Below are 72,089 nucleotides of genomic sequence, written 5' to 3'. Positions count from 1 at the left end.
TTCATCTTTTTCTTCTAAATGTTCAAAATCTTAAGATGGTATCTTAGAGCCAGGTTGTAACTCTGATGGCCCGAGGTGGTGGTTCCGGTTCCAATACTGGTGGTGGTCAAATAGATCCATCACAAGATCCCACTAATCCCTATTATATTCATCCAGGTGATGGCCCTTCCTCTGTTATTGTCACTCCCATGTTGAATGGTTCAAATTATCATGCGTGGGCTTGAACCATGAAACGTGCTTTGGGTGCCAAAAATAAGTTTGAGTTTGTTGATGGGAGTATACCGATTCCCAGCACTTTTGATCCAACTTATAAGAGTTGGAGTCGCTGCAACATGATTATTCACTCATGGATTATAAACTCCGTGATTGAGTCCATTGGCCAGAGCATCATATTTCTGGAAAATGCTATAGATGTGTGGAATGATTTGAAAGAACGATTCTCTCAAGGAGACCTTATCAGAATATCTGAGCTGCAACAAGAAATCTACAGTCTAAAACAAGGTTCTCTCACTGTCACAGAATTTTATTCTGAGCTGAAAATACTTTGGGAAGAACTTGAAACTTATATGCCTATTCCTTGTTGTGCTTGCCCGGTTAAATGCACCTGTACTGCTATGAGGAATGCTAGACACTTTCATAGTCTTAATCATGTTATAAGATTTTTGACTGGTTTGAATGAGAATTTTTCAATAGTTAAATCACAGATTCTCTTGATGGACCCACTTCCTAGTATTAACCGAATTTTCTCTATGGTGATTCAACATGAAAAACAAGCAAATTTCATTGTCAATGATGACTCAAAAGCTCTCACAAATGTTGTTGATAAAAGGATGCAGGGAAGAGGGAAAGGTTTTGTACAAAATTCTGGACCAAGGAAAATATGCACTTACTGTGGAAAGACAGGACACACAGTAGACACTTGCTATAGGAAACATGGTTTTCCTCCTCATTTTCAGAAAGTGAATTCATCAATGATCAACAATGCTTGCAGTGATACTAGAGATTTAAAGGAAGATGTGTCAACAAATGGAGATATTTCTACTACACCACCTACTTTCACTCATGAGCAATATGAGAAGATACTCAGTTTAATTCAAGGTTCTGGCATTAACCAACATTCTGCTTCCTTAGCTAACCAGGTTAGCACATTTCAGTCTGGTCATTCACCAGGTGAAACTCAAAAATCAGGTATTATCAACATCTCTTCTTCCTTCAATAGTTTTTGTATTGGTTCTTGGATCATTGATTCGGGAGCAAGTGATCATATTTGTGCATCTTTTAAAACTTTTAAAACTTTTAATGAAATTAAACCAATAAGCATAAGGTTGCCTAATGGTCATGTTTCAATTGCAAAGTATGCTGGTACTGTTGTTTTTTCTCCTGGTTTCTTCATTACAAATGTTTTGTATGTACCAAATTTTTCATTCAACTTGATTTCAGTATCAAAGTTGATTTCTACCTTCAATTGTGTTGTTTCCTTCAATAATTCCCTTTGTGTTATTCAGGACCAGCAATCCCAGAGGATGATTGGTTCTGCTGAAAAGTTTGAAGGGCTATATCACTTAGTTATTGATGACAAACAAGCCTCTTGTTCAAATATCCAAACAGTTGAAACTCAAACTTTACCTGAAGATGCCTTATGGCATTTTAGATTAGGACACCTATCAATTTCAAAGATGATTTCTATGAATTCAGAATTTCCTTTCATTGTTGTTGATCCAAAGGCAGTCTGTGATGTATGCCATTATGCTAGACACAAGAAATTACCATATAAAACTAGTTTGAACAAAGCTGTTTCACCTTATGAGTTGCTTCATTTTGACATTTGGGGGCCTTTATCCATACATTCTATACATGGTCATTCTTATTTCTTGACTGCTGTTGATGATTTTAGTCGCTTTACATGGGTCATTTTGTTAAAATCTAAAGCAGAAGTAAGAGATCATGTACAAAATTTCATCAAATTGATTGAGAAACAATATAGTGCAAGAGTAAAAGTTGTAAGAACGGATAATGGTCCTGAATTTGCTATGCCACAATTTTATGCTTCAAAAGGAATAATGCATCAAACAACTTGTGTGGAATCTCCACAACAAAATGGTAGAGTTGAAAGGAAACACCAACATGTTCTTAATGTAGGGAGAGCTCTTCTTTTCCAATCAAAATTACCAAAACAGTTTTGGTCTTATGCTATTCTCCATGCTACATACATAATAAATAGAGTACCCAGTACTCTCCTTGAAAACAAATCACCTTACTTCTTATTACACAAGCACACACCTAACTTGCATGATTTAAAAGTTTTTGGCTCCTTGTGTTATGCATCTACACTTCAGGCACATAGAACTAAGCTTGCACCTAGAGCTAGGAAATGCATTTTTCTTGGATATAAACATGGTGTCAAAGGGACTGTCTTATTAGATCTCAACAATAAGGAGATTTTTATTTCTAGAAATGTCACTCATCATGAACATATACTGCCATATAAGCCTCATTCACCTTTATCCACTTGGTCTTATCATCCATCACCGTCTTACCACCAACAAATTGATGCTCCACAATTCATGACCCAGCCTAGATCTTTTGATATTCCTGTGACAGATTCTGTAACACCTGTTGACACTCATAAAGAGCTTGTAGAACATACCCCAGTTCCAAATCCCTCTACTGTATCAGACACAACTGCTGAAAATCAAAGGAAGTCGCACAGGCAAAGACATCCACCAAAGCATCTTAGTGACTATGTGTGTAGCCTTTCAAGCAATTCAGAAGAAACAATTACCTCAGGTACTTCCTACCCCATTTCATCTTTCCATTCTTTCTCAAATTTGTCACCCACACATCATGCTTATTCCCTCTCAATCACACACACTCACGAGCCACACACATATTTGGAGGCTAGCAAATATGAATGCTGGAATAATGCCATGAAGTCTGAATTAGATGCTCTTGAGAAGAATGGTACATGGGTAATAGTTGATCTACCAGAGAATGTGAATCCTATTGGTAGCAAATGGATCTACAAGGTCAAATACAAAGCAGATGGGTCTATAGAGAGATACAAGGCTAGGTTGGTAGCCAAGGGTTACAATCAAGTGGAAGGTCTTGATTTTTTTGACACTTTCTCACCGGTAGCTAAGCTCACTACAGTAAGGATTTTGCTGGCTTTAGCATCCGCTTACAATTGGCATTTACATCAATTAGATGTCAATAATGCCTTCTTACATGGGGATTTGGATGAGGATGTTTACATGGTTATTCCACCAGGTGTCAAATGCTCAAAATCCAATCAAGTTTGCAAGTTACTCAAGTCCTTGTATGGTCTCAAGCAAGCTAGCAGAAAATGGTATGAGAAACTCACTTCATTACTATTGAGCCAAGGATATCAGCAATCTAATGCAGACCATTCATTATTCACCTTCAAAAATGGGGAGAATTTTACAACTCTTCTCATTTATGTTGATGATGTGGTTCTTGCCGGCAATTGCCTAGATGAATTCACCAGAATAAAGGATTTTCTTTACTCCAATTTCAAAATCAAGGACTTGGGCCCATTGAAATACTTCCTTGGGTTAGAGGTGGCACATTCCAAACTGGGTATCTCAATCTGTCAAAGGAAATATTGTTTAGATCTTCTAAATGAATCTGGTCTACTTGGATCAAAACCTGCCAAAACACCACTTGATCATTCAATTAAATTATATCAAGATGCAGGGAAGTCATATGAAGATGTAGCAGCCTATAGAAGATTAATTGGAAAATTACTTTACTTGAACACCACTAGGCCAGACATCACCTTTGCCACTCAACAACTTAGTCAATTTCTAAATAATCCAACTCTAACACACTACCAAGCTGCTTGCAGAATAGTGAGATATCTTAAAAACAGCCCAGGTAGAGGCTTGTTCTTTCCAAGAAAATCAGAAATTCAATTACTAGGATTCTCTGATGCAGATTGGGATGGCTGTCTTGACTCTAGAAAATCCATTTCAGGATATTGCTTCTTTTTGGGTTCATCATTAATTTCTTGGAAAGCAAAGAAGCAACAAACAGTTTCAAGATCTTCTTCTGAAGCTGAGTACAGGGCACTTTCAACTGCTGCCTGCGAGTTACAGTGGCTGATATTTCTTTTACGTGATCTACACATTACTTGTTCTAGAGCACCTGTTCTCTATTGTGATAATCAAAGTGCCTTGCACATAGCTGCCAACCCCGTTTTTCATGAGCGAACAAAGCATTTGGAGATTGATTGTCATTTTGTTCGAACCAAGCTTTAAGAGGGGGTCCTACGTTTACTGCCTATTTCATCCAAAGAACAGCTAGCTGATTTCTTTACAAAAGCTTTACCTCCTCCTGTTTTCACTCCATTCATTTCCAAGCTGGGCATGATTGATATTTACCATACTCCAGCTTGTGGGGGGATGTTAAATTACGAAAATGATGAAAAGGGTAAAATTGGATTTTCACATGAATCATTAAATACACCAACTCAGCAGGGGCAGACAATAAAATCATCCCATTGAGCTGCATAATCTTTTTTCACTATCCACCGCTAACAACCTCAACAGATTATAGGCTGGCAATGTTACCATGGAGCATCATCTAGAATAGGATTTTACTGCACCCTTCTTTTATTATAAATAAAGGCAATTTTAATTGCTGTAACAGTTTTTTCCTTCTGGAGATATCAATGAAATTCTATCTTTCATCTTTTTCTTCTAAATGTTCAAAATCTTAAGAGTGTGCTATTGTAAAAATGTAACGTTGAAAGACTAATTTAATATTAATTATATTTTTAGGTTTAATTTGTTATTAAATTGTAAAGTTGGAAAATTAATTAATTACCATTAAGTTATACAATAAAATGATATTTTATAAAATTTCACATATTTATGAATTAAATCGTGTTTCTTTTCAAAAACTAAATTATCATGCACTTTCGATAAGATAACATTTTATTTATTTGAACCAAATATCTTCAACACATGATGGAATATTAATTTGTTTTGGGCTTCTCCATGCACCTTCAAACACCTATTGTATCTTCAAAACATTTTATAATTTCTACTCTACCTCTTGTATCTTCAAAACATTTTATAATTTCTACTCTACCTCTTAGTTAAAATAAAAACAATTTTTTCTCTTTCCTATCTAATGCACGAGCCCACCTTTAACTTTGACCTAGCTTTTGCTGTGCTGCAAGTTTCCTTCCCTCTACATCCTCAAGTCTTATTCTACTCACATTCGACCAAGGCTTTTCTCTTCTCCCCACTGTTAAATTACGAAAATAATGAAAAAGAAAATACCATTACCAAAATGGTTAAAATTGAGTTTTCACATGAATCATTAAATATACCAACTCAACAGGTGCAGGTGTAGACAATCAAATCATCCCATTCAGCTGCAGAATCTTTTTCACTATCCACCGCTAACAACCTCAACAGATCATAGGCTGGCAATGATACAATGGAGCATCATCTAGAATAGGGTTTTTCTGCACCCTTCTTTTATTATAAATAAAGGCAAGTTTAATTGTTGTAACAATTTTTTCTTTTAGAGATATCAATGAAATTCTATCTTGCGTCTTTTTTCTAAATGTTTAAAATCTTAAGATGGTATCTTAGAGCCTGGTTGTAACTTTGATGACTCAAAGTGGTGGTTCTGGTTCCAATACTGGTGGTGGTCAAATAGATCCATCACAAGATCCCTCTAATCCATATTATATTCATCCAGGTGATGGACCTTCCTCTGTTATTGTCACTCCCATATTGAATGGTTCAAATTATGATGCGTGGACTCGAACCATGAAATGTGCTTTGGGAGGCAAAAATAAGTTTGAGTTTGTTGATGGGAGTATACTGATTCCCAACACTTTTGATCCAAGTTATAAGAGTTGGAGTCGCTGCAACATGATTATTCACTCATGGATTATAAACTCCGTGATTGAGTCCACTGGCCAGAGCATCATATTTTCGGAAAATGCTATAGATGTGTGGAATGATTCGAAAGAACGATTCTCCCAAGGAGACCTTATCAAAATATCTGAGTTGCAACAAGAAATCTACGGTTTAAAAAAGGTTCTCTCTCTGTCAAAAAATTTTATTCTGAGTTGAAAATACTTTGGGAAGAGCTTGAAACTTATATGCCTATTCCTTATTGTGCTTGCCCGGTTTAATGCACCTGTACTGCTACGAGGAATTCTAGACACTTTCATAATCTTAATCATGTTATAAGATTTTTGACTAGTTTGAATGAGAATTTTTCAGTAGTTAAATCACAGATTCTCTTGATGGACCCACTTCCTAGCATTAACCGAATTTTCTCTATGGTGATTCAACATGAAAGACAAGGAAATTTCATTGTCAATGATGACTCAAAGGCTCTCATAAACGTTGTTGATAAAAGGATGCAGGGAAGAGGGAAAGGTTTTGTACAAAATTCTGGACCAAGGAAAATATGCACTTACTGTGGAAAGACAGGACATATAGTAGACACTTGCTATAAGAAACATGGCTTTCCTCCTTATTTTCAGAAAGGGAATTCATCAATGATCAACATTGCTTGCAGTGACACTAGAGATTTGAAGGAAGATCTGTCAACAAATGGAAATATTTCTAGTACACCACATACTTTCACTCGTGAGCAATATGAGAAGATACTCAATTTAATTCAAGGTTCTGGCATTAACCAATAGTCTGCTTCCTTAGCTAACCAGGTTAGCACATTTCAGTCTGGTATTCACCAGGTGAAACTCAAAAATCAGGTATTATCAGCATCTCTTCTTCCTTCAATAGTTTTCGTATTGGTTCTTGGATCATTGATTTGGGAGCAAGTGATCATATTTTTGCATCTTTTAAATCTTTTAAAACTTTCAATGAAATTAAACCAATAAGCATAAGGTTGCCTAATGGCATGTTTCAATTGTAAAGTATGCCGGTACTGTTGTATTTTCCCATAGTTTCTTCATTACAAATGTTTTGTATGTACCAAATGTTTTATTCAACTTGATTTTAGTATCAAAGTTAATTTCTACCTGGAATTATGTTGTTTCCTTCAATAATTCCCTTTGTGTTATTCAGGACCAGCAATCCCAGAGGATGATTGGTTCTGCTGAAAAGTTTGAAAGGCTATATCACTTAGTTATTGATGACAAACAAGCCTCTTGTTCAAATATCCAAACAACTGAGACTCAAACTTTACCTGAAGATGCCTTATGGCATTTTAGATTAGGACGCCTATCAATTGAGGGGCTATGAATGGATTTCATCTTATCTTCTTCTACTACACCACTATCATCTTGATTACTTATTATGCAAATCATTCAATGTCCTAGGAGTACTCTTTCTATGTAGATCTAGGTTCATCTCTGATACATTAGAACCTAAGGACTCCAAACCCAGTATGATCTCTCAACTCCTGGTAGAATGAGTCCTTGCTTTAATGTGTAAGACTCTCTCCTCCAACATTTGCTCTGGTAAGCCATGAAGCATCCAATACATGTGTGATGATTTGATTGGACCATAGTTTGAGACCGGTTTCTCAACTCAAAATCCAAACCAGTTAAATAAGTGAGTGATCAAGTCATCATTAAGCATAAATCAAACCACAAAAAATTGAATGAAATCAAAGATAAATACCAAGGAGTAGAAGTGAATAGAATCAAAATTGATTACATCAAACCTGGACACGAGAGAGTTCAGCTACTCATAGAATATTACAATGTAATTACAACAATATCTACACATAAGATTTACACTAAGAGCACCTCGCTCATGCCTCACAAACCCTATGCTATCCTACTACTACATTGTTTAGCCTCCACTCAATGCTTGAAATGAGCATGCAAACTCTTTATTTATAGGGATTTTTGGAAGATGCTCAGCCCAACTTTTGGCGTCCAGCCACACGACGCCTTAAGTGTTGAGTACATTCTTTTATGGCTCATCCATGCACCGCCTTAAGTGTTGAACACATTCTTTCGTGGCTCAGTCATGCACCGCCTTAAGTGCTAAGCACATTTTCTTATGGCTCAGCCATGTACTGCCTTAAGTGCTGAGCACATTTTATTATGGTTTAACCATGCACCGCCTTAAGGGCTAAACACATCTCTTGTGGCTCAACCATGCATCGCCTTAATTGTTGAGTACCATTTTCTTGTGTCTTAGCTCCAAAAGTCATATTTTAGATTCTTCCTTGATCGCCTTACTGGAACTCAACGTGACATATAGTTAGTCTTCAACTTCTTTGAGAAATTGCTGCAAAATCATCTAAAATTCATCAATTTCTTATTTTTCTTCTTTTTAGTACCTCATTTTGTAATTATAAGCTAAAATAGGTTATTTACTTACAAAATATGATCAATTAAAGCATGATAAGTGTCATGTTTATACGAAAACTTTACGCATTCTAGACAATATTCTTATCAAGCTCTAATTTCTAATATTCAAAGGAAATAATTTAAGTCAAACATTAGAATATAACTTAATTGAGAACAAAATATCAATGAAAAAATACCAAAATTTCCCTTCTTCTTGACAAAGACATAGCACCACCCATGTGAGGAATAATTTGCCTTTTCCTAATATCTCTATTTCTATTCCCATTTCCTACCAAGTGAAAAGGAAATCAATTTTGTGGAAATTTAAATTGAGAATATATGTAAATATACTAATTACAATTTCATGTACCTTCATCAAATCTTTAAGCACCAAATCATTCAGGTTATTTGTGCCAACATGAAGAATTTTCAACCCCCATTTTTAAAGCGGGGTGGGCCTACTGTAGGGTGGACCTAAAGAAATAGGCTGGCGTGTAGTCCCACACCAATTTTAAAAGGGTGTGGCTAAGAAGAGAGAAAGCCCTAGAGTTACCCCCATTTGTGGTAGGAGCTCATAGTGATATTGGAGACATTGTGTTTGTGTTGTCGCCTCCACCAATGGCACCAATAACTTCTTCAGTTGAGAGGCACAATGATGGGCACCGAAAAACGATAAGGTACATCGGAAGCAGGAAACATGATCACTCTACATTAGGGTTCAAAGACAGAAGGAATATAATTAGGGTTCCTCTGGTGTAACATTAGCGGTGTCTACGACCATGATGTCAGACGTAGCGATGTAGAATCAGTGGTGGTCAGGGTGGCGTGATTTGGTATGGAGTGAAACTTGCATGAATGGAAGATGATGGAGAAGAGCCGCCCACACTCAAAGAAAGAAGCTAGAAGCATAATCAATAGTTGGGAGCAATGTTATGTTAATGGTTGCAATTAATCAAACTGTTAAAATAAGCCAATATTATCACAAAAACAAAGATGGGGTTCAACGCATACCTTTTCTATCTTTCCTCAAAACCTTAAATGAGAGAAAATGCAAAGGAACCATGAGCACATGACTAAAAACAAGAGTGACACACACAAGGGGAGACTAACAAAAGCACGAGAGCCATAAGATCATGATAATGATGAGAGTGGAAAGGGAGAGACAAGGAGGAAGAGTAGAAGAGGAGCGAGGAGAGCAAGAGAGAGAAGTGCAATAAGTGTGATTAGAGCTAGACCGAGGAGAACAAAATCATAGATATTATGTCAGTTATAGATATGACTCGTCACAAAATCTCTATTTTAAAATAAAAGTAATATAACAAACTTATATTTTATTACAAACTTATCACCGTCCCACTTACTATGGTGGTTCTAATAATAAGCGGCATAAAACTCTCATCATATTTACAATTGTGTCACAAGTTCATTTATTATGGGAGTAGATTATAATCACCATTATAAGTCATTATAAAATCATGCTTTTATACAAGTGATTAAACTTTGTGGGATCGTGTTCTTGTAAAAATGTAAAGTTGAAAGACTATTTTAATTATAATTTAAGTTTAATTTATTATTAAATTGTAAAGTTGGGACATTAGTTAATTACCATTAAGTTAAACAATAAAATGCAATTTAATAATTTTTCACATATTTATAAATTACATATTTTTTTTTCAAAAACTAAAACCATGCACTTTGATAAAGATGATATTTTTATTTATTCATACCAAATATCTTCAACACAAGTGGGAATACTAATTTGTTTTATGAATAAGAAAATAACCTAAATGAAGCACTTCAGCCCAACAAATGTAAAACCTTTAACCTTTTATTATCAATTTCACCTTTTTATTAGTTCAGTCTTAGATCAGTCTCGAGCGTGATTAAGAAAAAGGTACAATGTTTCATTGTTGATACTTCATAGAATGACACCACTCAGTATGTTTTTAGAATATATTTATATAAAATTATATAGTTTGTTAATCAAATTATATAAATTTTAACCTTCAGTTTTTTACTCTTCCCCTTTATTTCGTTTTTCAACACAACCATGTGAAATATTAAAAGATGGCCAAATAATAAAGAAAAATAATGAAAGTTAAATAAACGCACTACCAAAAAATATAATTATAGTAGGGGTTAATTATTGGGGGTTATAATAACCTCCACTAAGAGATATACATAGAAGAGGTTTTATAAACCCTTTTTAAATTAAAAGAGTTTTTAAAGAAACTCAAGTAAAATTTTTTAATTTTTTAAAATTTTAATTTGGTTAAGCTGACGAAACTCTTTTGCTCTCGATAGAAGGTATCTCTGACTGAGTGGCTTTAAGAAAAAATATCATTGGTAAGAAGAAGAAGCAGATGCCTCTCATCGCTCAAGGTAAACCGTGTACCTCTCACTCCATCATTTTCATCTTTTTCTTTCATTTTCATTTTCAACTTAGTGGCTTTCGATTTCATTTTCGTTTTTGTGTCGATGGCTTTCGATTTCATCTTTGTCTCTCTGATTTCATCTCTTTCAATTTCAATTTCAATTTCAATTTGGATTTCAACTCGGTGGCTCACTCCTATGAGCGTTAGATTGTGCCCTTGGAGGAAGACATTCTCTCTTTTGATTTCATCGTTCTCCTTAAAATCAGGTAAAATCGTGCTTTCAATTTCGTCGTTTGTCTCTATGCTTTCATTTTCATCTTAGTTCAATTTTGTCTCTCTGATTTCATGATTTCATAGTGCCTCTCACCATTCTCATCATGAACATGTTCGTTTGTTTTGCCCGAAATTCTCTAATTTTGTTTTGTGGTTATCCTGGTTGTTTTAGGTTCTACTGATATGTTCTGATATGGTTGTCTTAACCTGTGTTGCAAAGGTATTAGCCAATGACCATTTTACTTCTTAATATGTTTGAAGAATAAATAATGTTTGAGTTTGGGTTCATAGTTTAAGTTCATTCACTCATGTAATTACACCCTTTTTATGTTTGAGTTACTTATTTTATAATGTGTGTTTAAGAAGTGGAAGCGTGACATGGTTTGAAGGCAAAAAAGTGAATATGATTATTGGCCTATAGTAGGTGTAGAAAGTCCTAGAAATCTAGTTTTCTGATTTGCGTTTCTTTATGTTCCTCTTATTGATCACTAATCCAATGGAACTTTACTGCTGTTGTTTTTGTTGCTGGAGTACGTTTGTTGTAATGTTGAAGCAAAGTGTTTGAAGGGATGTAATGTAGCTTTAGCTTCCTATTATGTGAGACATGATTTTCCTTGGATGATATAACACACTTGATGAAATCAAGCATTGTGTCCAATAAAAATGTCTTCTACTTTGACAGAATCAATGTTCCATTTCCCTGTGACTATATCAGTGATGAGTTTCTGGGGCATGTGTTTGTGTTCTTAGCTACTGAAGGTGACACCTATGATTTGATTGCCAAAGTGGAATATGTCGATCTCATCACTGTTGAGCTTTTGAGGAGATTCAACAATTATGGCCAAAATGGTATACCAAAAAATGCCAAGGTTAATGTCACGGTCAATTGTTCTTGTGGGAACAGCCAGGTTTCATAAGAATATGGTTTGTTTATTACATATCCACTCAGACTTGGCAATAATTTGCATGATATTGCCATAATTTCAGTAAAGAGAGTGGAATTGTTTTCATTCCAGGAAGAGGTATGCTCTTCTCTTACATCATGTTAGTAATGTATTTTGACATTGAAAAAATTTAGAAACAGTTGTATACTTCTACTGATGTTTTCCAATGTTTTGGAGTTTTATTATGGTAAACTTTTATTGTAAACCTTCTGATGTAAATTATGAGACAAAAATTCAACAACTCTAGTCAAATTATCTTTCTTTTGGTATTATCAGCATGTTGGGGGTAAAAACAATCACTTTGTTCTTGTTCAAAGCATTTTGGATAACCTTTTATGCATTTTCTTGACGTTTTAATTTTGTTTAAACTTGCCAGATCAATTTGGAGAGTATGTTCCCTTGCACCCTAGGTGGGTAACTTAGGTTGTCTCACCTTTCATGCTGAATTATGCACATATAGTTGAATATTGATGCATGTTTGATTCTATCTTTTTAACTTTAATTTTCTTTTCCATCTTGTAGAAACATAGGTTTGGCTCTCAAACTTTATAGGGAGTTGGTTATAAGAAGATTATTTTCAGCTTAATGTTCACATAAATAGAGAACACAAAGAAAAAGTCTGTGTCTCAAAACTTAAATTCGCTTCTGTATACACTACAAAAAAAACACAATTTAGCAACCAACATTAGCGACCGAAAAAAATTGGTCGCAAATTACGACTAAAATAGTGACCGAACAAAATTAGTTGCAGATTAGTGACCGAAATAACGACCAAATTAGTGCATAGTAACATTTATTCATATACCAACCAAAATAGCGACTGAATATTTTTAGTCGCTAAATATAATATTTTAGCCACCAAATTAGCGACCGAAATAATATTAAAATAGCAACAAAAAATTTATAATATGTTTAATATGGTTGTTAGCGACCAAATCATTTTGGTCGCTAAACATAATGTTTTAGCTACCAAATTAGCGACTGAAATAAAATTGTATTAGCGACCAAAAATATGTTGGTCTCTAAAGTTATATTTAATATAGTAATTAGCGACCGAAAATATTTAGTCGCTAAAAGTAATGTTTTAGTCACTAAATTAGCGACCGAAATAAATATTGTATTAGTATACATTATATCTAGCAACCAAATTAGCGACCAAAAATATTAGGTCGCTAAACCCACAAACATTTTTCTATTAAATTAATATAAATTATTAATCGGATTAAACTAAGAATATAAAAAAATGTAGAATAGTATTTAACATAAATTATAATTAACTAAATTATTTACTTTTACAATTTGTTACATTTTTCTATTAAATTAATATAAATTATTAATCGGATTAAACTAAGAATATAAAAAAATGTAGAATAGTATTTAACATAAATTATAATTAACTAAATTATTTACTTTTACAATTTGTTGTTGTTAATTTTTTTAATTAAGAATAAAAATCAATACTTACTTAGTTTAAACTAATAGATGATAAATTTTAGATTAATATTTAATATAAATTATAACTAATTAAATTATTTATTTTTGTAATTTGTTGTTCTTTAAAGAAGAACAAGATTCAACACAAAAAAGACTCAGATTTTGAAGTTCATATTAGTTCTCACTCTTAGATTTGACTGAAGGATTGATAAAGTTCTTAATTTGAAAATCCTAAGTTTGTTTCTCTTTGTCTCAAATCAATATTGAAATCCAAACACCAATGCATTGTGTTGCTAAAGGAAAGAAAATATGAATGAAGATTAAAATAATTGACAATTAAGAGAAAAAAATGAAGGAAAGATGTAAGACTTGAATTTTATAAAAAGAATATAATTATTACTCAATTTAAATTTATGTGTGTTAATAAATTTAAGATAAATTTAATATTTTGATTTTTCACCTTTTTAAACACTATAATATGCAAATTTAAGCGTTCTAATATGTAAATTTAAAATATTGTCTTCCATTTAAACATTCATGACTTTTTCCAAAATCTTAATTTCTTTGACTTTGATTTATAAAATAACTTGTATTATTAATAAAAATTGTATTATGATTAGAGATTATATTTATAGTAATTAATAACCATACAAAATAATTATTTATTTATAAATAATTTTGTAATTACCTAATTAAGGTGTAATATTTTAATTTCTATTGACAAAAAAATTTTTTTTTTTCGTAATTACCATATTATTAGAAACTTAAATTTTTAATTACTATTATTTAAATTCAGAAACTAATTTTGGAGTAACTAAATTTTAAAAGATTATAAGTTAATATTTTTTTTTAGCTCTACTAAAATCTACCAAAATTATAGGTTCATTATAAACAAATTTAGTGACCACTCATATATTTATAGTAATTAATGACCATACAAAATGTTTATTTATTTAGAAGTAATTTTGTTACTACCTATTTAAGATGTATTTTTTTAATTACTATTAATTTATTTCAATAACTAAATTTTGGTTAGTAAAAAGAATAAACTTAGAAACTAATTTTTTGTTTCTAATTACCTTATTATTAGAGGCTTAAATTTTTAGTTAATATTATTTAAATTTAGAACCTACTTTTGGAGTGTCTAAATTTTATAAGATTACATGTTAATATTTGTTTATCTCTATTATAAATTATAGATTACAAAGTTGAAGGGATAAGTCAGCCGGAGCAACTTTTCTAACGGAAACCAGTTTCTAATCTGACTATGCTGAGGAAATTAGGAAGAAAAAAAGCCAAAGAAGCGAAAAGGACACCATCGTCGTCCTAGATAACCTTTATACGAAATTCTCAGATTTATCTTTTCTAGTCGATTACATGCCACTTTACTTTGGAATTCAAGGATGGAAACGTAGGTTGGTTGATACAAGCACAATTTTTTGTAAGATTCTAACTAGGGTTTTTTGCTCTCGTAAAAAGTTAGATCTAGGGGTTCAACTTTTTGAGATAAGCTGCAAAAATATGATCGAGACAAAAGTCTAAAATTTTATGCAGATTTAAACTTTATATTCATGTGAGGCTTTCCTTTTTTTTCTGAGAATCTCTCTTTTTGTTTTTCGTTCCCTTTATATTCCCTATCCATGTTCTGTTACTTCTATTTCTTAATAACTAACCATTAAAGTTTTGTTGATTTTCATTGTGACATCTGAATAGAGTGGATAGTGAAGCCTATTTATTGTAGCAAATGTCCTTTGGTAGCACTATTCGTGTTGTGAGGGACGGGATTGGAAGCTTGTCAAGACAGAGTTTTTACTTAAGGATTTTTCTGGTGGCAGCAAGTCGAATATAAGTTTTTGTTCCATAAATATTATGTGGAGATTTATTTTATGATAATTGAAGCAGCAAACAATATTCTAAAACGGGAAATTAAAGCCAATTTGGATAGAAAGTTGTATGTTTAATCTTTGATTCTTCCTCTTTGAAGCTATTTGTAGTTGTTGTTGGTGCCTTGATTTTCGTTTTTGTTTTTTGCCTTACTTTTAGATAGTTCCACACATAACAGAGAGATGCTATCCAAGAATGGTTTATTATAAATAAATGTGAAATAAAAGTTTAAAGTTGAATTGTTAACTATGTTATTTATTTTTGTAATAGTTTAAAATTGGTATGGCTATGTGACAATCTAGGAATATTGTAACGTTCTAGCCGGAAATTATTATTTAAAAATAAATAAGAAATAAGATTTATAAAACATCGTATTTATTCTCGCAATTTCCCAAAAATGCGGGAAAATTAAAAGTTCAACATCGCTTCCGTAGTAATTAAAATCGTACTATTCAGTTATTACAAAACCAAACCATAAAAACTACAAAAGAAAATCATAATAAAACTGAATAAATAATCCCGTCGTGATCCCCACTTCGTCTCTACGTATCCACCTGCTCACCTGCATTAACATCTGCTCCCACGTAACAAGTTACATGATCATCACTACACACACAGATAGTGTGAGCTCATTTAAATAAAACAAATATAATATTAATTACAACGTCGCAACATTAAAACCCCGGGTTAGTATTCTTCTCCCTTTTTCCTTTATTCTCCACTTCCAGCACTTACGTCTATCATTCTATACCCTTTACGTGAGATCAATGATCGATCTTCACTGCGCGAGTGTCTACTCGCCCCTCCAACTACAAGCCACCACCTGATAGTCCACACGTGGGAATGACTTTGCCACAACATCTCACCGTGACACCAAATGGAGTTCCCCTAAACAAACATAAAGTTTGTAGCTATTCCAGACTACCAAAACTCTATCATAATACTCTGAAGAGGGCAATCACCCGAACCTCGCCGTACGAGCCACAACTCGCACACTCCACTGGACTTCCTAAACCACCAGGCTACAACCTAGAGTGGTCACGTGTTACTCCAATACGGGTTACACCTGTAACTGGACCCCCAACCAAAGCCTCGCATCATGAACATCACCTAAAGCTGTGTAAAAACCTTTCCTCGCGCACCATCACTGAACCAAAACCGCTTAGCGCGCATCTCACGTCGCCAAGCAAACACTGGTCCAGACCGTTGGCGGGCATCACACACCGCTTGGCGCGCATCTCACGTCGCCAAGCAAACACTTGAACTAATCAAGGGCTTATTCATGTATCTTACAAACTCCAAAATCAGCAATATTAGGTAATGTATATCTCTAGGTATTGACCACCAAATCCAATCTCCACCGTTCAAAGTTAAGAACCACATGTTAGGGACCACCTGTCAAAATTTCACCTAAATCGAACGGTTAACGAACCGAGAAATGCAGTTTTACGAAAACTTCGCGAACTAGAAAAATTGGTGGCGCCTAGTGCCCATAAACAGAAGAACTGGCGCCCGGCGGGACTAAACCACCGCCCGATGGTTACTGTTGCGCAAAAAGTACTAAAAACAACGTTTTCGTGAATCAAAACACCACGCACCTCTGTTGTGGCGCCTGACAACCAATTAGTTGTCGCCAGACGGTTCCTGTAGTTCCAGGAACCCAGAAATTTCCTCAACACCTACGAACCTTATTCCAACCCCTACAATTCTGATTCCACTCGATTTACGATCCAATAGGCTGCCTTCACATGTTTATATTCATTATTACTTCATAACACTCCTCCATATACGAACTTCCACTAACCTTACCACTTAATCTAGTGCGACTATGAAATCCCCAATTCATCAACCCCCAATTGATATTCATGAAATTTTCAAGTTCATGCAATGTCCAATCAATTTAGTAACTACAATCCCATAATTCATCATGCTAATTAAATATGTACAATAGAAATACAACCCCAAACACCACGGCATCGCGGACAAACCAACCAAAATGAGAAAATGAGAAGACGCACGTTGCGTCGCCTGGCGGGCCATCCTCAGCCGCCAAGCAATTCATAAGCGAACCCAGAAAATAGAGTAAAACACATAGGCCGCCTGGCGGCACATGATCTACCGCTAGGCGGTTTCTGGAAAATCCAGAAACGCGAGCAAAACTCAACCTTGACAGAGATGCAGGCTTTAACAATTCCATACATTACATGATTACGCAACAGTCACAATTTAAAACAACGAAGGAACTCCCTTAAATTACAATCTAAATTCAAAATAGCCAAAAAATGAAGTTCAATTTGGGTTCCCCAAGGCTTGAACCCACAACCACTCAATTACAAAGTCAATGCACAACCAAACTAACCAATTCATGTTTCATGCTAACTAATATAATTTAATTACTATATCATTCCCCAACATGATTATATATATATATATATATATATATATATATATATATATATATATATATATATATATATATATATAATCATAAATTCACATAAATAACACATAATTGACATACATAGGACTCAAACCCAAGCCCTCTCACCCAATCAAAGTACTCTCAACCACTTGAACTAGTACTTTCCCACGTCATGAAGGTTAACATTTAATGCCATAAAGACTCCTCCTACCCGCATTTATTAAATAATTATTTATTTAATTATTTAAATTTAGTGGGTCTTACAAAGATCACCATTTCAAGAAGGTGCTTCAATTGAACAAAGTAACCCCTTCAGTTCAGGTATGTCCAGTGTTTATTACTTTTGTTGCTGCCACTGCCTTTTGTATTTTTCCTCTTTGTATGTCTGGTGTTCAGGAAGCAACCCCTTCAATTGGAGTATGTTCTTATTATTATTGCTTAGCCCATTAATGTGTGAACTCTTAGTTTACTTTGAGATGAGAAATTATGGTTTGTATTTATTTTCAAATTTTAAAATGCTAGAAGTTGGATACATGCCTTAACCAGAAATGTGCTTGCCAAGTGTTTAAGAAGAAATTTTAATTATGGATAATTGTAGTATGCTTGTTATAGTGGTTTTCAGTTTGAGTCTTTTAATTATGGATAGTTTTCACATATGATTTCTTATGTAAATCTGAAATGTATCAGTTTGCCTCTTGATATTGGAAATGAAGGACACCTCTTGATGAACTATTGGATGTTACCTTGCAATATCACCACCAGACATATTATCGTGCCATCGAGAAATAACTTTCAAAATTGTCAAATTGACTACAAGTTATTTTAGAGATTCAACTTATTTTTTAGGTACCTACTTTATTTCATCCTGTTTTTATACTATAGTTCTTACTTTATCTACATTTTTCATACAATTTTCCCGATTCATGATGCAACTTAAGACACTTCCTAGCTTTGATGTGAAACTATCTTATATATATGCATTGTAACCTTATCTGCTCTAACTTATATACCACCTTACTACTTTCAAAAGGATGACATCGAATTCAATTTGATTGATGAGGGAGTTGCAACAACTAATGAGGTAAACTATCTTCTTTCAAAACTTACCTCAATATGAATAATTTCACTTGTTTAATTGTAAATGGTTTTAATTTGTTTTTTTTTTCTAGATAAAATAAAACACTCTAAATGATATGTTTCAATTACTTAGTAGTGTGGTCCCAATATGCAAATCATGATGAAGGTAACTCAATTATTTGCTTCTGATGAAAAAAGATAATTGTTTGCAGGTTGTGCTCTACTGGGAAAGGAGTGATCAAGTAACAAAGGGAGAATAATACTAACATGAGTCCTAAGAATTCAAAGGAAAATAACAAGATAGTTGTTGTCAATAAGATGTGGAATTGCAAAAGTTGTTGGTCTTGTTGTTCAAGCCGCATAATGTAGTGATGGTAGTAAAAATGATGTGTAGACACATCTAATAATAGTAAATCACAAGATCATTCAGTGTAATTTTAATTATATGATGACTTCTAAACTTGCATGTTTATTTAGAACTATTTTCAATGTCTTTTATGTTGGATCATGTACTTGTGTACTTTTATTTTTATACTTGTCTTTATTACATTACATATTTGAGTTAATAGTTATTTAACATTATTAAAATTGTAGTATTTGTAAGTAGGTTAGAATATTGTTCACAAATAGGTAAAAATATTGTATATATTTAGTTGCTACCAAAATATATTGGTTGCCAAATGTTTCTCTTTTTTGCCACCAAAATATATTGGTTGCTAAATATTTTTACTTTTGCCACCGATTTAGCCACCATAAGATGTTTTAATTAAGATAAAAATTATTTAATTAGCAATCGAAAAATAAAGGTAGCTATATTTTCACATTTGTCACCAAATTAACAATTAGAAACTTTTTAAATTTAATAATTTTTTTCATTTTAGCGACCAAATTAGCTACTAAAATTTTATTGACTAAATTCGTCTCTATAATAGAAAGTGACCAATCATTTTAGCGACAGATTAGCGACCAAAATTTCGGTGACTGTTTAGCGACCAACACTTGATTCAGTCGCTAATGAATTTGCCACCAGGGTTTTCGCAACTACATAATTTTAGTCGCTCTTTTGGTCGCTAAATGATTTGCGACCAATTTTAAGTCTTTTAGCGACCAAAATAGGTGGTCGCTAAAATGCTTTTTTTTAGTAGTGATATAAGCAGGTCTAGCTAAGGGTGATGTTGCTGAAATATCCATAGCAGGAATATGCGGTCTTCTATTACTAGTAATCTGCATATATGTTAAATTCTTCAAGAAGATGGACGGAGAGAAACCTAAATTGCCAACAAAAAATTCTACGGCGTTTTCAACTCAAGATGGTACGGTTAAATTTTTGTATTCATACAACACATACCTTTCAAACAATTCACATAACACATATTCTTATTAATGGTTGTAATGTTACTACTATACCCCTTATTTTTATTGACACATTCTTCTTTTAATCTTGCATCCCTTGTAAAAAAGAATGCCTGCTATTTATCAACCTTTTCAGAGTTTACATGTAATCAACTCTGCATATTCCTAGAATTTTATATGTACTAGCTTAATGGCCATGATACTACTTGTGATTTTTCTTCCTCTTCCGGCTACAGCCTCTGGAAGTGCAAAATATGAAACTTTAGGATCTGGTGGGACTGCTATTGTTGCTAGCATTACAGGAATTATGGTGGCAAAATCAATGGAGTTCACTTATCAAGAACTAGCAAAGGCTACAAATAACTTCAGCTTGGTTTTAAATTAAGAGTCTAGGATTTTAAATTAAGAATTTGGACAATTCAAGTTCAGTTCCAATTTTTCTGCGGTAGGAGAGGCAAGGAATTTTTTATCTCAATTTTCAGTTTGATGTTTCAGTTTTTAAAAATTAATAAAAATGTCAGAAGAAAAAATTTTTGTCATTCAATTAAAACTACAGGGTTAAACGAGATTGGAATATGTTCCAGTAAGAAAAAAGTTGGTATGTTATGAGGTTTGGATTATTACTATAGTCCGAATGATTGACCTCTTTTATGTCCTTAACATCGTGTGTGGGTGACACACACACACACATATATATATATATATATATATATATATATATATATATATATTATACTTTCATGATTTTTTTTTTTATCAAAAAGGGACTATATTCTTCATATAAACATCTTGGTTGGGAATTTCTATCCATAACCTGTGCCAGCTTCAATTATTGTATTAGTAAATGAATGATTTATAAATAGACGTTAAAATATATAGATATAGATATGTATTTATGTATATATAAATATATAAGTCAGATTTAGGCATAATTGTTATTACACTAATGACATTCACTTGAAAAATTATGTGAAAACTTTACTTTATAGTTTTTTCTTAGTACTATAGTGTTATATGTGTATATATGTTACTCACTTGAAACATTATGGGAAAACTTTACTTTATAGTTTTTTTCTAGAATATGATTGATAGTATGTTGTTTGAGAATATAGGTTTAGTGAGTATTGGGCCTTCAGAAGTGAATTTAGCGGTGAACCCTCATGTTCAAGGTGACTCAGCGACTCAGCCGGAGAAGGTAATGCAAGCAACCAAAATTACTATAGGCCCCGACTTTCTAGTGAAACACAGGAGAGGGTACTTCCCTTATTTCCCCTCTTTGCTACTAAGGAAGCGTTTCCTCAGCTAGATATGAATCTCACTTAACCAGATGCCAACAACATTAGAGCCACAACTGATGTTCCATTTAATGTTGTAGCACAGGAATCAAACATTTTTTCTTCAAGCTCCTCCCTTGCTGGAACTCCTCCAAATCCAATGGAAAATTTAGACTGTGTCTCAACGTTGGCTTAAGCCGTCACGGTGCAGCAATATCTTTTGTTGTGATTCCATGTTCCAATGCTGCACGTAGCGTGCATGGGAGCAACTCAAACTCAGTGAACATTCCAATAAAAAGAGCTGTCCCTACTCATGGTTCTGGAGGACTTCATCTGGGTGAAAGTTCAAGCATGGGTCAAAGGATAAGAGAGGTCAAAAGACTTTGTTCTTTGTCCCTTTTATAAATGTTATATGCATAAATTATAATTACCAAAAAATTAAAAGACTTTTCTTTTATAATTTTTTTTTATTTCAAGATTTATGTATTATTAAAAAATACGAAACAAACAAACAGAAAATATTGGAGTTTTTAAATTGCAGGTAGTAGCGGGGTTTTAGAAACCCCTGACAGTAGCGGGGGTTTAGAAACCTCTGGTAGTAGCAGGGGTTTTGAAAATTCTTGGCAATAGCGGGGGTTTTGGAAACCTCTAACAGTAGCGGAGGTTTTGTAAACCCTAGGCAGTAGCAGGGGTTTCGGAAATCCCAAGCAGTAGCGGAGGTTTCGAAAACCCCAAGTAAATTGTGTTTTTCCAGGGATTGCTAAAAACCCCGATAATCTAATAGCAACGCTGGTTCTTCCAGGAGGATTGCAAACCCCTGATAAACCCATTAGTGGGGGTTAAAATCCCAAAAAATGTCAAATATAACTCCACTAAAAATAATTATTTTTATAGTAACGTAACTAATGGTTGAGGGTTGAGATTGAACATGGTGTGTTTAGTGAACCTCAGTGATAAACTTACCTATTGTGATAGTAGTAAAGTAGTTTTATAATTATTTTAAAGATATAAATTTATCTTTTTAACGTGAAAACTAAATAAAGATATTACCTTTTTTAATAGAATAATTTTATCTAAAATTTATCTTTTAATTTTTGAAAGGCAGAATAACTTTAAAATTATCATAAATACTTTTATTATTGATTAATAAGAAATTAACTATTTGTAGTGGATTATGGTTTTGTTGGATAAAAGGTTAGGAACATCACTTCAATAAAAATAAAAAAACAGTTGACAAAGCTTCCTTATCCGACAGAGATTAATAAATTCTTATATTTTATGTGTCACACTTATTTATGATTTTTTTTCACATATTAACGTGAAAGATGATACATTTTAGAAATCAAATAGTGATTTACTTATTAAATAATAAGTAGGTTATTTTTAAGTGATTGGAAATTATAAAATATTAAGAACTTACTTCTTCTTTCTTTAAAGTATAAAAACCTTAAAATATCAAAATAAAGGATAAGTAACAAAAATCCAAAATCCAAATTATTACCATAATTTAAAAAGAGGTAAAGACTTATCTTTATTTGTTAATAATGACTTTCTTTTGTTTAACAATCTACAAATTAGAGGGACTTAATGAGAAGTCCCAAACAAAATAGTCGCAAACTTAATGCAAGTAAGGTTTTTTTTTTTTTTTTTATAAAAGAGAAAAAGTGGACAAAGTTCTTACATGAAAATATTATATTGTTGATGTGTGGTATAAAACAACCACATGAAAACATCATAATACACATTACCAGAATTTGAGGAAGTTAAAAAAAAGAAAAATAATATTTTAACCCACATTTTTTGACCCATTTTTGACCCACCACTCTATTCATCATTAGATCATTTATTTTAATTTTTTGTAGTGATATAATATGATAATCTAAAGGTGATGATAATGATAGATTAAAAGTGAGTCAAAAAAAGTAGATTAAAGTATCATTGTCTTAAAAAAAAAGTCCAAAACAAACTACAATCTTCTGAAGCGCGTGGTATTATTAAAATTGTAAATCATGAAGAAATTGACGAAGACATTTATGAAGGCATTCTTGGACAAAATAAAACCACGCTCTTCGCCAATGAGGATTGATCCAAAGGAGTGTCACCAACGCTACAAGTGCCATTGCATAACATGTAGCAAAACTCCAATAGAAGACATTGAAATCAATTTCAGAGTTTTCTTCTTCTACATCAGGCAACAAAGTTGGTTGTAGTGGTGGTATTAAACTGTCACTTTTACATGTATTCCATGTAAGATATGGATTTCCTTTGTAGCTACTCCCATCAAAGGTACAAAACTGTCCCTTTTCAAGTGCTCTACCTGATAAATTGTTGTAGGAAACATTGAAGACAGCCAAAAAGTGCAAGTCCTGTAACTGAAGAGGGATTTGTCCACTGAGGTTGTTATATGAAATATCTAAACTCTCTATGTTTTGTAGCTTCTGGAAGTTCTCTGGGATCATACCATTTAGATGGTTGTGAGATAAGTTGAGAGAATGAAGGCTGTGCAGATCTCCTATTTGGGGTGGAATCTCTCCTGTCAATTGATTACAAGACAAATCTAGTTCGGACAATAATTGGGAGCTATCACTGATGTAGGAAAGATACAAATTTTTTGTTATGAGTTGTATTGCTGCAACAATAGGTCCTGGGCTAAACGGTTTAAGCCTATTAGTAATATAAAAGGGAGTGGTAACATTTCCGAACGACATATTACTGAAGCAAGCAGGTATGTATCCACTGAAATTATTTTGCGAAAGGTCTAAGATATTGATTTGTTTTAATTGGCATATTTGACTGGAAATTTGGCCTTGCAAGTGATTACCTGCCAATAAAAGAAATCTTAAAGACCAAAGCTTGTATACACTATCAGGAATTGTTCCAGTAAACTTGTTCTCACTAAAATCAATGGCTCTGGGTAGATAGCGGTTGCCCATGAATAATTCAGGTATTGTGCCTGTAAAATTGTTTCCCTGCAGGAGCAAGATTTGTGGCGTTTTAAAGCAAGAGGGCAGTGCACCAGATAACTTATTGTGAGATATCTAACAAATTAAAATCATGTTGGTACCATTCCTCTGCTATTGCTCCTTCAATGTTGTTCCTTGATGCAGTTAAGGCGACAAGCCTAAGCTTTCTGATCGTACTCAATAGTGTTCCATTGAACTTGTTATTATCCATCATCAATGCTTGCAATGAGAAGCATCTGTTAAGAATGTGCTCAGGTATATTGCCAGAAAAGTTATTGCTCCCTAGAAACAATTCAATTAAGCTTGACATCTCTCCTATTGAAGCTGGAATAGGACCATCAAACTATTGTTTGAGACATCCAAAGTCTCCAAACGTGGGAAGAAGAATCCAACGTTGTAGGGGAGATTGCCTTGCAATTTGTTGTTTGATATGGACAACTTTATCTTTTGATACATGAGATGATTTTGATCAAAGGGTAGTTCAAAAGGTCCAGTGAAAGAATTATCAAATAAGTAGACCGTTTCTAAATTTGGGTTGTTCGCGAGCAACCAGCTAGGAAACTTACCAACAAGGTTATTTCCTGATAAAGCAAGATATCTCAAGCTACTTTGATTTGAAAGGAAAGTTGGAATTTTTGCTGGTAAGTTTAACTCACAAATGGAAATTAAGAGTTTTTCCAACTGAAATGGTGCAACCCAAGGCGGATTTTCAGTTTCCACTTTCATTTTGGTAATGTACAATTTCTTAAGCTTTGAATGGTTGGCAAAAATGTTGAATGAGAATTTACCCTCAAATTTATTGAATGCAATGCCAAGATGCTCGATAGATGTTAGTTGAGCAATAAAAGGTGTCACATTGCCACTTAAAAAGTTAAAGGAGAAATCGAGATAGCGAAGTGATGTCAAATTGTCAGGGCATGCATCCAAAGTTCCTATCAGATTATTGAATGACAGATCCAGCATCTGAAGTTGCTTCATGTTACATAAACCTAGACTCAAATAGCGACAAGTTATGTTATTTAAAGTGAAAAAAGAAGAAGAAGAAGAAGCAAGTTATGCATTGTTTACTCTGTCTTGTAAATATATTTATTTTTACCAGAAGTACCTTAAATTCATGAGAGTAATTTTTGATTGATTGATAATGCAACAAATATTACTAAATTCGTTTAAATTAATAATACACTTAAGAGTATATGCTACGTTATGTATACGTATACTTGATTAGGAGCAGCAAAAAATAACCACATAGATGATAGACACATAATATTAAATATTTTATACTTGCTCACCTTGATTTGGGAAAATTCCATTGATAGCAGCGTTAGATAGGAAAAGACCTTCTAGTTTGCTTAGATCAGACAAAACTTTAGAATAGAATAAAAGAGATTATTTAGCCACATCATTAACTTATATAAACTCTAAATTCATACTTCAAATGCAGAAATCGAAGTTAAAGAATGAAATATCATAGAGCAACCAAGTAGACTGAACATACCTTTGTCATCAAGATCCAGTTTGATTGGATTATAACCTAGGTTCAAAGATCTGAGAGAGGGGAAAGCAACTATGGACTTGAATATTCCCTTGTCAAAATTATTGTCAGCTAAGTTTAGTGTCTTCAACTTCTTGAATGCATAGAATTCAACGTTATGGCCATCTGAAATATTGTGTTAGATTATTAATAGGTATTGATTAAATTCCTTGACTATTCCCGCTAGAAAAAGAAATGCAGTAATTTGTGTGTCCATTAAGTAGAGTTATTATTGATATGTCTCCATATTTTCTATATATTTTTCCACTCTTATGACAAACTTTTGAAATTTCATATAACATTAATAATTTTTCTATAATCTATTTAAGTTAGCAATATAAATTGTTTCTCTCCATAAGTTTACAAGTAAATAATCATGTTTAATCAACTTCCGTCCACATAGGTAAACTTGTGTATTGATGGGTTACCCTACGGTTTGTTAAACTAAAAAAACCAATAAACAAATAAAATTAAAATAAATTGTAGATTGTAAATATAATTATATATGACGTTGCATTTGTAAGCAACAAAACTTTGGTTTTTATAGCTAAGCTATGTTACTTTTCTACCTTTTAGTATTGGAGTTAATTTTATTTTTGCATTACAAGCAAACCCTCAAACCTTAACATGTGTCTATGGTTCTTTAGGATGTTCCTTTGGTCGATTCAATGATCCAATTCAATTCAATTGAATATAATTATATTAGGTTAAATTTTACTTATGATTAGGTCAAATCTATTTCAATTCAAACTAACTTACTCTTATTTGGGATTAGGAGATTAGTTTAGCATGAGTGACCTAAACTCAATCAAGACTTACTCTTATATTTGTCATGACGACATTGTCTTCACTTGTACTCCATCTCAAACAAACATTAAAACTCCAGCATTTTCATCTTTTTCATTTTTCTTTGGCGTTTATCTATATCACTAATCATCGTAATATTCGATAAATAGACCTAAACATTGTTGCAGTGTATCTTTTTCTTCACATCAATCCTTTAACATTCTCACCTTTGCCCTTCGCCATTTTACCCTATTTTGCCTCCGGTGTTCGTCACTACTGCCTCTTCTCCAACACAATCTTCCCTTCGACCTTTGTTTTTGTCGAAACGTTTTGTATTTTAATTTTTCATTCTTTAAAATGAAAAAAATTATCTTTCTTCTCCATGAACACCTATCTATCTATCACTACCTATATTAGCAAGAACAAAAGCTTTGCCTTACAGAAAAAAAACACACCAATAATTTGTGTCACATGATTCTACTATTTGTTTTTTTTTTTTTGCACTTGGTTAGGTCAATGTGGTGGGTCGATTGTGATAGTGTTGATTTGTAATTTTTATTTTTGTTTATTATTACTAATTATTCTTATATGAAAACATGTGTTGATCATTAGGGAATAGTCTTATAATTTGTAAATGTTTTAGAGTTCACAGAAATTAAAAAGATTTTATACTAGGTCTATCACCGGCACAAGAACGATGAATGTTTAAGTCCTATGCTACCAACAATGTCCTCTAAAGGTTCTGCTCAATTAACAGTGTTTGAAGTTCAATAACCTCTTGTCAAATATTCCCTACAAATCAAAATCATGCTAAGGTCTCAAGCGAAAACCTACATAGGTTCCTTTCAAAGGTTTGAATTTATTACAATATGATAGCTGACAATATAATTTGCAAGTACTGTGACAAGTTATATAAGGTTAGTCATAAAATATATTGAACCATTAGTTTGATTATACATTCAAATGGTTGTTATATGATTCTAATAACTATTAGAATGTTGATAAAAAAAACAAAAGTACATGTTAAAAAAAGAATATGAGGGTGACACTAGAACCTTGAAATTGAAACTTGTTGAATTCAATTAAGAGAAAACTCTTATTGTACTTGCTAGGATAATAATAACGGATAAACTTCCTTGAATTAAATTTTTTAAACATTATGTTATTGATAAAAAATGGTTCAACTTATATAGAAGTTCTTGCTATCAGAATTACAGAAGATCCATTAATTACAATTACATCCCATTTAAGTTAATAATAATCCACTTAAGTTACTAATGATCTCACTACTTAATGACTAATTGTAAGTGAAATTGTGACAACCAAAAGTCTCCATAAATATTCAGCAAAGGTTCCCCTTGGTCTTCCAAAGTTTGATTCTTAAGTTTCCACATAGGCCCTCATTACAACTTGGAAATAAAACTAAATTGAAGCTCATTAATTGATTAACCCATAACATAATTTGGTCCGCCAATTTTACAAAGGATTAGGCCATTATTTAAGCAAATTAATTACATAGAAATTGCAGCAAAATGACACGTTAGTCTTCCTCCACTTAGGCCATGATGCAATTCACATCATACTTTCCTTCTTCAAGAAGATTCGTCCTGAATTTTAAGGCTTTATTTTTCTACTAGTTTTAATAAAAGTTTATTATGTTCTTGTAAATGAATTTATTTTTTCATAACTTGAAACTAATTCTCGTCCTCGAGGATCAAATACAACTTGAACAAATTTAGTTTTGTTCCTTTCGAATGGTTGCAATCTATGGAGCATCTTTCTTGCCAATATTCCCTCATCTTCATATGTAACAACAAATAACTCCATGCGTAGTGTTTCGTTATCCTCAAGACTTTATTTTTAACCAACAGACTGGATGGATAATAAAGCATTATGAACAAGCTTCCTTTTGGAACATAGAAGTTGGTGTATTTCATTCATACACCCATCCTTTTGTTCCTATAAAATGACTTCACAAACAGTAGAAGAAAAGTCATTGAAAAATAAATTTTCCACGCTCTTTTTCTCTAGTTCTTTTTCTTTTTCATCATTTTCTCTTCTTTCTTTTTCTCTCATTCTTTCTTCACTCTCTATTTCTTCTTTTTCTAATATTTCTTTTTCTATTTTCTCCTTAAGCATATGTTGATCCTTAGTGACTTGTCTTGGTGTCATAAATTTGAATTTAATTTTATATCTCTCATGCCTCAAATAAAGCGAGTATTCATCAAGATTGAGTGTTTTAGAATGAAGCCATGACCATCTCAAAAGAAGAAGACAAGAGTCCATGGGAGTAATATTACTTCTTTCACACATTGCCCTATAGTGAATTTGATCCAAGCTTGATTTAAATGAAAGCTTGTTGGTAAGAGGAGTTTCTTCACCAATCTTTGGCTCACAACATTGTTGTCGCTTCCATAATCGTATGCAACTAAATATGGGTATTAGTCATCATGTGTAGTAATTTTCCATCGCTATTCCAAACCCAGATTCGAAGCTTTGATACCAAATGATGTCAATCCAAAAGGGTGGATTCATTTTACGGATCTATCTTGGTTGGAATGCTAATAAGCAAGAAATTTGGAAAATTGTTTAAACACATAAAGACATGAAGGACCTTTGATAAAACTCACGAGTTCTTGAATCACTCAAGAACTTTGGAGAATCGCTCTCACTAAGATAAAAGAGATAAACTCTAATATTTCTTAATAAAACTCAACTTATTTTTTTGATAAAAATGGTCTAGCTTATACTGAAGCTCTAGCCATCATAATCAGAAAAGACCCATTACTTGCAATTACATCCCACTTATGCTACTAATAATCCAGTTAAGCTAATAATGATCTCACTAGTTAATGGTTGATTGTTACTGAAATTGTTGCAACCAACAGTCTCCAAAAGACATTCAACAAAGGTTCTCTTGGTTTTCCAATGTCTGGTTCCTAAGTTGCCAAATGGTCCATTAATTGAATAACCAAAAAAATAATTTGGTCAGCCAATTTTACAAAAGATTGAGCCATTATTTAAACAAACTAATTACATAAAAATTATAGCAAAATGAACTATTAGTCCTCCTCCATTTGGGCCATGAAGCAATTTGCATCATCAACTCTCCCAACTAACCTTGAAGTTATAAGTTTGAGTTGGTGGGTTTGGAAGAGAGGGTGGGAGAGGTTGTTGACTCGACTCTCTCCACTAACACTTCGGAGTTATAAGATTGACTTTGTGGGTTTGGAAGGGAGAGTGAGAGAAGTGTTGGGTTCAATTCCTTTTACTAAAAAAATACTAACAACTAACATTTTCTTATTAAAAAAAGAAAACACCCAATGTAACTCAATATTTCTTGGTGAGTTTATCTTAATTCTTGCCTAAAAAATCGTCTAACACTCTTATAATTCTTCTTTCCACAATAAAACTTAATTAAGATGTCTAATTGGAAAGAAAGCTTATTTTATGTGTTTTCTTTTCATATTATTTAGGACATGATAAATTCCTAAATAAATTTAATGATAAATTCCACCACAACACTTTAAGTGTGTTATTACAATACGAAAGTGTGGCAACCTAAATCACAACGGATGGGCGAACCAAAAGGAAATGGTTTGGAAATAGAGATTTGGAGTCGCTAGTATAGCAATAGTGCAGGAAAGGGTTTTCACATTGGTTGTTTTAGTTATTATACCTCAGTTCAATAATTGAGGCATATCTAGGCGAGGTAGAAACTTATGGGTTTTGTCCTCGATTATATACTGGGGCATAAACTTCAATCTTAGGCTTCGATTCTAGAGAATCGAAGCATAAAACCATTAATATATAATAATAATAATAATAATAATAATAATAATAATAATAAAGAACCCAAGAAAGCTTAGCATAAATGGAGATGAAGGAGGATGCAATGTTGGACGCGTTTTGGAGAGCTAATCAATCCCACAAAGGGTATCTAGACATAAATGCTTGCAAAAAAAAACTCAAACTTTACAAAAAACATATGAAAATTTGAAACAAACACTCACCAAAGTTAGGCGTTGAGTGGCAGCGTGGTTGAGTTCTTTGTTTACACAACGGAGAATGGAGGTTTGGAAGAACGATGAAGAACGATGTGAAAAAGAAGAAGAAGAAATAAAGAAGAAGAAGGAATCACAAAGTTCTTGCGAGAAGAAGAAGCGACACAGAGAAAATGAAGAAGTGAAGCCTCTACAACTTTTGCTAAATTTAACCTTAGGCATATTTTTAGGCCTCAGTTATATAAAAACCAAAGCATAAAAGGCAAAAGGATTAAGACGACCTATAAAAGGAAGACTACAACCATGGTCATGACGGTTGAGTTGGAGAATTTTGCGTGAAGAAGGTCTTTCTACATCAAAGAACCTTAGTGGACATACTCTACTAGAAAACCTACAAGAAACTATAGTTACTGCACTAGTGCAGATTTGACATTTTACTTCGCCTTATAGGCCTCGGTTACAGCTGAACCGAAGCCTATAAGGAGGCGGTGGCATTTTTGCAATTTCGTCAGGCTTTTGGCCTCGGGTCTTTAAGGACCGAGGCAATAAAGGGGGCTTTAGGCCTCGGTTACAAATGAACCGAAGCATATAAGGCAGCCCAGTTTTCAAATTTTCAAAAATGCCACCAGCATCAGGCTTTTGGCCTCGGTTCTTTAAAGACCGAGGCAGTAAAGGGCGCTTTTAGCCTCGGTTATTAATTGAACCGAGGCCATAAAGTCAGCATCAGGCTTTTGGCCTCGGTTCTTTAAGGACCGAGGCAATAAAGGGGGCTTTTGGCCTCGGTTATTAATTGAACCGAGGCCATAAAGTCTGTTAAAATTCCCAATTCGTGAACCCTAACTACTATTCATCGTCTCCCAAACTCTCTTCTCTCTACGCGAATTTCTTCGCTCTACCACCACCATCACGCTCCACCTCCGTCGCCGACCAGCATCTGCCATCAATAGTCGTGCGTCGTCGCCTCCGTCGCGCTGTCCAGGTTCACCGATTGCAAATCACCTCCCGATGCGGGTCAGTTCGAAAACTCTGCGCGAACTTCGCTGCCACCACCACCACCGCAGCTACACCATTCACAGACCTCACAATGCATTGTGTTCTCTGCAACAGAACCAGTGACAACCATGGCAACACCTCGCACCACCGTGACTTGCCATCAGCACTTGCAATGAAACCAGCGCACCCTCACACAACACCACCATGGGAGCGCGAGTCATCTTCACCAGACGTGCAATTTCGCACCACACAGATCCATGCGAAACAGCAGAAACCACTACAACAGCGCGTCATCATCACCATTGCAACGGTGAGCGAGAATGAGCCAGAACAGCAGCAGAAGCCATAGCCACCACTGCGAAGACGAAACAGACGCTATGGCCTCGGGTGATAATCGAGGCCAAAAGGAGGTGCCTTTTGGCCTTGCCCCAATATGCCTCGGTTCTAAAACCGAGGCAGAATCACGAAAGTAACCGGGGCCAAAAGCCCTCACTACACTAGTGCTGGTAGAAAATCTAGCACCTTACGACGAATGCATATACAACTTCTGTGGCAAGAGGGTCTGAACAAAAGGATACATACACCTCCACACGACCTTCCGACAGTGTAGACAAGCGAAGACCATCCCCATCTAGTTCCTTGTCGTAGACGCTCACACGTTGTACAACATCCTTCTAGGTTGGCTAGTCCTAAAACTCTCTCGAATCCATAGTTTCCACGCCTTTTCTCACTATGAAGTTCCCTTTATCTTTAAGAGACATCATCAAGTACATAGTGACTAAAAAGCAGCTAGAGAATGCTACATGGCAAGCCTGAAGCTCTTGTATCCCCCCTTTACAGCAAACAACGTTTAGTGGAAGCAAGAAAGCGGCACAACCTTGGTTGGGGAAGATCTAGACCTGGGAGTCAACAATGAAGCAAGCATAGAACTAGTGGGAGAAATGAGGTGTTTCCCCTACCTGAACCACGTTGTTTCCTACAAATATGGGCCTTAGTCGACGATGAGGTGGAAAGAACAATAGGCAAGGCACTGTTCACAACGCCAACCTCTTCGCGTGGACGGTGAAAGTTATTTTATAAGTGTCAATTATTAGTTAAATTACATATCATTTATACACTTATCTTACATTAAATCAATGTAAAAATCATTAAAATTTCCCTAATTTTACATAATTATAGAATAAGGTAGTGAGACATGATAAAAAGTGGAATTTAATGTATTTTGTGCTATTTTGCAGGTAAAATGAAGTAAATTATAAAGTTGGTGTTGAGCCCTAAAAGTTACAGCTCAAGGCAAAAGATGAACTGCAAAAGTTAATTATACCCTTAATTAGATCTCTAAGGTATTTTTCATCTTATCATACCCTTAATTATACATTTGTTTTTCTTTGTGCAATTTCTTTCAATAGTCTCTCAAATTATTTCTAAACATATGTTAATTTTTTAATATTTTTATTTGTTGTTTATTTTCATTATGTAGAATATTATTTCAATATATTTTATCTAATTATTTTTATTTTCTAACTCATTATCAATCATATTGTAATTTTTTCACTATAATTGTATAAATAATTTTTTTTCTGCAATATAAAAATTTAATGTAAATGTCATCAATATTTTTTTTTATCACCATCTAACATAATTGAAGTTCAAAAGATACAAGATATATGTTAAAATTTTATTATTATGATTATTATTTATTCTTTGTATCATTTTGATCAAGTGATGTATTATAACTTTTATTAGTGTATAAAAAAGAGATTCATTAGAATTTAAAAGATTGAAGTAAACAAACATTTAAAATATATATTAATTTGAATATTTGTTTTCCTTTTATATTCTTTAAAAATTATTTTTAAATTTTATCAACTAGATTGCATTAATGTTTTCAAATTTAATAAATGTTTTGGTTCTCATGAAAATTTATTTGGTATTATAATCTAAAATGTAAATAATTAAAATTTATTTTAAACTTTTATTATGATTATTATTTGTTCTTTGTATCATTGTGATCAAATGATGTATTATAACTTTTATTAGTGTATAAAAAAGAGATTCATTAGAATGTAAAAGATTGAAGTAAACAAACATTTAAAATATATTTTAATTTGAATACTTGTTTGTCCTTTTATATTTTTTAAAAATTATTTTTAAATTTTATCAACTATGTTTCATTAATATTTGCAAATTTAATAAATGTTTTGGTTCTCATGAAATTTTATTTATAATATAAAATGTAAACATTTATAATTTATTTTAAAGTATTTAATATCGAAGAAACAAACAACCATCCTTCTAATATTGAATATTTGATAATATTATTTTTCCTTTACCATAATTTTTTATTATTTTATAAAAATAATAAAAAATTAATGTTGAAGTAGTAAGAAAACGGATATGGGTATGAGTACGAGATTATACCCATTACCTTGTGGGGATGGGGATGGGGATGGGATAAAAGTTTGATACTCGTTGGGTTTGGGTATGGGGATGGGGATGACTTTTTTCTACGGGGATGGCTATGGGATAGCGAAACCCGTCCCCATCCCGCTCTGTTACCATCCCTAAACCCAAACTTGTCGAAGACTATTCTTTTTAAGGTTTTTCTATAGTTTTCATTAATAAACTATGGTGGTGACTCCTCTATATTTTAAAATAATCTTTCGCCATCACGTCATTACCTTAGTTGCGATAAACATAAATCTCGACCTGCTTGTCGAGAAGAGAGAAAAGGTGGACATCCATGACATGGCGGTCAAACATAAAGCAGCAAGAAGATTTAAATCAAAAATATACCCTAGATCTTTCCATAAAGGGGATCTCGTGTGGCACATGCTCGGCCATGCAATGAAGCATAAACGAAAATTCTTCACAAATTGGGAAGACCCTTCCACATACTCCAAGATGTTAGTAAGGGAGCCTATAGATTAGAACGACTATCTAGGGAGCCTGTCCCTAACATGTAGAACTTATTTGAGGAACCAGGTTTTTGGGTTCGGTAGTCGGTTACGCGTAGTGAAGGTGTTAACACCTTATAACAACTGCCCAAGCGCGGTATGCTTAATTAAACATGCAAAACACTAAAATAAACAAAAATTTTTGGTTTTTTGGGTTCGACAAAGATTAACCTTGGTCCTACGTATACTCATTCATGATGAGAAATCAGGGTTACATAATTCTTTAGAAAGACTTTGTGGTTAAAAATACTAATATTTTTGTATTTGAAAATTTTATATGTTTTTGATATTTTTGAATTATTTGGAAATCAGTGTCACACAACGCGAACGGTCGGACAAACACCAACGAGAACAAAAACCTTTTTTCACTTTTTAAAATTTTTCTAATTTTTATAATATTCAAATATTTATGTGTTTTTCTTTTTAGAAAGAAAAATAAAAACGTGGAATTTAATTAAGGAAGGATAAAAGTGAAAAAATAAAATATGAAGATGTATGAATAATGTATGAGGTGCATGAAGTAAATGAGGTGTGTACAGTAAAAGACATGAGCTGCAGTAGTAAAACAACTAATAAGCCCAAGATAGAAGCAAAACACTAATGGCGTGTGTGATTAGTAAAACATTGTGGAGGGCAGCATAGAATGCATTCTAGCCCAAAGTGAAATAATAAAGGGTGTAGAGAATAAGTACGGAGGTGCAAGGTGCAAAAAGATGGTCAACCCATCTTCTTCTTCTAATAAAAATAGAAAACCATAAAGGTATCCCATTCCCTATCATCTTCAAATCATAAACATTCTCCTTCAACCTTCACATCTGGAACCTCTCCTCATAGAAGACCACTGTCGGCGAAGAATGAAACAATATATGATGCCTCTCTCACCTTCCTAATACTCGAGGTCACGATGTTGCCTACTTCCCAGTCCGTCAGAGCCATCGACAATGGCATTAATCGCTACGAGAAGCGTCGTTGGCCTCCATGGCGCTCCAAGCTCCGTATACTTCTTCTCGCACAAGCCAGGCCGGGTTTAGAAGCTACGCGATCGAGCCTTCTTTCTTCTATGTTTTGATTATAGTGTGTGATTTTGTGCAGGTGGAACGTGCGGGTGAGGGTGATAAAGAAATTGGGGTCGATGGTTTCATGCGTGTTTGATGGAGATGATGATAATGATTCAAATGAGTTTGAGAGTGAGAAATGGTGAGGTTAGAGTGCAGTATGGTCTCTTTGTTTTGTTGTGTTTTCATTGGTGCAAGGATGTGTAGTGAGTTCGGGTAAGATAAAGATAAGTTAATGGTGAAAATGGGTTCTGAAAATGACCACTATTTTGGGTGCGTGACTGTTTATGTGTGAATGGAGGGAGATAAATGGAGGGTAGATGATGAAGGTTGTCGAGGATGGAGGTGACAGTGTGATGTTGATGATCAGAGTGAGATTTAATATGAGGTGGTTGCGATCGTGTGTGGATGCTGGTTTTGGGTCTTTGTTTTTTCTTTGGCTTTTATGCAGGTGAGCGAAGAAGATGAAGATGAGGGTGGACTAAAAATGTAGATGAAAAAGGTTAACCAATGCAAGGGCTGAAGATGAAGGTTGGTGATAATGAAAGCTTATAGTTGGGAGTATGTACTATCACATTGGATCGAGATAGAGGATATGGGATGAAAGATTGGGAGATGGTGAAGGTTGTCGAGGATGAAAGTGAAAGCATGATGTTGATGATAGTAGCTATGGTTGGGTTCCTCTCTTTTTTTTTATTCAGGTGTAAGGTACACCAAAGGTACACCAAGGTATAAGTAGTATGAGCGCATATGGATGAAGGTGACAATGACTCACGCAGAATCATAAGTCAACAACCAATAAAACATAGCAAATCCAACACAACACAACATCATATACATTCAAGCATTCAAGAACCAGATAATTTTATGTTCATCCAAGCCTTTGAGTATTGGTGCTTACCTTTTTTAACCTCCTTGCGTTGTTTGGGCTCCCTCTTTGACTCTGATGGCTTCTTTTGTTGCTCTTGATTTCTGTTGCTCCCCCTCTCCTCCACTTTTTTCCTCCTTTTTGTTATGTTGTTGTAATCTTTTGAATCCGTAGAAAATCTACTTTCATGCTGCCTCATTACTACCAACTCTTTTCTTTTTCATTTATCATCTGTTTCAATTTTTGAAAAATAGCTCGAAAGCACAAGGCAGGTTTCCCTTTTGCCATTCCACCAACAGTGTTGTCATGGTGCAACTTATATACACTTCTCTGGATTTCCCTTTTCATGCCACGATCCGTAAAGGGGGCAAAATGTGAAGGTTGAAAATTTTTCCTTGCATGAGAGAGGAAGGCCAACAGAGGAGTAGCTACAATTTACGTTGACTTCTATTACAACTTTTTCATTTCATTCTAATTTTTTTTTTATATTTATACATATATTATTATTATTTTTTATAAAAAAATAAAAAATACAAAATGAAAATGAAAAAAGGAAATAAAATAAAATAAGATAAGATGAAAATTCAAATTAAAAATAAAATAAGATAAAATGAAAATAAAGTAAAATAAAAACAATTTTATAAAAGTAAAAGAAGATAAAAAAAATAAAACAATATAAAATTAAAGTTGAAATAAGAATAAAAGTAAAAATAGAAATATATATTTATACTCACTTCAATGTTCACTTTTTCTTTTTCTTTTTTAATTATTCTTTTAACTCATTTTTTTTTATTCGGACGAAATTGGGTGTTGACACTGGGTATAGCCATCCAATAGACACGATTTCAGCCTCCCTACTAACGAAAGCATGAGATAGGATCCCTTGGCCGAGTAATATAAAAATATAGGAAGCTTTCTGGGTAGTAGACATATACAAGGCATTACATATCTACCTGAAGTCCTGTAAACTACCCTAAGTATTCATATGTAGTTGCATAGAAGCCACATTCAAAGACAACAGAACCCCCATCGTAAACTCTTCAAATGGAAGATGAATATGTAGTTTTACAGAAAAAGCAGCATACATAAATAATAAATCTTCCTCAACGCCTTCCGGCCATGATAGACACTGTCTATGGCACTTGTCTTATGGATAACAATCGTACCAGGATCAATCATTCTCTCGAACAAGTATTTAACCACAACTTTAATAAACGAGATCACTTGTACTTAGAAAGGATTACGCTAACCCACTTATTCACGTAATCGTACTCGGCCTTATGCGGCCACGAGGTCTCGACATGTTCCTCAAGGGAATCCTCTCGACACTCTTCCTGTATCTCCGTATATAATGTCTTCGAAGAGGAGTTCCCAGACACCTCCCACCCCAACCCCACAAAGCTCGCCTCAGAACCACCTGAATTGGAAGTGTTGAAAGAAGTCAACATACATTCAAAGTAAGGATTGCAGAGAAATGGACGAGTACTTTAAGAACAGAGCTAAAAAAATATGGCCACAAACTTGACAAATGAACCCTATATATAGCAATCCTCCACGAATCTTCAACTTCCCAACCCATACCAAGAGTCGTAGCCCATTAAATCCAAGGTCTAACTACTAAAAAAAATCTTGAAAAATGCACTAACACCAAACAGTACATCACATCAATCACATCTCAAGTCTTCACATCGCTTCGCTTTTCAAGACAAGAAGGCTAGTATACTCGTAAGGTATATAAGATCCACTAAATTTAATTAATTAATTAATAAATGCTGGCAGTGGGAGGCTTTATGACATTTAATTCTGACAAGTATGACGTGGAAAAGTACTAGCACAAATGGTTGAGAGTACTTAGTTATGATGAAAGGACTTGGATTCTATGTATGCCATTTAAGTGCTATTTAAATTATAATTATTTTTATTTAATTATGAAATTGTTTTATATAATATTTTGGTTGTGGGGCGTGATATTATATTTTTAAATGATTAAGAATTATCATGAAACATGAATTGGTTGAATGGTTGTACATTGATTTGGCATTGGCATGGTTATGGGTTCAAACCTTGGTAACTCTAAATTAAACTTTCTTTTTGCTAAAATTAGTTTTGGCATGAATATGAAAGGGTAGAGAAAACCCTAGATGAATGAGTAGCCAAGGGAGGATGGAAAACAATCCATAAGTGACTTTGAAAGGGTAGAGAAAACCCTAGATGAATGAGTAGCCAAGGGAGGATGGAAAACAATCCATAAGTGACTTTGAATGACAATTAACTTCAGTCTTAATGTCATTTTCGTTTTCTCTTGATCATGGCTAATTAAGACGCCATTAAAAGACAAATTGTGAGAGAATAGAGGGGTTTTGAGGCTGGAGTTTAGAGAGCATTGTAAGGTGCAAATTAAGGAAAAATAGTGATTAGAGAGTGAATTAGAGGAGCTAAATTGAGGTGGTGCTAAGGAGACCATTGGTGATCAAAGAGGGAGCTCTAGCATTGCGTTTTAAGCAAAGAAACCAGATTAGGGGAGCTTTACGTGTTAATTTTATTTTAAGTCTGATTGGCATGCTAAATAGAGTAACTTTACGCGTTAATTTTATTTTAAGTCTGATTGGCATGCTAAATTTAGTATGATTATGCTTGAGATTTTATTCCATTAAGTTAGTGTTTCTAGAAATTTCCAGAAATTGTCTGGCCAACGATGAACTACCGCTAGACGATTCTTTCCTTTTCTAGACCATTTAGGGTTCTTACAGAGGAACCACCTTCCAGATATAGCGTAATATAGGCAATTTGACCACTATTGACCAGTTTGACTCATAGGACTATCTATTGAGAGGCGGACACATGGCAGTGCACTTTCTCTCTCTCAAGAATTAGGGTTTCCCATGTGATTTTTACATGTTTGACGGCCGCTACAATGGTGGCGGATCGGACTATTGCAAGTGGCTTCTCGCAACGCGATGACAAGAAGAAGCTGGTTTGAGGTTGTTCGATATGCATGTAGAACGAAAACGTTGAACGACGAGTGTAGTAATAGGGGAGAAGCTGCATATCCACGAGTGCTCATGGATGCTGCAGGTTTCGCGAGTGATGCCACAAAGGTGGTTTCGGCAGCGGGTTGAACGAAGAAGATAGTGGCGCGACGGGAAAAGGCGAGTGCAACGTGGTTGTGTGGCTGTTATAGGTCGCGAGCTCGATGCGGTGATAACTGAGTTTTTGCGCGGCGGTTGCGACATGATGACGTGATGGCTGCTGTTCCAGCGAATTGCAGGCACGTAGAGAAAGTCGACGACGGTGTGGTGACGGCTGAGGTTGTGCGCGGCGGCTGCGACATGGTGAGGGTGAGAGAGGAGGAAAAATTAGGGTTAAGTTTTCTGAATGTGTGAAGGAGAGAATGTGATGAGGTGTCATTCTATGATTGGGTATTTTAGTGAGTGGAGGATTGATGACATGGCAAGTTTTGAGTGGTTATTTTAGGGAGTGGAGGATTAAGGACATGGCAAGCTTTAATTGGTTATTTTAGTAAGTGGAGGATCACCATGTGGCGTAATCTGGCTGAGTGGAGGTTAAGTGATATTAGAGGTGTAAATTAGTAAAAAGAAGAGATACAAGAGTCAGAAGACCCAATTTTAGGAGGGGTGTGGAAAATAAAAATTGGAGGTGCATTTAGCTCCAGAAATATCCCTTTTCATAATTAAATGGCCAATTGCAAAAGGGGTGGTGTAAAAAATGAAAACTAGGGGTGCATTTAGCTCTTGAATTAATTCTCTCCAAAATTATGATTTTTGGACTTATTTTATAACTTGAAATATTCCTAATTTACATTCTTAAGGACCTAAATTAAATTACAGTTGCATTATTAAACTTAAGAATATCCAATAATATATTATGCAACCAAATTCAATTCTTAAGAGCAAAAATGATATTAAATCCCCAAAATTTAAACACTTAATGAGAGCAAGGGTTCGACTCATCATACCCTCCAAACAATCTAGAAATGGAAAGTGCTTGACGCCTCATGAGCAGCGCCAGGCGATATCGTTACAGCAAAATTATATTTTGCTCGTTTGATTTGCGTGGTTTACAAGGCTTCTAGGATATCTTAAAGGTCGACTTGATGGTGTTCCTTGAGTTTTGGCTCGGAACGTATCCCTTGAGTTATGGCTCGAGATAGGGGTTAAGCATGTGGCATTCCTTGAGTTGTGGCTCGGAATGACATCTCTCGAGTTGTGGCTCGGGATGGCGGATGAACACGAGAAACTCTTGAGTTGTGGCTCGGGTTGGCGAGTGTTGCCAGTGTGAGTGTGCTGTAAGACCCGAGAAAATTAGATAGTTATTTAAATAATTATTTAATTAGGACGGGTAATAGGAACATTTAAAACAATTAATGTATGGATCGATGATGTGGCAAAGTGCTAGCTCATGTGGTTGAGAGTACTTTGGTTTGTGTGAGAGGACTTGGGTTCGAGTCCTATGTGTGCCACTTGCATGTTATTTAATTTATGCATTTTTGTTTAATGAAATATTGAATGCGTGGTGGGTTGATGAATTCTTAAAATTGTAGGAGTTATCATGAAACATGGTTGGTTGATTTGGTTATACACTAGCATTGTAATTAGAAGGTTGTGGGTTCAAATCTTGTTGAGAACTAAATAATTTCTTTTTTTGCCAATTTTTCCTTTGGCATGAATGTGAAAGGGTTAGAAACCTAGCAGCCAATGGAGAGGTAACCTAAGGGCTGGAAAACAAAGGGATAATTAAACATTAGACTAGCCTTAGTGTAATTTTTTTATTAAAATTCGTGTAAGGCACTAAAAGAGTAATTAAGTGAGAGTGATTGTGAGAGAGAAGGTCATAAGGGGAGAAAAAGAGCATTGTCGGTTCGTGTTCATCATAAGCAAGGGTTTTCCAGAGTATTGGGGCTGATAGAGAGAAGTGGTGAGGTTGAAATCACGAAGGTTAGAGTGAAAGGCAAAGGTTAGGAAGGTTTCTGTGAAGGGATAAGCATACCAATCCGAATTTAGCAAGGAATCTAGGTAAGGGAAGTTGCTCTGTGTGTTTCCTTTTTGTTATATCAATTACACAGTGTCGCATGATCGAAATTACATGTTATCTGTGAGTTTGCACACTGTTTCATCGAAGTTTCAGGGTTTTTCCCAGAAACCGCCTGGCGGTTCAATCCCTACCGCCAGGCGGCACATCAGTGATGAGTCTTGTTCTTGTTTTGGTTTGAACCGCCTGGCGGCGATGAATTCCTGCCAGGCGGCGCGACACCGTTTGCAGTCTTTGTTGATGTTTGTTGCTATTCGTGCTAGTGCGTATGTGTTTTCTGTGGTTGATGTGAGAGGGTTTTATTGGATACCTTCCTGGATCGAAATGGATTACCAAATTGTGGAATGAAAAGGGTTGGGGGAATGATCATGGGTGAAATTATTTGAGTTGCACATGAGGGTTAATATAGAGCCATTTTTATGAAACGAATTGAGGGTAGGAAACTAGTAAGTGATGCAGGTATGGTTGTTCTTGGTGACTGAACTGATAGGGATGGAAATTGGAAAAAAAAGGGACTGAGTACGCAATAGAAATGGAGGATTCTGTGATTTTGCAGAACACTGGTGTACCGCCTGGCGGCGCGCCGCTTGCCGCCAGGCGACGATGGGTGCAGATATGGCTTTTACGTGATTCAAAGGAGGATAAGAGGGTGGAATGGAGTAAAACTGGGATGAGTTATACTTTTAGACAAATATTGATAAATTTGTGATAGATGAATAACCTGTAATATAGAATTAGGGGAGTTGGGTTAAGTATGAAGGCATGAGCATAATATAGTAAGATTGTAAGGAAGTGTGGTACTGTGATAAAGCAATTTGAGTGGAGAGTGTAATATGGAAAAATGTATTGTGTGGCTGTTATTAGGAAATAGAAGAGCTTATGGCATAATGTTGGAAGAAGTTAGTGCATTGTAGGTGTGATAGTAAGTTTGGAATGGAAGTTATAGGTACTGCGATCTGTCAAGAGGTTAGCTCAAGAATCCAGAAGGGGAGTGGGGTTAATCAATATTGTTTGGCTACCTTGGAGAGAGTAGGTAAGTGTGGAATAGTCTGAAAGAGAGGCGAAATCAGAGAATAGAATGGTACTGTCACAGTGCCTGGCGGCTGGACTGGGTGCGCTAGGCGGTCGAAGACCCAAAAAGGGGGTCTGCAGAGGCTGGCGCCTGGCGGTGAGGTGAGATCCGCCAAGCGGACGCGAGGCAGCAAGCTTCTGTTTGAGAACCTAGCGCCTGGCGATGGGACGTAAACCGCCAGGTGGCCCGAACCTGTTTCGCCAGGCGGTACTGGTTGATGCGCCAGGCGCTTGCACAGCAAGTTATGAGCTGTGTGTGTTGCTTCTAACTGACAATGATGCTTTGCTTGGATCGGGAGATGTTGTGCCATGAGCGGGTAGGTTCATGGATGGTGGTTGACATGTGATGATATGAGCGGGGAGGTTCATATCCAGTTACTCTCACGTGGGGATACGAGTGAGGTAGGTTCGTATGTTCCGTGCTCAAGTTGAGAGATGCCACGTGCGGGGAGGGACGGGGCTGGTGGATCACATGTGTTGGACTACGGGCGGGCAGGTCCGTAGAGCAGGACTACGAGCGAGGAGGTTCGTAGAGCACGACTACGAGCGGGGAGGTTCGTAGAGGTAGGACCACCAGCGGGCAGGTTCGTGTGAGCATCATATTCCCGAGTCCAAGGCTAACCAGTTGTGTGATTTGAAGGCTATAAAGCCTTGGGGTTAAGGTCTTGGCCAAGAACTAAGTAGAATGAATAAGATGGGTGTATGCTTTATTTTGCATATTGTATATCTATTATTTTATGTTTCTCAGCTCACCCTTTCTGTTTGTGTATGGCGATGATCGTGTGATTCTTTACACGGGAGCAGATGTTGAAACAGGTGAAGTTGATGATGTCCAGCTGACGGAGTGAGGGCTAGCTTTGGGGATTAGAGCTAGGGTTTTTCTCTCGTGTATTTACTACGTTTTGTTATGAACATGAAATTTTGGAAACTTGTAATACTTTAATGTTATGTTTTGAGTTTTGGCGCGCGCTTTTTAAAAAAATTAAATTTTCCCACGTTGGGATTATTATCCAGATGATCTTTAGTTTAACTTATTTCTTTTATTTATTTATTTTAAGTAATATTCCATAGGGATGTTACATGTGCTGGTTGTGGCCCGTACAGATGGGTCAAGATAGATTGCCCTCCTTAGTAATTAGCTGACAAGTTTGGTAGTCTTGGGACGTTACGAGCTATGTTCGTATTGGGAACTACACCTGGCATTATGGTGTGTGATATGTAGCATGGTTTCCCGCATGTGCTCTATCGGTTGTGGCCGATAGGTTGGCAGCAAGACACCTTGAGGTACTCACTAGAAGACGTAGAGCACGATTAACATGGTTATGGCCATATGGGATGATATCAAAGGATTGAATTCCTTTGATGTGATTGTGGAATATATATATATATATATATATATATATATATATATATATATATATATATATATATATATATATATATTTATAAATGTATTGTATATGTTTATTCTGTTAGCTCACCCTATTGTGATTGGGAGAAGGATTTTCTCAGAGTTTCATATTGTTTTTTTGATTTCAAATAAATTGTAAACATTGATATTAATAGACTTCTGGACAATTATAATAGTATTTATTATCATGGATTTTTTATTATTGTTGAGGTAATAAAAGTTTTAAAATTTCCTGCGTTTTTTGGGAAATGATATTTCATTAAATGCAATTTAATTATATTTCTCTATTTTAATATTTAAATCCATAATATTCGGTCGGGATGTTACAAGGTATACGACCAATGACCTACAAATTTTATTTACAAAACCATGTATGTATGGCCACTTATCGAGTACAACACAATCAATAACGAACTTCTAGCTACTCAAGTCTTTGTGTCACTCCTCTCCTCAAGACTGGGAGGCTGATGACCTAGTCATACTCGACCATATCCCATAGTACCCATAGTCGGCCCTATCTCACCAAGGCCAGGTATTGGGTACTAGATACTCCAAAGATACAAGAGTCCTAAAGTACCCGTACCCGGTTCTTTCTCACCAAGGTTAAATATTGGGTACTGGATACTTCAAAGACATAAGAGCCCCACAGTATTCGTACCCGACCCTATCTCACCAAGGCCAACTACTAGGTATTATATACTCCAAAGATACAAAGGCCCCATAGTACCCGTACCCGACCCTATCTCACCAAGACTAGGTATTAGGTAATAGATACTCCAAAGATACAAGAGCCCCACAATACTCATACCCGACTCTTTCCCACCAAGGCTAGGTACTGGATACTTCAAAGATACCAAATTCCTATATTACCCGTACCTAGCCCTCTCTCACAAAGGCTAGGTACTGGGTACTAGTTACTCAAAAGTTGCAAGATTCCAAAAGTACTTGTACTCCGCCCTATCTCACCAAGGCTAGGTACTGAGACCGACTATCGAGGATCAAAGACCAGTAAGGGTTTATTGTAATTTCACCAATATCAATGGACCCCAAAAATAGTTAAAAAGGTATTTTAAGCCAAAAAGCTCATCCTAGTGGGACCTATTGGGACCTACTAGTAAAACAGTTAAATAGCATGTTATCTTATGCATTCATTAGCATGTTATCTTGTGTTAACTTAAGCATCAAAGTGCCTTTTGCAGATACCCTTGCGCCTTGGACAATATCTATTGGAGTTGAAGGACAATCAAGCTAGAAGACCAGATACTAGAAGAGTTATGAGGACTTGGCAGAGTATAACTTAGTCCTATAAGAACATTTATAATTTTCATTTATCACCATTCATTTGTCATATAGTACTGTAATAATATATAAATGGTCTTTGTTATCATTTTTCATAATGAGAATGTTAAAGTATAATGCAAATTTTCGAAAAATATAGAAAAGTCTAAGATAGAATTATTGAAATATAATTCAAAATCTAGAATATTGTAGAAAAGCCTAAGATATGAGGAAAAAAAATCAAAACATTCTATATAAGTAAAAATTTAGAATATTCTAAATAAGTTTAGTTAGAACATTCTAGAATAATCATGTTGGTGAGATGGGGTCAACAAATACCCATGTGCACTATCATTTGAAACACACAATGCAATACAACATCTAAGATACACCACTCAACTACAAAAGATACTACTTCCAACTACTACTTTAATATTTTTATCCCATCAAATATTCCTTTCACAACCTAAAAATACTGTGAGAAAAGAGGTGTTGAGTTATAAGTCAAAGTTGAAATTTGAAAACAATTTTACACTTGTTAACCATGATTGAAGTAATGTCGGGATGCAAAAGAAAAAACGATATTTAGAAGGAGATGGGTGAACAACCTTGAAACTCAATGGCTCATCAAACCTCTCTTTAATAAAAAGTATGAACCACAATAATACCCTTAGCAGCAATAAACATACATACCTTGGGTTGGGACGTGACTAACAAAAAAATTCCCACTCAAATCGAGCATTTCCAAGTTTGGTAAAAACGCCAATTCTTAGAAGAAGAAAAAATAAAACAAATAAAAATGTGCAAAGATCTTCAAAATGTTAAAAATGCAATAATAATTATTACCTATATTTGTAGTTTCATACCTTTCATAGGAAAGGGTCCACCTATCAAATTAGCAGCCATGGTTAAATTCTTGATGGATCGGAAAGTACCCACCACTTCCATTATGCTCTCATTTAGATAATTGAAACTCAAATTTAATGTTCCCAACTTTTTCAATCTTGACAAGCTTTGATAATCTGAAAGATTTAAAAATTCACTTCAATGACCGGATATGCATAATAAATAAAAAAATATTATGCTTTGATGATAGGACATATTTCAAAACTTACTTTAATGATTGAAGCATATTAAATAAATGAATACTAATATGTTATATCCTTTTAAATTAGTTTCCATTTCATTAACTCATCCCGCAACCACTTATAAGAAAATATCTAAATGTAAATACAATCTTCTTAATTAAATTGTGTTGCGTATAGATTTAGAAAATATTTTAATCCCTTCATATATTTCTAATTAAATATTTAATTATTTTTGTTATGGTAGGTCCAAGGTCAATTGGGATAGTAGACTTAATACCGAACTAAGCCCAACTTCGATAGGTTCAATATGCCCAATGTCGACCTAGAATAAAGGTCAAGTAGGGTAAATATTGACCCACCTAGTACTATGGGATTGTGAAATTACAGAAAGACAATAATAAAAGGTATGCATGGAATGATGGCCAATGACAATAAAAATAATAAAGGGGAGTAGGAAGGGAATTTAGGAGGACGGGGGAAGTGATAAAAAGGAGACCTAAGGAAGGGAAAATGACATATTACTTTGATTGCTTCCACCATATCACTCATTATATGTTTTAGTTGATCGGATTTTACCCTTTTGACTAGAACATTGGCTTCCATCGTAGTGTAGGTAAAATTTCTCCTATACCACAAATATAAAGAAAAAACGACCGCCAAGTTGAAAGATGATCGAGAGGGAAGAATCGAGTACTCCAATAGTTGAGCGACTGATAGTGATGATAGAAGATTTGACAAGGCAAAATTAGGTGGTAGGATGAAGTGTCTATGCTCTCTGTTGTTGTTGATCTATGCTATATCTTGTCAAGTTTAAATGCTTTGGTGCAAGTCTAAATGATAAAAGACATGTCAAGTTTAGCATCGCATACCATCATTTCATTGATAGGTTTGCAGTAACATAACACCATCTATCGCAAAGAAAGTCATGAAGAAGAGGCGGCAAGCTCAAATAAGTATGCCATCATATCATTATGTCACCTAGGCAATCTAGATCAAACCATTGTAGGGTAGTTGGTCAATCGTGACGAAAATGGATCCATTTTAACCAATTTTCACAAGATAAGTCATGCTATTATTTAATACCCATTTCTACCTATATAGATCGATTAAATATATATCGAACCATTTAATATTTATTGTGAAAAGAGTCATAATATATTATTGTAACCTATCATATATGTGAAGTAATCACATATTTTCCAATAATAAACTTAGATAGCGACCATGTGATAAAATTCAAACATTAATCAAAAGCAATGCAATGTGGAAGAGTATTGATTCCACTCTCCCAAATGATGATCTACCTATTGGTTGAGCAACCAAACTCCAACCAATTTGGTCGAGCAACTAGTCTTCCAAAAACAAAAATGGTTGAGCATATGTCTCCCAAATCCGATCAAAACATTGGTTGAGCCCTAGTCTCCAAATTGACGATAAAAACATTGGTTGAGCTCTAGTCTCCCAAATGACGATAAAAACATTGGTTAAGCATTAGTCTCCTAATTGACAATCTAGGCATTGGTTGATTGTTAGTCTCTTAATTGACGATCTAAACATTGGTTAGCATTAGACTCCCAATTGACGATCTAACCATTTGTTGAGCTTTAGACTCCCAATTGATGATCTAAGCATTGTATGAGTGTTAGACTCGTAATTGACAATCTAAGCATTGGTTGAGCGTTAGTCTCCCAATTGAGGGTCAGAGCATTGGTTGAGCGTTAGTCTCCCAATTGACGATCTAGGTGTTGGTCGAGAGTTAGTCTCCCAATTGACGATCTAGGCATTGGTTGAGCATTAGACTCCCAATTGATGATTTAAGCATTGGTTTAGCATTAGACTCCCAATTATTGATCTAAGCATTGGTCGACCGTTAGTCTCCCAATTAACAATCTAAACATTGGTTGAGCATTAGTCACCCAATTGATGATCTAAGCATTCGTTCAGTGTTAGTCTCCTAATTGACGATCTAAACATTGGTTAACTGTTATGTCTCCCAAAATCCAGGTGAATGGTTGAGCTTTAAGTCTCCCAAAATCCAAGCGAATGGTTGAGCTTAAAGTCTCTCTAATTCCGATAAAACAATTGAGTTTAAAAAGATTTGACACAAAAAGTAAGGTTCGGAAAAGTCATTTGAGGTTGCTTATATACATGTTATGGCTAATTAGCTTTGAACAAGGAAATTCATTACATGTATAAGTTGTTCGCGATAAGTTTTAAAACACAGAACAATCACGCATTAAGCAAAAGAAAGTACTTTAAGGATTTTGATCAACAAAATGGTTAAGCTTAAGGTCTCCAAAAAATGATCAAATGGTTGAGCTTAAGGTCTCCCAAAAATCGAACAAAATGGTTGAGTTTAAAGTCTCCTAAGAATCCACCAAAGTGATTTGAGTGATGTCCAAGTTTACAGTTATCCAAGATGTGATTTGTAAATGAAAGACATACGAGACATGAATGATACAAGTGGTTCTCTTAGAAAACCTCGGTTAAGTATACATTAAAGTTATTCGAAATAAGTTTTAACCAAGGAACAATCATATACTGAATCATAGAAAGTGGAGCATTTAGTTTATTCAAGAACTTTAGTCTCCAAAAGCCTAAATCTAAGGCTAAAGAGGCAATTGATGTGAGGTCCAATGCCGATTTGGTTAATAAGCCTAATGCCGATTGAGTCAATAATTGATTTTGGCGTGAAAAACTCTCAAGCCTCACGCTTCTTAAAGTTAAGGCTTTAGGAGGTGTGTTGTGGTAGACCTGAGGTCGATTGGGGTAGTAGACTTAATGTTGAATTAATGCCAACTCTGATAGGTTTAATAGGCCCAATGCCAACCTAGAATAAAGGTTAAGAAGGGTAAATATTGACCAGCCTAGTATTGGGGGACCATGTAGTTACAAAAGTTGTAAAGACACTAATAAAAGGTATGCATGTAATGGTGGCTAACGACAATAAAAATACTAAAGGGGAGTTAGGAAGGGAAATTAGGAGTACAAGGGGAAGTGATAAAATGGAGACATGAGGAAGTGAATGAATGCTTCTAACAAATCACTCATTTTGACTAGAACAATTTTGTTACACTTCTTTCAAGTTTTTTATTTTCATTAGAAAATTTTAGCAAAGTAGTGTAACTTCAAGATTTCACAGGAGTTGTCTAACCTAGGTTCTTAGTCACCTCGTATTGGGTTTATGTATATACTTTCATATAGGGCTATGGTCATTAAGAGATTGTGGTTTTAGATATATGACATTATTATTACACATATAATTCCTTTGACACCACTTTTACCCCAAACCTTAAGGCAGTGGTGTTATGGGTCTTTATTCTTATATAGTGTTTAACTTTGCCTATTCTATCCAATGTGGTACTTTTTTGACTCACACTTGGACTATTCCCAACAATCCTCCCTCAAGGGTGAGTCTCTTGTTTTTTTCTTCTTTTCATATGGATATATTCCCTTCAGGTGTATGAGTGACCCCTTTTTGGTTATGGTTATGCAGTCAGTCACTACGAACCATCGGCTCTCATACCACTTGTTGGGTTATATATTACGTCATATGGGTTATGGTTATAGACATTGAGAGATTGTGGTTCCATATGGTTATATAACATTAATCTTACACATAAAACATTTGACACCACTTTTACACCAAAACCTTAAGGCAATGATGTTATGAGTCTTTATTCTTATATAGTGTTTAACTTTGTCTATTCTATCCAATGTGGAACTTTGACTTACACTTGGATTATTCCCGACACCTCGAATCGAAATTTCTCTTTTTACTAGAATTCTTACTTCCCATGTGTTCATCACTTCATTAACCAATGGTTTCGCACGATGAATTGATACCAAAAGCAATGTAACACACACATGTACCTTGAGATGCAAGAAAGATTCCATTGCCAATAAGATTCATTCTCAAATCCAACACTTCCAAGTTTGGTAAAAGTGATAATTCTTAGAAGAAACAAAAACAAAGCAATTAGAATGTGCATAATCTTCAAGTGCGAAACATATAAGTACTTACATAGTTGCATCCATACCTTTCATAAAGGGTCCACGAATAGAATTACCACAAAGATTTAAATTCTTGATAGATGGAAGAGTACCCACAAGTTCCATTATGCTCTCATTCAGATAATTGAAACTCAGATCTAATGTCTCTAACTTCTTTAACGTTGAATTGCCATCATCTGAAAGATATATATCACTTCATCATGCACTATAACCATTAACTGTATTACTTGCGTTAAACAAGCTTAACTAATTAAAAATTTAGGGTCTGAGTTTTATTTTGTAACGGGATTAAGCACTTACGATATAGTCACATGAGGATTAACATTTTGTCATACAAGTTAAGAAAAACAATTCATCCAAGACAACAATTTTTTTTACTATTCAATTTTAAAATATATGTTAATTTATTTTTAATTTTTATAAACATATTTTATTATGAGAACTAATATATTATTATGAGAAATTTTTTAAAAAAGAATAAGTTAATCTAATATTTCATTGAAAAATGAAAACGGCTATCAATATAATTTTTTTTAAGTTAAAACGTTTGTGAATTTGAAATGGGGTGGGTAATAACCTTGAAAATGTAATAAAATTTCTCATTAATTGTTTGGAGCAGGAATATCATGCCTTTAACATTTGAACTGTGAAGATGCCAAGAAAGGATATAGTATGTTGTTTCACAATTTGAGATTTAGGGAAGCAAATGTTTTAGATTGAAATGAACTTTCTCAAATAGGCTTTAGCTTATTTAAAAATTAAGACTAGATTTTACCTTTCATTTGTTACGTTATTTTAAAGTTTAGTTTGACTTCTTTAAAGAGTAAATTCAAAGTCTAATTTCTTATAACATTGATTTATACAGTATGAAGTTTACCTGTATTTATATAGTACAATATTAATGCGAGTCTCAAACATGAATTAAATATTTGTCAATGATTTAATAGTTACTGGATAATAGTTGACAAGTTAGGTTAAACACAATTACTAGAATAGATTTTGGTATCATATTAGAAAATGATTTTTATCCATGACTCAATTGTAATAAATTATTTTGGATTATAAATAATTCAAGTGAAGCTTCTAACCATAGGTAAAGAGATGTTTAACTAAATAAGGTGACGGTTAGTAGTGGTCATGGATTGAATTTTTAATGATCCAATCTACATTCATATTAGATTCAAATAATTGGATTTGAATTTCGATCCAAATCTTTTTTTCAACAAAATTAGTTTGAATTTTTTTAAAATTCAAATCTAAATATTTGGATCAAGATTTAAATCCAATCCAAATATTTGGATCAAGTTCAAAATTCATAATATATCTTTTATAAAAGAAATTTAAATTGAATTTACAAAAACCTATGTCCTTAAGGCCGACACAATACAATTTAGTACAAGGCTAGGCCTTGGCCCATGTGGGTTAGGGTCAAAAATGTCTTTTAAAAAAACACAAAGTAACACATGGTAGTCGGTGTTCCTTACCATTAATGATTTAAACTGTGTTAGTAAAATATGATCAAATTGAATAAAATTAACGAAAATTGGGATCTATTTGAACACAACAAAATTATCACTAATTTGACAAAACTTGACAAAAATTGGGATAAAAAAGTATCTTAACCTTTTGTAAAAGATATCTTAAAAATTGTATTTAGATTATTCTTTTTGTGTTTTTAAATAGGGAAGGGTCCAAACAAACTACACAACTTATTGTTTTACAATATTGCTCAGTATATGAACAATTGTAACTAGAAGAGATATAACAAACAGATAATTGTTGGATTCATCCGACATTTTTAGGAAAGTCGGTATACATATTAAATTGGAAGATGTGCATTTAATAAGTTTTAAACTATGTATATAAAACACTTAACGTCATTTATAAAATAAAGAAAGCTTAACACGATAAATAAAAAAGAAAATGATCTCAAATCTCTTACTAAGTTGAATCCTCCTCTCCTAAATTGTATACCAAGTCTTGTATATATATTTAAAGAACCAAGCAACAATTAGTCAAAATATAATTAATGAAAATACAGAGTATATATAGAAGTAAATAAAGACGCAATATAATAGCTTTTTGTACCTTGATTCCGAATGAATCCCGAGAAACAATAATTGGACAAACCAAGGCTTCTCAATTCCCTGAAGGGTAGGAACAATGACCAATTTAAGCTACGCGTGGGGTGCAAACAAAATGGTCTCATTACTTCCCTATATGGTCCCATTTCACCATATGGAAATTGAAATGATTCCATTCCAATTTCCTCAATTCTATGAAGATGAACTGCATGTCACTCTTTCCCAGGCACAACAATTGCTCTTTGGGTCATTCAACCACGAAGGTAGCACATCTGACTCATTGCCATAACTAGCTTTGAAATCTAATAGTGCTCTCCTATCTTCTTGGAAACAACCATTTGTGCCTAACACATGACCCAAAACTACCATTGCTCTCAATAACACCAACCACGATTTCTTCCCACAAAACTCCATATATGGAAGACTGACTTCAACCTTACTGCTTTACAATATCTAATATCGTCTGCATATATACCTCTCTCTCACCCTCTTAGCATTTTGTGCAAATTGCAACCCGATGGATACGTATGGTCGCTATTCAACTATTCAAAAAAATTAGCCACATACACCCTAGAAAGATTCATTAGTGGATGGAAATTTTCTGCATGTTCCAATAACATGTCCTAATGCCAGATCACCGATAAAAACATGTGACCCCACTACTAGGAAAGACAAAAGTTGTTTGCTTTCAACGATATTTTTACGTTTCAATACCGACACCTCATGTCATGCCGGAAATATGAAATTAGATTATTAATTGATGGTGGAGTTTTAACATATCCATGTGATTATATTCAAACAACTTCGCTGTCGCTGGTCGACCAGGTCTCCAAAGGGTTCATCCTCTAAAGTCAGTAGTATTAGCATTTACGACAAAATTATTACGTAATTACGGGTGGAAAATTTGAAGTTGTTATTCAGGTTGAAATGATAAAATTAAGAAGCATATATAGAAAATAAAACCTACAAGTACTACAACTCAACGTTTTAGGTTGAAAACATCATAACTTGTTTTACTTAATCCTTTATATAAATGTTTCCAATAAAAAAATATATTTTTATTCAACTAAGATAAATGCAAAATATGGATTCTTTTTGCTTAATTAAGCATCCTACTTAACAATTTTATTTTGAGCAAATAAAAACTATAAAACAACCTAGACTTGCATAAAGCAATAATTTCAAGGACACAACTTAATCCTTATGTACATGAAAGTTTGATTTTCTTAATATGTACTAAAATAAAACATACAGATCTACGGTCTTTCCTTTCTATAAATGGATTTTAAAAGAAATGTTAAAAAAAAGAGAGTTAAATTGGCTTTAACGAGAAAACAACTTAACAGAAAAGCAATGGTCAAGAATTTACTGAAGATCATAACTGTAACGTCCCATTTAATAGAGAAAATAAATTCTATAAATGAGCAATGCCACGGAGTATATGTATCAACCATTACAGTTATCCAAAATATACTTGAAAGGAAAGACCAAGGCACACTACGATGTCATGAGCGAAATATAAAAGGTTCAATAGACGTTCAAAAGCCTACTCATAGAGCAAGCGATTACAATATAACAAAGGCTCTTCAAACATGAGCCCAAATGTCGAAACCTGACCGACTAAGCTGCAACATTTCCATCGTCACTACGATCACCAAGGGTTCCCATATCTGCTCACACCAAGAAATTGGTGGTCATTGCAAAAAGGAAAAACCACACTAGAATACAAACAAAAGCAAGAAGGATAAGCTAGAGTAAAAAAGTTTTATCATACAACTAAGCATGCAATTTAAAATCAAGAACATACCAATCATCCAAGCATATGTGATAGCAAACAATCAAGACTTTAAGACTCAATTTATACGGATACATATAATCGCACCAGATGCTTGCACTTATGGTGGCCTTTATTGCTCTACAGAGTCATTGCCAATGGGTTTCACCCTACCATGCACAAGGTTACCCATCAAACATCTAAGGTCATTATCCTACCAAAGACTAGGGCCTTCTGCTACTCTCACCACTTGAGTCACTCCGCTCTATGTGAGACTAACTAACTCTTTAGAGTTTCAGGATGCAATCCTTACTTAAATCCTTACCTAATTATATACACTACGACACCACCATGAAACCTTACCAAGAGGTTCGTGAAATTACGTCCATCACATATGGCACCACCATGAGGTCTCACCAAGAGGTTCATGGAATTACGTCCATCACATCCAACACCACCATGAAATCTCACCAAGAGTTTCACGGAATTACGTCAATCTCATACCATAGCCATGTCTCACCAACCAACCATAGATTTATCATGCATAACAATCTCATGCCAATATTCAACCAACCAACCAATAATTCATGTTTTCTGTAACATCTCGGTCGGATATTACTAATTTAAGTAATAAAAATTAAGAAATATGATGAAAACTCCATAATTTATGAAACTCCCATACAGTATCCAAATTCACAAATCAGTAAGGCACTATTTACAAATTTCATAAAAACAATAACGGTAAAACTCCAGTAAAAGCTTTTCCCAATTAACCCTCTCTCTGATGCTATGCCTCATCAGCACCACCTGCAACATCATCTGCTCCCGTGTAACGCATTACACGATCATCGCCAAACACAAGCAGATAGGGTGAGCTCATAAATAATTAACATATAAGTTAATAAAAAAGTCAAGATACACCCATCTATTTTATTCTAGTTAATTCTTGGCCCAGACCTTAATCCCCAAGGCTTTTCAACCTTCACAACACATAAATAATTAGCCTCGGATTCAGGTTTTATGATGCTCACACGAACCTGCCCGCTCGTGGTCCTGCCTCTACGAACCTCCCCGTTCGTAGTCCTGCTCTACGGACCTACCCGCCCGTAGTCCAACACACGTGATCCACCAGCTACGTACCTCCCCGCACGCATCATCTCTCAAGTGTGAGCACGGAACATACGAACCTACCTCGCTCGTATCCCCACACGAGAGTAACATGATATGAACCTCCCCGCTCATATCATCACGTGTTCACCACCATCCATGAACCTACCCGCTCATGGCACAGCATCCCCTGATCCAAGTTTCACAACACAACATGATAAAGAAAACAAGCAAAGCACACCACCCTACACAAGGTATATACTCAAGCTGGTCTTAGGGATTCTAATGCTTCCACGAATCTGTCCGCTCGTGGTCCAACTCTACGAACCTCTCCGCTCGTAGTCCAACACACGTGATCCACCAGCTACGTACCTCCCCGCACGCAGCATCTCTTAAGTATGAGCACGGAACATACGAACCTACCTCGCTCGTATCCCCACACGAGAGTAATAGAATATGAACCTCCCCGCTCATATCATCACGTGTTCATCACCAGTCATGAACCTACCCGCTCATGACAACATCAAGCATATCCCAGACCAGGACCCACACCACAAACCATGCAAAACATATCACAATGCACCCTACCACTATACCATCGCCTAGCGTAGCCTAAGCACCGCTAGGCGAAATGGGAGTACAGACCGCCTGGCGGTTCCACATCACCGTTGGGCGCCACAACTTATAAGACATTCCTATTTCATACTATCGCCTGGCGGTTCAGTCTACACCGCTAGGCGCTACACCAGTAATGTGACACTACTGGTTTTAGGTACTCTAATTCATTTCCTAGAATTCAACCATTTAATTCTCAAACATCTAGAAATCAACATACACATTCATATATTCCAAATTACAACACCACAACACATATGCATCTTTCAAGTATAAGCACACATTCCTCTCTTTTATAATTCATATATACTTACCTCTTAAATCAATTCCAACACACACTTTATTTTCCCCTTCTCATTTTTCCCAACCCTTTGCATGCTTACAATTCCATTACATTTAAAGTATGATTATCATGTTCCCATACTTTTCCAAAACCCATCATGATCATGCAACACTCGGTCATAGTGATATCATCAATTGTGGCCTTATTTCCACACTTATAACATCTTACGTTCGAGCTAACATATATAGGTTCATATATTCAACATGTCTCAATAAGCACTACCAAAAACATACTCATCAATCATGCATCAATATATTTATATATATATATATATATATATATACATTCACCAATCAAGGCCATACCAGCACTTGATCACACTTAATCATCCATTAGTAATCATATTATTAGGGAATTCAACAACCAATCATGAGTGACGTATATCTCCGTCTTCAGGCATCCAATTTGAATCTCCACCGTTCAAAGTGAAGAACAACATGTTGTGAAACACCTTACAAAATTTCACCCAAATCGAACGGTTAACGAAGCGGTAAATGCAGTTTTACGAAAACTGCGCAGACCAGAAAAATCGGTGGCGCCTAGCGGCATGAACTAGCGTCGGGCGGTTCTTGTTCCACGAAAAGTACGAAAAACAGCGTTTTTCATGAACCAGACACCACGCTTCACTGATATGGCGCCTGGCGGTAACCAACGTGCCGCCAGGCGGGTCCTGCTGTTCCAGGAACCTCAATATTTTTCTTTGCACCTGCGAATCTCAACCCTTTCAGAACAACTCTGAGTTCAACCAATTTATGACTCTATAGGATACGATTCCATCTTTTAGGATTACAATTCATTCTCTAACACTTCCCATACCCGAATTCATTCACCCTTTCCATTTAGATTAATGTCGTTTTCGAAATCCCCAATTCATCAACCCTAAGATAACCTTCATGCAATCTTCTTCTCAATTAAACCCCAATTCCACGAATTTCCAATGAAATACTATGTTTAATCATTCATAAATATTAGAAAGCAATTTCTCCTTGATTACAAACCTCCCAAAACCTGTGAAACATCAAAATCGAGAAAATTGGGTACTCTAACATGCACCGCCTGGCGGTTAAGCCTGTGCCGCCAGGCGGTTCCGTCTCCAGAACCCCCAATTACCCAGAAAATTGCAGAAAATACGAAAATACATGAAATGGCAGAGTACATACATTCAAATTCTCATACATTTCATACAAATAAAAACAAGAAATAAAAGATTCGATTCCAGCTCCCCTAACCTCTGATCCTCGCTCCAAACACGGATTGCACGTGACTTTTAATTCAAACTCACCCTTGCTCTTGCCTCACTCTTCCACAATGGTTTCCCACTCCAATTCTCCTCTACAATTCGTGCCAATCGCCCAGAAGTCTGTGATTCCGTATGCACTCCCCTGTCTCAGACCTTTAATCCCTTAATTATTCTCTCTCACTCTAATTCATTCCACCCTTAATTTCACTTAACCTTTTAAAACGAAAATTACAATAAAAGTGTGTGTTAATGTCTACTCAATATCCCTCACAGTGTATTTTTCCAGCACTCACGGCTGCCTTCTTAGCTACTAGGTTTTCCAAACCTTTTCACATTCATGCCAAAGGAAAGATTGGCAAAAAGAAATTATTTAGTTCTCAACAAGGTTTGAACCCACACCCACACCCATGCACATACCAAACCAAGGCCAAACCATTCAACCAATCCAGATTTCATGATAACTCCTACAATTCTAGGAATTTATCATCACCCCATGCATTCAATATATAAACACACAAAAACGCATAATTTAAATAACACCCAAGTGGCACACATATGACTCGAACCTAAGTCCTCACACACAATAAAGTACTCTCAACCACTTGAGCTAGTACTTTTCCATGTCATAATTCCTCACATTAATTGCTTTAAATGTTTCTATTACCCGCCATAATTAAATAATTATTTAAATAACTATTTAATTTTCTCGGGTCTTACATTTTCCATTTCATACTCAACATAACAAAATCTCATTCTCATTTAATCTCACACAACATACATGGCATCATACTTCATGTGTTTACGATAAAACACTCTATCAGGCAGGCAAGCAACCACATCAGAGAATAAATCAGAACCAGAACATGAAACCTGCTCCAGTCTCACTCAAGCTAGAAGTCCTCGCTCAAGTGAGAGAGGTTCTCTCGCTCAAGTGAGCCCTTTTCGCCTAGGCGAGAGCTCGAGCAGTGGAATAGTGGCTTCTACGATTTCTCGCTTAGGCGAGACCTCCTCACCTGAGCGAGATTACCTATCGCTCAAGACAAAGGCTTGTCACTTGAGCGACAATTCAAGCAGAAATCCTAGGCGAGCTTATGCTAGTCTCCCCTAGGCGAGACATGCTCGCTTGGACGAGAATATCAGTTCTCACCACTGTTCACGTATGCAATAGCCAGGCATTTGAAACCAAACAACATTTATCATTATTCCAGACAACCACAACAACACACAAGTATCATAAACGCAAAACAAAGCTAAAAATAGAAAGATATGAAGAAAACACGAAAACCCTAGCTTCTCTTACCTTTGAGTAGAGCTAAGCTTAAGGGGGAGTTTTTTAAACATTAACAACGGAGACACCTCAACTCCAAGAACGAACTCAGCAGCTATACAGTACGAACATAGGAGCAAGAATGAGCCTATTGGGATGTCCCAAGACGGAAACCGAGCAACACCGAGCAACTGGAATGGAAAAAGAAGAGGAGGGTGGAGTTTAACTTACATGAGGGAAACGCACTACAAGCTTGGAGGAAAGAAGGAGCTCATTGAAACCCTAGCAGAGCTCTTTCCTTCAGTAGTGGAAGGGGGAAGGGCTTCTATTTTCTGAGAATGGGGCATAGTGAGGGGGTCAGGACTGGAAAAGAGTTTTGGGCACCCTATGGGTTGGCCTTAGGCCCAATAGAATATGTTAGGCCCTTAAACATTTAGGACAAAGAAAAAGTGGGCCTTACAATAACACATTGCAAAATAATCATTCAAGAACATAAAAAATTAATATATATATATATATATATATATATATATATATATATATATATGAGAAATAATTTACGAATGTACTGTTAGAAATAAAATATTAGTGAATAAGATAAGGGTACAGTTATTTTATTAGTCATTACCATATTTCAACGTCCGTACAGACTCTATTTTGTCATCCTGAAATATATGTGATTTATTTATGGATTTTGTTATTGAATTTAGAGACAGAAATATTTTTCGTATAACGCACAAGAAAGTTTCTGATGAAAATATTTGTCAGTAAAATCACACGAGAAAATTTGCGATGAATTACCTGTCAATAAAATTTTGAGTACATTATCGACAAATAAATCCGTCAGTAAATTAGCAGAATGAAAATAACTAAAATTTTAGATTATTTCCTCTATTTCTCCCCCAAAACACCTTTTCCTCCAAAACATGACCCCTTTCTCCCCAAAACCCACAACGATTGCCATTACACCAAAACGTCGTAAGTTGCCTACCCTATCGTGACGTTGCCCGTTGCTTCAACGCGTCATTTTTGTATTGCCTACATTGCCACCATCCGCCACAAGTCCCTTGTCATCAACTTTCATTTCTACCCACCCAAGTCTTATTCCTTTCTCAACAGCAAATTTTGGAGTTGTTCCAAGGTAGAAAAATGAGTAGGAGTTGGATTTGGTCGATCACCTCACCGATATTATTAAGGTTAAAGAAGGGAATCACGTGGAGACTAATTTTGAAATAGTATGTTCTACTTGCTACCTAATTTGTTTGTTCTTTTGTTTGGTTTTATTGGTTCTGATTTTCTAAATTGTGCCTCTTTCGAAATAATTATTTTTCTTGAAACTGGAGGCAAAATATACTTTGAGGGTGGATTTAGTGCATTCATATGCACATAAAGTCCTTGCTGGAACGAATATAGTAGGCCAAAGTTGATGTGACCCCAATAAGGCTTATAGCATTGGGCCAATGCCTAGGCCCATTCCTTTTAATTTCTTTTAATTTCTGTTATTTTTTTAATTAAATAAATGATCTAATTTGATTTGTTTTGTTAATTGTAGACATTTTCAAAACCTCCCCATTAGTATTGGGCCTACGACCCAACTCCTCCTTCACACCTCCACGCTGTAGCCAATACCTTCTTCAACTGCAGCGTCAATTTGGGCCTCCTGCACGTAGCAGCCTAATCACATCAAGCAATAGCTCCAATTCTTCAATTCCGCATGACCAGCAACAAACGCGTGCAGCCCATTGTTCCTTCCATGCATCTTCAATTGTTCCTTTCAGCACCACATCCTTGCTGCAGCCAACCCAACACGGCCCAACTCTCTAAGTCTTGCTTTAAGCACACCACGTGGTCATCCATCTACAGCAAATGTTTCCATCCGTTTGCACCACGTGTTTCATCCTTCTGCCCATTACGAGAGCTTCATCTGGTTGAGCCGCAAGGTGAATCAGTCCACTTGTGGCTAGGGTTAGACATCACAAGCGGGACATCAACATTCACGCGTTTTCACTCCTTCCTGTCACGGAGTTTGCAGCTTTCGTTTCTTTTCTGCGTGTGAACCCTCAACCATCCTCTACTAGCCTCGGGCCAGATGAAGGAGTTACTCCCCCATTTCTTATACTCCTCATCACGCGTCCTACCCTGCGTCCTACCCCTAGAGTTCGTTAGGGTTTCTGTTTCTTGCTATTAGGATCTGTGTTAGACGGCCTCCATTCCGCTTTTTCTTCTTTCCTTCCATTCTCCGGTTGCCTCTTTTCTATAAAGAGGCAAGCCATCGTTTGTAAACATTTAGCTTTGATGAATGAAATATTTTGGTAGAGAACACTCCCGCATTCGTTAGCTCACCCTAAACCCTAGGATAGGTCCTTACCTACTCGGGTTGCCCAAACCAATGAGAAACCAGAGCAAACCGAGCCTAATTTTCATTCCGCTGCATTTCCCTTGCTTTCTGCGAGATTCAATCGGTAGAACACCGATTGGAAGAGGTTTTCCGACGACTACCACGACGGAGGAGCCTCATCAAGTGGTATTCAGAGCCACTCCTGTTGGACCGCGATGAGATAAGCTTCTTCTTTATCTCTGAAATTTTTTTTTCTTCTCTGTTTGATTCCGTATTGTTCCTGTTCTGTTGCGTCTTTTCTGATTTTCAGAGTTTTCCTTGCTTCTCTGTTTGAATCAGTGTTACTGATGTGTTTACTGTTGAAATTGATTCACAATGCTTGTTCTCATTTTTCTGAATCAATGCTGTGATGATTTCATGTTTAGCTCTCTGAATCTGCCGCTTAATGCATGTCTGTTAGGTTTTAATTTCAGTTTTGATTACCTAGCTTTAAATTTTATAATCTCGTGTTTTTGTCTTAGGTTTTGTTAGTTCGTTTTCTATGTCAATGATTCCATTGATGTGTGCCTAATTTTTGTTTTGTTCAGTGTTGCTTCTCTGTCAGTCACTGTTTCATTCGTGTAAGTAGATTCATGTCGTATGTTTTATTTTGAATTTGCTATTAGATCATTAGCCAATTGTCTGCAGTACCAATTGATACTGTTCTTGTTCACTTTCGCATAAACTGCTTCTGGTTTTCTTGTTCTGTTTGAATCTGTTAATGTTTATGTGATTAAAATTTGCTCGCCAATGATTGTGCTGACCACACTATAATGTTTCCACTACTTTGCTGATACATTTGACTTTGTTCAGATTGTTTAAGTGGAAGTCTAATTGGTTTTGGTCCATCCATTGGGTGAATCTTTGTTGTTTCGTTGGCATCAATCCTATGCTTCTTGTTTCTCACTGTTGTTTTGTGCTTCAGCTGTGTAATGCCTTGAATTTTACATCTACTTTTCATTTTTAATTGACATCCTGCAATTTGGATATGCTTTGACTGTGTCTTTTGTTTGCTGTATCACACTTTTGTTGCTTTGTGATTAGCCTAGATATCTTTGACTAAAGTTTCATTCACGGTCTCTTTGTAGTGGCTGCTAGTTCAGATTTTTTTTTCCAACATGTTGTGCAGCTCTGAATATTGCATAGTCCATTTTTTGCTGCATCTTTTCTGGCCTTCAGTGTTGAGTGCAGTTGTTTGGCCAAATTTGTTTCCTTGAATCCACCTCATATTGTATCTGTTATGCAGCACTATTATGTTATTCATGTGCATCTATGTTTGCTGAAAGCACTTTATTCCTGCTGATTTCAGAATCATATGTGTTGCTTTGACTCCTTGATTCCAGTGCACTTTCTGTTATGCTTTATTCGTGTACACAGTTTTGTTGTGCATTTTTCACTCCTTCTTGTGATAATTTCCGAGTTGACAATGAATTTCCTACTGTTCTGTTGGCAAATTGTCTGAGTGAAAGCTGTTGCATGAATCTGCCATTTCTTTGCACTGCCCGACTGTTTTTGTCTTGTCTCTGTTTTCACATTGATTTTTGAGTTGAATTATTTGCTTCTACTCTATCATATGCATTTTCTAGTTGAATTGGTATGGGAAAACTGAATTTGCTGTGAGTTATGGCTTCAAATGCTAATACGTCAAAACCACTTTGAGCATTAAAAGAAAAGAAAAAGAATTCCTGGAAAAAGCACACCTGCTTCGAAAAATCTGCCATCGAATGTTATGGGATGAACTGAGTGTTTGTGTTAATGTAGCCTAGTCACCACAACATAGTTGTACTGTCCATTTCAACTCTGTTTGCATATGTTCTCACTCTTGATTCAACTTAATTTGAGTCTTTGTTTGAGTTTGGTTTTATTCATCTTATTCTAGACACATTCCTTAGGATCCTTTTGTGTGCTTCCTTTCTTTAATAGCTTGTTTCTTGCTTGTCTTTGTTGGCCATCCTTTTAGTTTGTCTATTATATCCATCACTTGATGTTGTCCTTGCCTCAAATTTGCACTTTTATTGTTTTCTGCTGTTTACACTCAAAAGTGGCTGACTGCTCATTTGCTCTTGGTTCCTTTGGCTTGAACTCACTATTTTTGGTAGCCTTGTAGGTGATAACCTTTCTGCAAGGTGCAGTTGTGGTGAGTACAAACAAATTGAGTGGACACCGAGAGGAAAAAGGAGTGAGCTAGGACCTTCAAGGAGGAGTGCAAACATTTGAGGGAGATGTGTTTTGGAGGCTGGACCGAGAGAGTCATAGCATAGCTTTCTTTTATTTTGTGTTTTGTTGTTTTCATATCATGGCATTTGTGTATTCTTTCTTTTTTAGTTGTTGTTTTTGTTCATTTGGCTTAGGTGGGAAAATGCTTTAGAGCAATCCCATCCTTAGCAAGTTTGTAATAGTTTTTAAACGTGTAGCGTGAGATTCAAGGGGTTCCAAAGGCTACTTGAATTTTCATTTAGGATTTTCGTCTAGTTTATGTTTTCAGTTTTTATGTTTTCCATTTTTATGCTTTGTGTTTCAATGTCCAGGTTCTGTTTTGCGTGCTTTGTATGGTTGTATTTCTGTTTTAGGTCTCGTGATATCTAGGTGCCATCTGTTTAACACCTAGTTGACCTTTTTTTGGTCTTTAAGTTTGCACTCTTTTGACACACTTTGTCAATTTGTTTTTCACACAATCTGTTTCATTTGTATTTTTATTGAGAAATTTTGTGAAAGCATTTTAGAGATCTCTGGCTAGGAAAGGCTTGGTTCCTAAGCTTGTCCATGTGACTCACCTCCCTTTCCTGGGAGTATCTCTAGAACTCTTTTCCACTACTTTCTCTTTAGAAATTCATCAATTTCTTTTTGAAAAACAAAATTGTTTTGCTAAAATTGTTTCAAAATGAGTTTTTCTTCTTCTAGCCGTATGCATGTTGATAGGCATAATAGTGTGCATTTAGGTAGACATAGTAGTCATGAGTTGCATCATACTATTCATAGTGACATTCCATTCTTTGGGGAAGATATAGGACCAATATCATTTAAAGATTAGATGTGGGATGAAGTTGGTGCAACCAATGTTTAGTAAATATAGTCATATAGACATTCTTAGGCATGTTACATCTAGGTTTGTAGGACGTGCATTTGATTGGTGGCAAGAGAGACAATATAATGTGAAAAATGGGAGAAAATCATGCATCAATACATTCTATGAATTAAAAGCATGCATGTGGAAACATTTCATTCCCCCTTCATTTAAGATCACTAAAGCACAACAAGCTAGGATAGAAAACTTCATTGACATTGGGGATGCATTCATCCAAAATATTTTTAAGTTTTCTAGACTAGAAAAAGATTTTAAGCACAATTTAGACTTGCTCTTGAGTAAACAAAGAAAGAGAGAAAAATACAAGAGAGAGCAAGCTAAACATCAAAAGCTTCGAGAGTTTGAAAAGAAGAGAGAAAAAGACGAGTTTGAGATGCTTTGTACTCAAAGAGAACAAGAGGAAAAAGAGATAAAAGAGAAGAACAAAAGAGAGGAAGAAAAAAACGCTAAAAAGGAGAGTCTAAGAAAAGCAAAAGAAGAGAAGGAGAGAAAAGAATTAGAGGAAAGAGAGAAAATAAAACAAGAGAGTAATCTTGAAATCCAATCACAAGTGGTAGAGTTAAAGATCATTTTAAATGCAAAAAGGGAACTCATTGTTAAGGATTTGGTGTTAAATTTTTCACTAATCCCTTCCATTCAGTTCCAATTTTCAAAGGCAATTCTTACATCTTTAAATTCTATTCACTTTGTCAGAAAATCTTTTGTTTTACTTCCCTCTCAAATATTTTGTTCCCAATCTCATTCCCTTCTTTCGTCCTCCTCAACATCTTGTGTAAAAACACACTTTGACTCTAATATTCTTTTCAAAAATCATCTTAGTCAAAGTGTAACACATTCTTTTTGTGAAGTGGGCCTAATACCAACTTTTTAAAAATTTATAAGCCCATTTTCACATAGTCCTCACTCAATTTTACTGCATGGTCATTATAATTTTAATTCACTTTTATTTGATGATTACTGTAGATTTGTTTTTGATCCTAGTGGAACTCTCACTTTTGTTGCTATTAGCCTTCAATAACCCTTTAGATCTGGGGACAGATCCTCTTCAAGGGGGAGGGGATGATGTGACCCCAATAAGACTTATAGCATTGGGCCAATGCCTAGGCCCATTCCTTTTAATTTCTTTTAATTTCTATTATTTTTTTAATTAAATAAATGATCTAATTTGGTTTGTTTTGTTAATTGTAGACATTTTCAAAACCTCCCAATTAGTATTAGGCCTGCAGCCCAACTCCTCCTTCACACCTCCACGCTGCAGCCAATACCTTCTTCAACTGCAGCGTCAACTGGGCCTCCTGCACGTAGCAGCCTAATCACATCAAGCAATGGCTCCAATTCTTCAATTCCGCATGACCAATAACAAACGCGTGCAGCCCATTGTTCCTTCCACGCATTTTCAATTGTTCTTTCCAACACCACATCCTTGCTGCAGCCAACCCAACACGGCCCAACTCTCTAAGTCTTGCTTTAAGCACACCACGTGGTCATCCATCTGCGACAAATGTTTCCATCAGTTTGCACCACGTGTTTCATCCTTCAGTTGGTTGGGCCGCAAGGTGAATCAGCCCACATGTGGCTAGGGTTAGACATCACAAGCGGGACATTAACATTCACGCGTTTTCACTCCTTCCTGTCACGGAGTCTGCAACTTTCGTTTCTTTTCTGCGTGTGAACCCTCAATCATCCTCTACTAGCGTCAGGTTAGATGCAGGAGTTACTCCCCCATTCCTTATGCTCCTCATCACGTGTCCTACCCTGCGTCCTACCCCTAGAGTTCGTTAGGGTTTCTATTTCTTGCCGTTAGGATCTGTGTTAGATGGCCTCCATTCCGCTTTTTCTTCTTTCCTTCCATTCTCCGGTTGCCTCTTTTCTATAAAGAGGCAAGCCATTGTTTGTAAACATTTAGCTTTGATGAATGAAACATTCCGGTAGAGAACACTCCCGCATTCGTCAGCTCACCCTAAGCCCTAGGATAGGTCCTTACCTACTCGGGTTGCCCAAACCAATGAGAAACCAGAGCGAACCGAGCCTAATTTTCATTCCGCTGCGTTTCCCTCGCAGAAAGCGAGATTCAATTAGTAGAATACCGATTGGAAGAGGTTTTCCGGCGACTACCACGACGGAGGAGCCTCATCAAAAGTAGAGGAGGACACTTGATTTTTACCCTATTGGCTCATATTGTTGATCTTACTAAGTGGGTTGGGACATATATAAACATTGTTGATTAATATAAACTGATAAACCCTATTGGCTGACTAGTTTTTTGTTAATAGGTAGTGTTGTATGTAAGACCCGTAAAATTTGATTAATTAAATAATTAATTAATTAATAAATGTGGGTAGTGGGAGCCTTTATGGCATTTAATGCTGGTTGTTGTGACGTGGAATAGTACTAGCTCAAATGGTTGAAAGTACTTAATTATGTGATAGGACTTGTGTTTAAGTCCTATGTATGTCAATTATGTGCTATTTAATTTATAATTATTTTAATAATGTGCTGGATCATGTTGAGTGATAACATAATTATAGAATTATGTGAATTTTCACGAAATATTAATTGGTTGAATGGTTGTGCATTGATTTGACATGGTTATGGGTTCGAATCTTGGTAGACCCACGTTAAACTTTCTTTTTGCTAGAATTATGTTGGCATGAATATGAAAAGCCATCAAACCCTAGCCTCCAAGGGAGGGTTGGAAAACCATCATAAGACAAATAGAGATGGTGAGGATGTACATATCCCCATAATACCCGTCCCCGTTAGATTATTAAAATATTCACAATTAATTAAGTAACCATATATATATATATATATATATATATATATATATATATATATATATATATATATATATATATATATTGTTTTGTATTTCTTCTAATTATTTGACCAATGAGTACATGATTCTATTTTTCCATTGAGATGTTATATACTAAATACTAATTCAATTTTAGCACTAAACTAGAGATATCATACAGACCATATTATATTCCTATATGCGAGAACAAACACTTACAAATTAAGTCTTGATTAATTAAAATGCAACAACAAGAATAATAATAAAACATTTCAATTCACTAAACAAGATTATAATGAGCATGGAAAGAGGAACAAAGATTGCATGCTTAGTTTTTTATTGGTTCACTCTTCATGGAGCTACATGCAGTTTGCCAAGCAACACTAGCAAGTCTTCCACTAATCACAATGTTTACAAACATGCAAAATCAAAGACCCAGATCAAGAGCACCACTCTTGCACCTTACAAGATCTGTTCTCAACCCTAGTAACACACTATTATTGAAATATGTTTTAAAACACTATTAAAAAACAACTAAAAAACACAAGCAAAGGAAAATTACATAACAATATCATTTGTGAACCAAGATAAACTCATTGTAGTATTTGTTCAAATAAGAAATGTTGAGATTTCTCTTATCACTCTGATCTTATCTTCAAAACACTCCAAAAAAATCCTTTAAGAACTTATTTTTGCCCAGAAAATAACTCTAAAACATTAACTCTATGTTTTGAAAAATATTTCCAAAAAGTTATGGTCAAAACGGTGGAGCAAGGAGAGTTATATAAATTTAAACCCTCTACTTTAACGGTTAATACTACATTTTAATTTTTTATTTTCACTTACTCATGAAATCAATTGATTAAAACTATGTTTTAACATATTAAATTAGATTACTTTAAAACATAAGGAAATACAAAAAAGTTTAATATATTAAAATCAAGTTTTAACATATTAAAACTTCTCTATGGAACTACATATGGTTCTAAGTCATTTCAATAAATTAAAATAAAGATTTAATCAATGAAAATGTATCTACTAAGACAAGAACATTGTAATAGATTAAGGTAATCTTTTAATCAACTAAAACTTATAATCAAGTTAATTCAAAAACAATTTATAGTAGTTTTTTTACGCTTGTTTATCAAATTAAAGCACTAAAATAAAACTAAACGAAGATAAACTCAAATAACAACAATTATCTCTATCAATAATTCAATCGTCATGTTGAATTCAATTAGATTAATCAAATATTCATATCTTCATCAATTACAAGGGCAACCTAAATATCAGGTTTCAAACCTTTTAATCACTGTTTAATTATACATTTCCTCCTTATTAAGGCTCAAACTCTTCTACAACAACATTGATTTAACAAAGACCACCATAATTCAAGAATTCCCGAACAACAAGAACACTTGTAGCTATAATAGTAAGACCTTGAGCAACAAAGAAATGATCAAGAAGAGAAAAATCAACAACACCACATTCCTCTTTGTTACGTGCTGGCAAGTGTACCAAATTGTACAAGTTATACAATGGATAAGTTTAGATATCGTATCCCATAGGGACTAATGTAGTTTAAATTAATTGATTTGTTACTGATAAAGAGTGAGAATACCAAAACATTTGTGGTTTAAAGGAAAACTAAATGTAGAATTAAGATGTAAAATATAAATAGAAATTGACATAATGGAAACGAATAGCTTGATTGTGAAAAATATAATATAAAAACTTCACGGGGATTGGGTTTCACGATTCCATTCAAAGTAAAGACATCAAACAATATATATATTCCTATTTTCGTCTCTCACACTCACATCGTTTGTAACATGCATCGATTTCGTCACGGAAAGCCTAAACTAAAATAATAAAAACTTTATGTCTAACAATTTTTATTATTACGTTTGAATTAATGGCAAATATGTTGATGTTTAAGAATGACTACTAACCATATCTATGTCTAGCATGTGAAATCAATAGTTATTTTATCCTACTTATGCACCACATGTCAAACTATCTTTCAGATCAGTTGGTACTCCCACATCACATATGCACAATATCTATAACATGCAATTAAAGATCATAATTTGGGTTTCCAAACTATCTTTAATATCAATATGGACTCCCGTAGGTACAAAATTCATAGACTATGTAGTTTAAAACAAGAATAAAACATAAGAGATTGTGAAAAAGGATTATATTGAATGAAGAATTCACAGAGAATTAAAAATACATTACACTCAACCCCCGTGCATAAGGGAATTAGTTACTTCTGAACATATTGAACACTAGACTAATTTTGAAATTAAATGCCTCTAACCCTCATAATGCCCTTCTATCTTCAAGTGTAGAGATATCAAGTTTCTTTCTCCTAAATGTGTGTTTTTGACCCTCAATTTATAGATTTTCATAATTGGATTTGCACTTGATTTGGTACTTGAATAAATTGTAAGAGATAAATTCTTGATATATATATATATATATATATATATATATATATAATATATATATATATATATATAATATATATATATATATATATATTAATCTTTGGAGATTCCATATCTTTTAATTATTCTTCAATTATTATGACTTGTGGATAACTCGTACCATTGATAATCTTTGATTAATAAATATTCAACTTATTCGGTTGATAATCTTTGATTAATAAATATTTCACTTATTCTGTTGAAAATATGTCCACTTCTTTGAGATTTCCATTTATTTGCAAAATATATCCCAAGCATTAATCTTTTCCATTTTTATTGATTAAAACCTGAAATATTAATTAAAATCCAAAAATAAAATAACAATATAACATAAAAATAAATAAAATAAAAACATGATAATGTCAATTATCACTCTTTTATTATTCACGTTCTTAAAAATAATATGCAAAATTTTAATGATATGCACTCTTTTTTTATTTTAGCATTAAATGTTATTTTAGGCTATAGAGTTTCGGGTTTGGTATGACTTCAACTTAAAATATAGTTTTAGGTTACTTTCTAAACTTTTTTATTTGTTATCTTTGACATTTTTGACTAATATGTATTTCCTAACTTAACCCCAAAAAACTAGCTTATAAGATGAGGTTTGCAGGAACTTATTTGCTATGAAATTGCCTTATCTCTAGTCGATGGGGACTTTCAACACACCTCCCTCACGTCGAGGTATATACATCTCGTGCGTCAAACTAAATATTAATAAGTGGTCCGATAGCAACCCGATAATAGTTGGAACTATATGCCAAGAAAACAAAAATTTCACTAGGATAGACTTTAAATAATGACTTTGATATCAATCTAGGAGGCTCCCAATGAGCAACAAATACAAGAGGTTGCTCTATATAAATTTCTTCTAGCAAATCTCCATTGAGGAAAACATTTTTTACATCTAGTTGATAAAGAGGTCATTGTTGAATAACAATCATGGCTAAAAATAAACGAACAAAAGCCATCTTTGTCACTAGAAAAAAACTATCACCATAATCAAATTCAAAATTTTGCATGTATCCTGTAGCTAATAATCGAGCTTTAAGGAGATCAATAGTACCATCAGAACCAACTTTGATAGCAAAAACATACTTGCAACCAACAAATAGATTTCTAATACGGTACTGGGAAGAGCTCCCAAGTTGAACTATTATAAAGAGCACTTAATTCATCCAGCATGGCTTGAAGCGAACTAGGACGACTAAGGCATCATTGACATATTAAGGAATGAACACAAAAGAAATAGAAGAAAGGCAAATATAAAAAGGTGAAGATAATCTATGGCAACTCAAAGGAATATAGCATGGAGAGGGATTACGAGTAGAACATATACCTTTACAGTGGGTAATTAGAAGGTCATAATAGTTGTCGGAGTTGGAGGAGACAAAATAGTTGGAACATGAAGTGAGTCACTTGGTGGTTGTTGGGAACAATGCCTTTGACTATAAACCTGAAGTTGTGATGGAAGAGGAGAATATGATAGTGGACTAGGCACAATTGGAGCATCACAAACAATAGCAATATTAACTATAGTAGACAAAGACACATTAGAAGAAGAAGAAGAAGAAGAAGAAGAAGAAGAAGAAGAAGGACCCTTAAGTAAAAAGAATAATCATTGAAGGTGACATATGTGAAAATATAATAGTGGTCTAGAGAAGGAGAGAAACACTTGTATCTTTTCTATGATCAAGTAAATCTTAAAAGAACACATTTGTGTGATGTAAGAGATAACTTGTCAAGACGATGACTAAAATTATGAAGAAAACATGTAGACCTAAAAACGTTAATAGGTAAGGGATGTATAGATGTATGAGAAAATAAAATAGAATAAGGAATTTTTTATTTAAAATCAAAGATTGATTGTGGTTAATAACATAACATGCAGTAAGGATAACATCACCCCAAAAATGTTGATGAACCTCACCATGAATTAAAAATGTGCGAGTTGTTTCAACAAGTTGTACTCAACCACCCCATTTTGTTGAGGTGTGTAAGCATATGAAGTTTGATGAAGAATACCATTAGAATCCATAAAAAGTTTAAAAGGTAATCGACCACCCCATCAACCACGACCATTATCGCTTCACAAAGTTCGAATGGAAATCCCAAACTGAATTTTAATTTCATTATAAAAGGATTAAAGTATATAAAGTAACTCCAAATGATTTTTCATTAAAAACAACCAAGTGCATATGGAATAATCATCCATAAAAGTAACAAAATACTCAAAATCTAAATTTGATTAACACGACTAGGTTCCTAAATATTAGAGTGAACTAATGTAAAAGGTGACGAAGCATATTGTGAGACACTACGAGGAAAGGAACTACGACTATATTTCCCTAATTGACATGACTCACAAAAAGAAAAAAAGGATAAATTGGACAACTTGGGGAGAAGCTCCTACAATTTGGCAAGACTAGGATGACCTAACTAATAATGAAGAAGAGATGGAGTCTCCATAATTGTGCCAACATGTGT

At 34.8% G+C, this 72,089-nt stretch overlaps 2 pseudogenes across 1 annotated transcript; one reads left to right on the top strand and one right to left on the bottom strand.

Moving 5' to 3' along the window:
* Positions 1–5,642: 5,642 nt before the first annotated feature.
* On the top strand, positions 5,643–6,694 carry LOC146886437 (uncharacterized; annotated as a pseudogene).
* Positions 6,695–23,262: 16,568 nt separating this feature from the next.
* Positions 23,263–53,091, bottom strand: LOC114184175 (receptor-like protein 14; annotated as a pseudogene). The gene is made up of 8 exons (XR_014995347.1): positions 52,510–53,091; positions 50,448–50,597; positions 50,281–50,361; positions 46,186–46,341; positions 46,013–46,087; positions 25,812–25,973; positions 25,606–25,680; positions 23,263–25,305 (listed from the first exon to the last, which is right to left on the bottom strand). The product of XR_014995347.1 is annotated as a receptor-like protein 14 (transcript).
* Between the last annotated feature and the right edge of the window lie 18,998 nt (positions 53,092–72,089).

Source organism: Vigna unguiculata, chromosome 5 (genome assembly GCF_037176805.1).
Source record: "Vigna unguiculata cultivar grain cowpea cultivar isolate G323 ecotype 2 chromosome 5, ASM3717680v1, whole genome shotgun sequence".
In the NCBI taxonomy this organism is placed as follows: domain Eukaryota; kingdom Viridiplantae; phylum Streptophyta; class Magnoliopsida; order Fabales; family Fabaceae; genus Vigna; species Vigna unguiculata.
Note: the sequence above shows the minus strand (reverse complement) of the source record. Positions and strands in the feature narration are given on the sequence as shown.